Below are 72,089 nucleotides of genomic sequence, written 5' to 3' on the forward strand. Positions count from 1 at the left end.
TGTACCGCATACAGTATATATCCCTGTCTGTTTTTTTAACTCTCTTGATATATCTTTTATTCATGAACTAATTAAAGTGTTAATTCCAGCCAAGGCTAGATCATTTGCATTGTGGAAGAGCATAGCTTGGTTGGCGTGGAGAGGAAAGCATTCATTATCAACTGAAACATAGCAACACGTGTCAGCTAGTCTGACAGACGTGACTTACACTATAGTCATGAGACTCATAAAGTCATAAATTTCACCAGGAAGGTTAAGAAAATCTAGGAAAGCCCCTCTTCAAGTTAGTAGTGTGGCTGGATGCACCACAATGTAGTTGAGCTTTAATTGCCTGACTAAGCGTAATGGGGCTAATTGCAGTGACATAGATGTGAGTTTATGGTAGTGCTAAATTGCAGTTAGCTACAACAAAAGGAAAGTAAGCTTTACACACAACAGTATCTGCCTAAAAAAAGTGTTGGAGTGTGATTGGCTGTAGTGGATAGAAGGTGAGTTTTGAAAAGTGTTCATCTGGTTGCAATAGAAAGGAAGTGGCAAAATCATTTTCTTTTCTTCTTCTTCTACTTCTTCTTCTTCTTTCTCTAAATCTAAATTACATCCAGTTTAAAAAATAGCCACAGTCAATAGTCATAGTCAAATTTGGTTTTTAATACAACAGTCATAGTCAATCTGGTTTTTAATAACTTCTTTAGGGATATCCTCATGCCTGTCAATCACTACATTCTAATTTCAATGGTGTAAAATTGCTTGACAAGAAACCCAAATCTGTGGGCCATGTCTTTATAATGCATCAGACATACAAATCTACACAGGTTTAACTTTTACCACATGTAGGAATCTGCTTCCCCCTACTGTCTGAATTAGTAAATGTCTGTGAATACATTATGTAGGCACTCCCTACCCCTGGTTGTCATCTTTGAAACCCTAAGAGAAGGGCATGGGAAGAGATCGACGGTCTCAGCTACTGGTCCTGGACTAATATAAACTACTAGTGAGGGACTAAAGCACAGAATAGACAGGCTGACTCTGAATTCCATTGCCACACCGCAGTTTCTGCCAATGAGAGATTCAATTCCAATACGGTGGGACAACAGTTGGTGGATATCCCCTATGACCACTGATCTTGTCTTCAGGTCTCCAACACAAAGACAGATACCGCATCATCCTTGGGGGTCCCTGCAACTGGAATTTGCTGTAACATTCATCTGGAAGTATCTCTATTAATGGAGACGTAGGGGATCACAGAAGTGCATTTCATTCTGCACTCCTGTGACCCATATTCAGCTGACAGTGGGCTAAAGTCCACTGTCGAATGACATTTCCAAGCTTGTCCAGACTCTGTAGAGATCCCAACTTTAATGTCAGGATCCACTTAAATTCCTGGACCGGCAGTAGGCTCAGCCTCTCAGCGCACCGCTGAGAGCATGGATCAACTGCTCCCACCTCCTCTACATCCCAGTGCTCTAGTGATGGAGGGGCAAAACAAAGAGTCACTGGCTCTCTGCTGAAGTGAAGATCAAGAACTCAGCAATCAGTTGTCTTTGATCACACCGTTATTGTTCATAGAGGTGGCAGAGGACAGATGCAGTATCAGACAGATGATGCAACCACCTAGGTGAGTATGATTATTTATTATTATTTATTCCTGCACTTCTCTTTCAACACTGTATATATAAGCATACGATGGCCACTTCTGGAAGTTAGAGGTCTGGCTGCATGTCAGATTAGAAATTATTAAGCATGGACTAAAGTGCAGGGTAGATAGGCTGACTCGGAGTTCCAGTGCCACATCACAGTTTGTGTGTGTGAGAACCTGTTTTCCATACTGGTTTGAACAATTGGAAGATCTCCCATCATCACTAATCTTGTCTTCAGGTCTCCAACACAGAGATGGATGCCACATTGTGATAATCTTTAGTGGCCCCTGTAACTGGACTTTGCTGCAACATTCATCTGGAGTTATATCTTTTAATAACTATACAGTATATGACTAAGTATATGTGCACAATTCCACTAGGACTCCCATCAGGCTTTTTGCTGATAATACCTGTTTGTATATTGGATGTAATTACTGTTATTAATCTGTTCATATCTAAAAACGTGTATTATTTCTATACTGGTATGCATCTATGTGATTATGGTTAATGTTATTTGTTGGTTGTAGTAGAAGTTCTGCTTCCAATGACTTTAAATGACTGATTCATTTCCTAGGAAGAGAATTCCCATATTTAGGGTGGAGGTACTGCTAGTTTTATTATCAAACCCACTCAGCAAAGATTTGGGTTCCCTTATTTACCTACAGGTTTAGCGCACTATCCTGTTGGGGAGGGTCATTTCTCATAGCCACCCTAAAAAAGGGCAACACACTAGCCATATCACTGTTATATTACAGTGCTCACTGGTTGGATGTCTCTGGGCTATTTCCCCCGACAACAGCTTTTATCAAATAGTGTTTATGCATATTTTGTATTTACCCTTTTCAACCAGAAGGTGAAACTCTAGATTTTAATTTTTCAATTTTGTATGACTAACTTTACCCACTTTGCTGAAAAGCTAGTTGTTAACAGAGCTGAACATCTCTAGCTAAAACTTAAAAAAAAAAAATATTTGGTTAGAATTACCCTTTAATCAATTTTACAGCACATGCACAGTTCCAGGTCAAACTTGATTTAAAGCCAGATCTACTGGTTGCACCATTATCTCAGCCATAGTCAGGTGCACTCATCAGATGGCTACATAAAACATTTTTTCAGTCCAATGTCCATCTATGGACCTCAAAAGTATCCTGCTCTTTCTACACAGCAAATTATCAAAACATTAAAACTACCTCATCTGTCCTTACACTCAGCATCATATAAGCATCTGTAGCCCCTCTGAGACTCCTTTGAAGTGTTGCCCATACTGCAAAATGTACTGGTGCAATATAGTAATACATAATAAATAATCCTATTTAATTTCAAAGGAGATGTGCAGTACATATCTTACTGATGTTAGAGAGCTTTCATTTTGCCTTAGCTACAATATATACAGTACACTGCTTTTTTAGTACCATTCCCCATACTCTCTTTGATTAAAACATAATTAATTTCGTAATACATTTTTGCTTCCATCTGGTGTAAAACTTTATCAGAACTTAAAAGTTATGTTCATATCCCACGAGTGGTAAAAACTCTCTCATTTGTGGTATCTTACTAAAGTTTTTATGCTGACCTTTTCCTTATTTTACCATAAAGCTGCATGAAGTATTACAGCAATCAAGCCTTCAAATTTCAATTAATATGCAGTCAGTGAAAAGAAATAATGACATATAACATAGAGAATAATCAAGCTGTCAAACTCCAAATTAGCCCCAGACATAAATACTAGTCTGCCGAAGAATAATTGAATATAAAAACAATCAGAGAAGGGACATTGTGATTGGAAGTATCTAAATAGTGAAAGGCCATCTGCAAGCAGACAATTTAAAGGATTTATGAATATTACCAGTATTTCTTTTCCTTTAGACAAAACTTTTTTTCTGTTTTAAGTTTTACATAGAGTGGAAAGTAATACATAGAGTGGAAAGTAATTATGTAAGGAACACTAGAAATGTAATTCTTAATTTCTAATCTTGTGACATCTAGACAATAAATTAGAGGAACAAGGAAACATCTTTGTTTGAATTTGTTTTCCATTCTTTTTGCTATTCAAATTGTGTGCAGGTCAAAGAGCTACAGGTAAAACGTCTAAGGCCTCATTCACAAGACTTTTTTGGTTTATGCAGGATCTTTGTTGGCAGCAAGATCTTGCATAAAAAGTTGCCCATATGCTGTATACATGTAGCGTCTGTTCTTATGCTTACATGCAAACGCCACACAACGTAAATGGACCCTATTGGCTTTTTTTACACCGCTGATCACCGTGCCAGATTCAGCTATGTGACTGAAGTGATAGACATCTATATTGTTGCATACAGATGCATATAAAACGATACACTGTACACATGCAGTATGTATGCAGTGTTTTTGAGTCGTAGTACAAATACACTGTAAAAACATTGTTACAATGCATTTATTAATAATACCTGTAAATACTGTTTGCAGTCTTAATTTATACAGAAGCAGCTATCTGTGCTCCTGAGACACAGGCATTTTGACCGAGATGCAGAAAGGAGAAAAAATAGGTGACTAAGGGGCAACCAAGTTATATAAAATATTGATTTTGGGTATAGCTTGTAGACCCAAGTTCTTTAAGTGGTGAAAGCAAAGCCACGCTGAGAGGAGCTTGCAGACTGCTAATGCTGACCTCTTGTTCTGAATATGTCCTGCCTGCTGGTAGTTAGGTCAAATTTATATGTCAATACATTCCAATCACTATAAGGCCTCATTCACATAGCTGTAAAAATGCATTTACAATTTCTTTATTTATTTATGGATCTGCATACAGCTACAATGTTTTCAATAAAGACATTCACAAGGATGCATAAACATTCACAAGGATGCACTGCAACCAGATCCATAGCACACAATCCAAATATCTGCATCTGGGAACATGTGTATACATGTACAGTACATTTAAATGCAATTAAAAGGATCTAAAAGCAAGTGTCATCATACACAGGAACCCAACCATCAGTACATTTTTTACCACTGTCTGAATATAGTCTAAAAAAATTGATATAAACGCACCTAGATCTGAGGATTCTTGGACAAAAGAAGTAGTTTTTTTTTTTTTTTTTGTCAAATTAGTTTATTGGGTTTAAAATAAAGAGAAAACAGTAGATACAATTGACAATAAAAGATTACAGAAAAATAAAAATGGTATCATGTAATAAGAGAGTATTTGAAACATAGACAAATCCAATAAATATTTGTAGATCCTATGAGGAATATTAAAGGAATCATTAAAGCAGGTTATAGTCAAACCAATCATGTTAGTCTATTGCATTTGAACTCATATAAAATATTATAGAATATTGTGATAAAAATGGAACCGGATATAATTATGATATGAACTATAGCTATGGAGCAATTGTAATTTTAGCAATGAATCGGTTCAAAAACTGACCGAAATAGGGGGGAGAAGGATCTTATTCATGTTAACCACTAGCCGACCAGCCACCGTCATTATACGGCGGCAGGTCGGCTCTCCTGGGCGAGAGCCCGTAGCTATACGTCCTATCGTATAGCCGCCACTAGGGGGCGCGTGCGCGCCGCCGGAGGCGCGCGCGCCCCCCGCTCGCCCCCGACTCCCGTGCGTGTGCCCGGCGGGCGCGATCGCCGCTGGGCACACGCGATCGCTCGTTACAGAGCGGGGACCGGGAGCTGTGTGTGTAAACACACAGCTCTCGGTCCTGTCAGCGGGGAAAATGCTGATTTTCTGTTCATACAATGTATGAACAGAAGATCAGTGTTTCCCCTAGTGAGGCCACCCCCCCCCCCACAGTAAGAACACACAAGGGACATACTTAACCCCTTCCCCGCCCCCTAGTGTTAACCCCTTCACTGCCAGTGGCATTTTTATAGTAATCTAATGCATTTTTATAGCACCGATCGCTATAAAAATGCCAATGGTCCCAAAAATTTGTCAAAAGTGTCCGAAGTGTCCGCCATAATGTCGCAGTAACGAAAAAAAAATCGCTGATCACCGCCATTACTAGTAAAAAAAAATATTAATAAAAATGCCATAAAAATACCCCCTATTTTGTAAACGCTATAACTTTTGCGCAAACCAATCAATAAACGCTTTTTGCGATTTTTTTACGAAAAATATGTAGAAGAATACGTATCGGCCTAAACTAAGGAAAACATTTTTTTTTTATATATTTTTGGGGGATATTTATTACAGCAAAATGTAAAAAATATTATTTTTTTTCAAAATTGTCACTCTATTTTTGTTTATGGCGCAAAAAATAAAAACCGCAGAGGTGATCAAATACCACCAAAAGAAAGCTCTATTTGTGGGAAAAAAAGGACGCCAATTTTGTTTGGGAGCCACGTCGCACGACCGCGCAATTGTCAGTTAAAGCGTCGCAGTCCCGAATCGCAAAAAGTGCTCTGGTCTTTGACCAGCAATATGGTCCGGGGGTTAAGTAGTTAAGTATTAAAACAATAGGAGCAAAATTAGATATCGTATTTACATATTCACATTTACCATTTTATATAATGAGATAGCTTGAGCTATATATTTGAAGAAGTGAGAGATAGAAGAAAGAAAAAGGACAGAATGTGGAGTATAAAAAGTGGAAAGTGATGAAAACAATAGGATAGGAAAGGGAGTACAGGATAGAGGAAAGGCTCCGGGATCGTTACATAATAGAGATAGTAATAATATAGAGTGACTGTATCCAGAATGTTACTGGCTTACAATATCCTACCAAGGTCTCAATAGAGAATCATCTGGGTTAGATGAGATAGTAAAGGTCACCCATGGGTTCCATATTGTTTCATATATGTCTATGGAATCATTGGTTATGGCTTCTGATTTTGAGTGGAGCATGGCTTGATGTACTCTATTTCTGGTTTCAGAAACTAGAAGCGTAGCTGTTTTCCAAGCTTTGGAGATGGTTTGCTTTGCGGCTGTGGTGATTTGTAGGAACAGTTTAAATTGAGCATAGGAAATACAATCCGGTTTTAAATTTAGGAGTGCGGTAGATCAGGAGTAATGGATTTCTTGAAAACTGCTGAAATCATGAGGAATATTTCTTTCCAGTAATTTTTTGTAACAGGGCACTCCCAGAAAATATTTAAATGTGTTCCCGGATCACCACAGCCGCGAAAACAAAGCGGGGAATAATGGGGAGCAAATTTTGCTATTCTAACAGGAACCAAATACCAGTACATGAGAACTTTATAATTTGTTTCCATAGCAAGTATATTTTGGGAGGACGTTTTATTATTTGACCATACTTTATTCCAGGTAGATATATCTATATTGAAACCAAGGTCGTTCATCCATTTTTCAGCATATGAAGGTAATTTTGCGGTAAGCTTAGTACTTAGTTGGCTATATAGTATTGAAATGAGTCCTCTTGAATGAGGATCTCGTTTACATATTCGTTCAAACTGCGTCATGTCACTCAATTTATTTATACCTTGTAAATATGGTGCAAAGAAATTTTTAATTTGTAGATTTGAAAAATTTCTGATGCCGGAAGTTTATGACTTTCACGTATTTCTGGAAATGTTTTAAATGAGGCAGGTTTTAAAAAGTCACAACATTGTGTTAGACCCGCTGAAATCCATCTTGTGAAGGTTCTAGGAAATGTGAGGGCTGGGTAAAACTTTGAGTTTCTCATAAAAGATATGAGGGGTACATGTGGGGATTGTAAACCCTGGGTCATTTTAAATCTTTCCCAAATAGTGATTGTATGTTTTGTAATCTTATTGTCGATTATTTTGTGGTTAGAGGAGGTGGACCATATGAGATTTGGTATAGAGATTGGGTCGCTATCAATGGTTTCAATTACTACCCATAGTGGAATTTCGTGGCTTACATGGTATTTGGGAATGTTTGCTATTTGCGCAGCATGAAAATAAGTGGCAAAGTTTGGGAAACCTAAACCTCCTTTAAGTTTAGGGAGGTATAGGGTGTGTGGAGAGATTCGAGATTTTAAAGTGCTCCATATAAATGATTGTGTTTTTCGTTGTAGGTTTCTGAGGAAGTAGGCTGGAATAGGAATGGGTAAAACTCTAAAGAGATATAACATTTTGGGTAATATAGTCATTTTTATAACATTTATTTTACCTAACCAAGATAAGGGGAGAGTGGACCATTGCTTTAAATAATTTGAAATTTTCCATAACAGTGGGGGGTAGTTGGCGGAGAAAATATCTTTTAGATCAGGGGTAAGTACAATACCTAGATATGAGAGATGTGTCGCGGACCATGTAAAAGGGAGGGATATCTTCGCTTGTTGAAGTATATCTGGGGGCAAAGAAACGTTTAAAGCTATAGATTTTTGCATGTTTATTTTTAATCCAGATATATGGGCAAAATGGTCAAGTTTGTTTATAACGTTGGGAGCTGTAATATGGGGGGAGGACATGAAAATTAAAATATCATCAGCAAATAAGCAGAGTTTATGATGGTGGCCAGCCAGTTCTATACCTTTAATTGATGGATTTTTTCGAATAGCTTGAGATAGGGGTTCGATGAGTAAGGAAAAAACAGGGGGGAGAGGGGGCACCCCTGGCGAGTGCCTCTGTTAATATTGAACATAGCTGATTTATACGCTGCATACTTGATGTATGCCTTTGGGTTATTATATAAAGATGTGACCCAACTAAGGAAATGTGGGCCAAAGCCCCATCTTTGTAAAGTGAAATTTAGGTAGGGCCACGTTACCGTGTCAAAGGCTTTTTTGATGTCTAGTGACAGTAGACACATAGGGATTCTTCTTTTTTTTGGCTGCTTGGATCAGCAACAAGGCCCTACGAACATTATCAGTTGCTTGGCGCATTGGGATAAAACCAACCTGGTCGTTACTTATTAAGGTACCTATTATGCTATTCAATCGGGTTGCAATCACTTTTGCTAATAATTTTATATCTAGATTTAAGAGCGATATAGGTCTAAAATTAGCACAGGAAGAGTCATCAGATTGTGGCTTAGGAATCATAGATATAATTGCGGTTAGAGTTTCAGATCTGAATGATTGGTTATTAATGATGGAGTTGAATGCTTCTAACATCATGGGAGTTAATATATGTGAGAATTTTTTATAGTAAAGGGCTGAAAACCCATCTGGTCCCGGACGCTTATTAGGTTTGAGGCATTTGATTGCTTGTTCAATTTCAATGGGAGTGATGGGGCTTTCAAGGCTTTCATAATGACTTTGGGATAGAGTAGGGAGTTTTATTTGAGAAAAAAAAGTTTCTGCTGAGGATTGGTCGAAAGAGCCTTCTTTTTTATACAAGGAGGTGAGATGTTTGTGGAAGGTATGAAGGATATTGACTGGATTACTTGTATATTTATCATGGGAGATTTTCAGTCGGATTGGTTTGGATGGGTTGTTTAGTTTTTTAAGTGCACGTGCAAGGAGAGTGCCAGGTTTATTGGCTTGGAAGTAGTATTTTTGTTTGGATTTACGAAGAGTTTTATCTACAGATTCGGATAAAAATAGGTCTAGATTTAAGCTAGCTTTCTCGAGTTGTGTTTTATTCTGCGGTATAGGGCTAGATTGGAATTTATTATGACAATTGTTAAATTCAGTTTCAAGTTTTTGTTGCAGTTTTTTCTTTTCTTTCTTTTGATGTGATGCTTGACGTAAGCAATACCCTCTAAGGACAGGCTTATGCGCTTCCCATAGTGTTAGTGGGGATATATCTGAGGATTTATTATTTTTTAAGTATTCTTTTAGGGCATTTTCTAGGTCTTGAGAGAGTGAAGGGTGTGATAAGAGAGAGTTGTTTATTTGCCACGTTGAGTCTTGTGCTTTTGGAAGTAATGAGTTAAAGGTGGAAATTATAGCGCAATGATCGGTCCATGTATAGGGTTTGATATATGAGGTGAGCAATTCAGGGGACATACAAATAGAAATTAAAATGTGATCAATACGGGAAAAGGATTTGTGAGGGTGAGAATAGAAGGAGTATTGACGTTTGGATGGGTTAATTTCACGCCAAGAATCTATTAATGAATGTTGTTGAAGGAGTCTCTGAAACGATCTAGATTGAGAATTAGATGTAGGGGGTAATGGTGATTTATCTAAATAGGGATAAATTGTTTGATTGGAATCTCCACAAATCAGGAGTGTGCCTACTTTATGTGTATCAATAACTTGAAGAAGGTGGGATAAAAATGATGTTGGTCTTTTGTTGGGTGCGTAATATGAGACTACTGTTATTGGGATATCGCATAGGTTGCCTATAAGTATGAGGTAGCGACCTTCTGGATCCTTGATTTCGGATTCTAGGGAAAAGGGTGTAGTTCGGTGAAATGCTATTAACACTCCTCTGTGTTTGGACTTGGCTGAGGCTGTATAAACCTGGGGGTAGCTTGCACCAAAATATTTAGGGGTGGAAGATTCAGTGAAATGAGTCTCCTGGAGGCAGACTATGTGTGCTTTTGATGCTGAAAGTGACCTGAAAACTTTAGTACGTTTATGAGGTATGTTTAGACCTTGTGTATTTAGGGTAAGTACATTCAATGGAGCCATATAAGAGTTTTTAGAAAAATATAACAGTACATATCAAATGTAAATTGTGGTATTAGACAAAACCCGGAGTAAGGGAGGAAAATGGAGAAAGAATAAGAAAAATAGGATAGAAGAAAAAAAAAGGAGATGATAGACAGTAATCTAATTAGATTGAGATGGTTGAAATCCATAGCAAGAAATAAAAAGTAGGCTTTCTGAGCTCAAAAATGACAGGAACTCAGAGGCACAAAGTCTGTCTGAGGAGGCCCCCTACACTGTAACTACAGTGAGGGAGAGTCCTAGGACAGAAAAATGAGAGGAGCAGTGACCTCTTCTCGGCTTCTCAACGGTTAAAATGTATTCAAGAATAAGGAAAAAAAAAACATATTAAACTAAGACAACCAAACGTGGCAAGGTAACCAGCTACAAACATGTATTTAACTAGTGACTAGTTATTCCACAATTAAGAACATAAGATAAACAATTAACCTTATAATTTTTAAAACTAGAAATGGCATATTTCAATTCTATTATGATCATAGGATTGATACACCTCAGGGCTGCTGTAAGTGTGGAAAATAATTAAGTATTCACTCTGTGGGAAAGAAATAGGGTTAATAACAAGAATATTAGTATAAATACACAAAGCCTTGGAGATACAACTTCTGTCTCTGCATAGTGTATGAAGGGGAGGAAAGGAAAGGGGGAAGGAAGGGGGTGGGGGAGGGGGTAGAGGTAGTTATAGGAGAAGGGGGAGAGACAGGATGTTACAATGAAGAGAGACTTATGAGGGTATAACAAGGCGATTTGGCAGAATGATTTTAAGTGTACTGATACTTATCTTCTTATGGGTAGGAAAAATGTGAATGAATTAAGGCATGGCTAAATTAACCATGGAGTTTGGAGGAGACACAAAGTGAGTTACTCAGTCAAGTCAGTCCATTGTGTCCTGCTGGTCAGAAACTGGAGGATTGAAATGGCCTCTCTTTGGGGTAGCCTGTCTGTTTCCATCAGGTTCAGGGATTGATGAATGTGGAGGAGAATCAGAAAGGGCACGGCGTCGCGTATTTGCAGATGACTTATTATAAAGCTGAAGTTTTTGCAGCGTGTTCTTTAGTTCTGTAGTGGTTTTGCTGGAGTATTTGGCTCCTTGATAAGTGAACCTAATTGAAAATGGAAACCCCCATTGATATGGGATGTGGTGGAGTTGGAGATTTAGGAGCAAAGGTTTCATCTCACGACATTTAGCTACTGTTATGGGAGATAAATCAGCAAACATTTGGTAAGTATGTCCTTGGAAAGTAAGAGATTCTTTCAGTCTAGCTGCAGCCATAATTTGATCTTTGGTGCGGAAAAAGTGGAACTTAGCAATTATATCGCGAGGGGGGCCATCAGCTTTGCGTGGCCCTAAAGCTCTGTGGATTCTATCCATTTCCAATCTTTCTATAGGAATTGATGGTGTTAGTTCTTGAAAGAGGGCTGTCATAGATGATTGGAGGTCAATGATTGACTCCGGTATAGCTCTTATACGAAGATTTGAGCGGCGAGCTTGGTTCTCAAAATCCTCCAAACGGGCTTGCATTGCTGCATTTTCTTCTTTTAGCATTTCAAATTCATTGTCATGGGTTGCTATGCTTGTTTCAATATCATTCATCCTGTATTCAAGGTCAGCAGTGCGCTGACCTATGTCTCTGATTTCCTTAGTCAGATAAAAAAAAAAGGACACTTTCAAAGCTTTTTGAAACATTTTCTCTATTTGTTTCAATATTTTGGGTTGTAATGTATCAGTTTGTTTTGACTGGCTTATGGCACTGTGTTCATCATCAGTATCAAAGGAATCCTGTGATCCCTGGGCTCTAGGGAGTGATATGGTGTATATTATTTTGTAGTTACCCTGCCATTCGAGCGTCTGTGAGAGCCGTTAAGAGCCGAGAAGGACAGAGCTTCAGCAGGACACATCCATCACTGGCCACTCCCCTCAGCTGACTGAAAAGAAGTAGTTTAATCTGCTGTAGGAATCTGCTCCCCTCTACTATTTGCTGCTAATATCACAATGTTATATACAATTAGCACTTATTATCTTTGAGAAGCTGGATTTAAAAATCCCAGAAGGAGAAAGAGGAGAGATAGAGAAAGACTCAGCCACATGTCCTGTCCATGCTGCTAAATTCAGAAAAGAAAGAAAGAACTAATATGCAAGTATTCCTGTGTTCCAATACCTGCATATGCCCAAAGCTTCTTGAGTGTGTTTTTGGAATCCTTGTGAAAGACAGAGTACCTCTGTCCTATTGTTATTATCTTAAGCCAGGTACGCACATTTGCTTTTTTGTTTGTTTGTTATTTTAACCCAGTGGGCTGACTGAAAGAAAACTGAGAGATTGCTGTACTAGCTAAGCAATGGTAATTCAGAGATATCTTCCACTGTGCCTTTGTGCTCTGACAGGGGAACTCTCCACCCGTCAGAATCCATTAATCAGCCATAGGCTGCAGGTGCTGATCCAATGCTGGTTTCCAGCATGTCCCTTCAACAAAATCTGGTCCCTAGACTGGCTTCTGTTGGCAGGCAAGTTGTACATATGGTCTGAATGTTGGCTGGTTCCTGCTGAACCGGCCAATATTTGAACCATGTGTACCCAGCTTTATATGCACAGTGCCATATAGCTATGTCTGTGCTACTGTATGTGTGTTGTGGTCACCTTGCAGTATATTAGTGGGTAAACCTGTTTATTGCAATACAGTTTATATGCAGCTCCTGTTATTTTAGTTGACCATGTCTCTTCTGGTCTGAGCTTCTATAGCTAGTTTTAGCTTAGGGCTCAATAACTAGCATAGGCTAGAGCCAGGTTAAGCATCTGATGGCCACGCCTGGTAGTTAGAGGTCTGGCTGCATGCCAGATTAGAAACTATTAGGCAGGGACTAAAGTGCAGGGTAAATATGCTGCCGCTTAGCTCCAGTGCCATACAAATGTTTCCGTGTGTGAGAAGCTGTGTTCCAGACTGGTTGGTCTAGAATAATCGGAAGACCTCCCATTATCATTGATCTTGTCTTCAGGTCTCCAACACAAAGACAGATGCCACATTGTGATCATCCTCAAGGGCCCCTGCAACTGGATGTCTTTTATTAACTCTATGTACCTGGGTATATGTGCACAATTATATCAGGACTCTTGTTGGGCTCTTTGCTCATAATACCTTTTTCTATATTGGATGCATTATTCTTTTATAGAGATTGTATTTTTTCAATACTGATGTGCATTTATATATGTATGATTAATATTATATGAGAATTGCAATAGTTTCTCTATGGGAGATTTAGTAAAGCTTTTGCACATAGAATATGGTGCAGCTGTACATCATAACTAATCAGCTTCTAACTTCAGCTTGTTTAATTAAAGTTTGCCAATAAAATCTAAAAGTTATAAATTGTAATTTTACTGTGCCAAACATATATAATTTTCCCACTAAAACAAATAGTGAATCAAATATTCCTTCCACAAAAACATGCTGCTGCCCCTTTAAAAACTCTGTAAAATTACATACAATTACTGTAAAAGCCAAATATATAAAAAAAATTAAAGTAAAAAAAGTGACACAATATAAAAAACAGTTCAAAGTAACATAAATAGTCCCCTCTGTTCCTAATTACTTTATTAGGTTTGCTGGTTTATTTTCCAGGAAATAAATCCCCTCTGTTCACAGGTGAAGGCACTGCCAACTTTATTATTAAACTCATTCTACTGTAGCGCCCCTTTACTTTCAGAAAGGACGCTATGTTAAATTTAGTGGGGAATGAGAGAGTTATGTTGCTCTCATTCTTGATTTTGCCAAATTTGTCTGTCGCCAAATCTGGATTGTTCTGTGGGGTAGTCTGTGCTCCGGGGATGCAGTTCCACCTCTGGGTGGCAGGTGGCGCCAGAAGGATCCAGGCGGAGCCGCTTCTTCCCAGCAGCCAATTGGAGGAGTTTTCCCTCGCGGGGCATGCTGAGGAGGAGTATTTCTATGGCGGAGGCTGTTGTTCTGGGTTCTTCGCAGGTTCCTGGGGGCACTTCACCCACTCTGGCTGAAGTGGCGACGTATTGATACAATTATGGAAGGCAGGACTGCTTTTCCTTATCCAGAGCCTGATACTGCAAAGTTGTTCTATTTTCATCAACCTTTCCTGTCTACCTCAAGTTGATGTTGGTCGTGTTGGGCCAGGAAAATTAAGCATTCAAAACCTTCAGCTACAGATTGGACATTCGATTACTGCTCTACTCACTACCTTCACCCCTAGACACTACATAGAGGTAACTTAATACGCTGATTCCAAATCAATCAGCGGCTCCTGAGGGGGTAGCACTACACGTGGGGGCTCGTCCGGGATTCGGCTGTTACCTCTGGCAATGGAAATCGTGAGTAAAGATTTATTAAGAGCAAAGAGTGTCTTACTTTGAACTGTCCAGTACGAGGGAGTTAACCTCAAGCAGCTAAGCTTGGGCGTACGTGCAGCAGAGCACGCGCCTGAAATGTGTCCAGACAAGTTCTTCAGGTGGGAGGAGTCACCCACCTCTGCGTGAGACGTATAACAGAGTCTTCGCGCCAATTCAGCAGATCAACGCCCACCAGCGAGAGAAAGAGAGACCATGCGCGTGATGTCTGGTTCTTTGGGACCGCATGTTCTTTCCGAGCGATTGAGACCCCCCACAACTTCACCGGGAGTCTCCAACATGTTCGCTCCACCTGGAGTGCCCGTGACTGACGCGGGTATCTGAATGTCCACCGAGGGACAGTTTGTACTTCAGTCGAGCGGAGGATCGGAGATGCTGGTCTATACGGGTCCAGCCGTTCGCCCGGTCTCTGAAATGCCGGGCCTACCTATTTGTTGCCAAAACTCCTCGGGAGTATCGGGTAAACTACTTGACCGGAGTCGTCACCGCAGAGGAAGAAGCCATATGGCCACAGCCCTCCCTGTCGATGAAAATCGTGGAACCGGAGGTTCCGGACCCTGAAATAATCTCAGTTTCGTCAACCTTGACTTTACGCTCAGCTGCCTCGCCATCTTGCTCACCGCAGTTAAGCCCTATGGACAAACTGGACCAGGGTGACGACCCGACCAGTGTGACCAACGTGACCAGCACACAGGCCGAAACCACATCGGAGACCACCACTTCCACAGCGGTCTCCGTGTGGCGCGCCCCTTTAGAAAAAGGCCCTGCCCAAACCTCCCGCAGCCGCGGCCGAGGCCTACCTCCCTGCCGCTCCTGGCCGGGTTGGCCAGGAGACTCTACATCCAAGCCCTGCGGTTTCTTGCCAGCGGAAGAACTAAACTCCTCGGACTTTGATTCCCTCTCCGACGATGGTGATCTTCATGATGAGATGTTTGAACCAAGGTTTCCGGAGTCACAGGGGTTCGGAGGATTCCGTGCCCCCTACGCTACTCGGAGGAAGAAACGCTCCAGCCGGAGCACACCTCGTGGGCCAAGAGTTTCGTCTGTGAATGTCCCTCAGCTGACATGGGGAGTCGGTGAGTCTTTTCCTGTTCCTTCTCTCACTGCCCCCATGCCCCTTTCCGTGCCAGTTTTGAAAAGGGCACCAGACGCTGTAGTGCTGCCGGGACGCGGAGACCCACGCACATTGCCTAATTTGGCCAGGCTGCAGCGCCTGGTAATACAGAAAATTGCTTCCAGCCATGGGTATGAGTACCCCCATGTGCCGCCTTCCTTCTTGTACCAAATAGACCAAGAGCGGGAGGCATGGTGCAAGGAAGCCATCTGGACACATTTGAAAGTGCCCCGCATTCTAAAGGGTGTGGACTTGGGCTTGTCCTATTTGAATCCCCGGTTCGAATGCTGTCACCAAGAGTGGAGCTGGGGCCGGCATATATATAGTGACCGGGTTGTACTGAAGTCTCCTGGGAGAGAGGACCAGGTCTTTTCGGTCACCATGACCACTGCAGAAGGTGACATTGTTATTTTGCCTGACCCGCACTTTTATAAATAGGTCATATGCCTGGTTTGCTCAACCTATTTGCTTTCAGGAAGTACTGGACAAGGGTGCTCGACTCAAGTTGTTTTTTCTCCCTTTCCTTTTCCCCCTGGCCTCTCCGGATCCACATTGCGGCCTATGTGAAGAACTTTGGGGGGGGGGGGGTTGGGTTCAGTCAGTTAGAGTGGGACCTTGCCAACTTCTCAACAGCATTGGAAGAAGATTCAGCGAAATAAATGTTTCATTTTTTTTACTTCACTTTTGCTGCTATTTCTTTCTACTGAACTTGGACTGCCATAGTACCAGCACACTGACCGCTAGGGGCAGTGTTATGCAACCTTTTATTGCAGAACTGAAATGTATATATGTTTTTTTTTTATTTCTTGCAACAGGATAAAAGTAATGCTCAGCACTTAGATTAGTCTCTTTGGGAGGAACGGAGATTTCACACTCGGGCTCGAGGATGCAGTTTCACTTTCGACTTTGGAGAGTTGTACATAGAAAAGTTATTAATATATCAGGATGTATATTTTTGTGTATGTTCTCTTTTATATTTCCTATGCAGGTTATTGGACCCACCTACTATCAACACTGCGGAGAATGGGCAGCATAGATAGATAGGGCTGTGTATGCTATTGTAATGTCATGTCATATTTAAAGGTACTAAGATTTGTAATCCAATGTTTAGAATTATGTTTCTCTCTTTTTTCCTACTTTTCTTTACTGTTAGCAGATATCAGGCTGGCATTCAGGCTTGAATGCCTTAGGACACTGGGGACAGTGTCATTTCAGGTGGGGGGAGTGTTTACTTTCAGAAAGGACGCTATGTTAAATTTAGTGGGGAATGAGAGTGTTATGTTGCTCTCATTCTTGATTTTGCCAAATTTTGCTGTCGCCAAATCTGGATTGTTCTGTGGGTCAGTCTGCACTCCGGGGATGCAGTTCCATCTCTGGGCGGCAGGTGGCGCCAGAGGGATCCAGGCGGAGCCGCTTCTTCCCAGCAGCCAATTTGAGGAGTTTTCCCTCGCGGGGCATGCTGGGGAGGGGTATTTCTGCGGCGGAGGCCGTTGTTCTGGGTTTTTCGTGGGTTCCTGGTTCCGGGTGGGGCACCCACCTTTAGGGTGTACGCACATCACGGGCCCCACCACTATCGCGTGCTACGCGGAGTTCCTGACTCTGGGCCTTCCTGGCCTGGAGCAACTGATGCTACCAAGGGGCCGCAGTGACTTACTGGGTCCCCACTTCTTTAGAGAAGATCCCAGGCTGTATGCTGTTCGGTGGGGGATCGGCTTGAGGAGAACCCGGAGGCAGGTTATCCAAAAGGGCTTGAGCGAACCATCAGGGATCTGGTGACCGGACATTGACAGTTACTTTCACACTGTCAACCGGTGACCCTAACATGATTTACTGGGAGGATTCGCTCTACTATTCAACTTAACCTTGCACTAGGCCTGTGGCAGAGGCCTCAACATTTAATCAGAGCCAAGTCTGTGGCAGAGACTTGTTCCTCCCAGCAACCTTAAGTGGCGCTCTGGCTGCCAGGCCTGTGGCAGAGGTCTGTCCGGGGGCACTTCACCCACTCTGGCTGGAGTGGCGACGTATTGATACAATTACGGAAGACAGGACTGCTTTTCCTTATCCAGAGCCTGATGCTGCAAAGTTGTTCTATTTTCATAAACCTTTCCTGTCTACCTCAAGTTGATGTTGGTCGTGTTGGGCCAGGAAAATAAAGCATTCAAAACCTTCAGCTACAGATTGGACATTCGATTACTGCTCTACTCACTACCTTCACCGCTAGACACTACATAGAGGTAACTTAAAACGCTGATCCAAAATCAATCAGTGGCTCCTGAGGGGGTAGCGCTACACTACCATTGAGTCCTAAAACTTTTGGAGGTCTTCATGGGCAATGCCTTAGAATAAAAAGGAGAACAATTTATTCCCTTAGAAATGTATGTAGAACTGAGGAATTGCAAGAATTTTAGATCCATTCTAGATATAAGAACCTTAATGTATAATTGTCTGGCTGATGTTATTTTGGATAGTAGGTTCTGTTACCATCATAATTATTTATTGAATATTTTTCGGACATACAATTGGACAGCCAAAGCAACAAAATGTATGTAATTAGCTGCTTACGTGTTTTCTTTCTATCCTTTTTCATTTTTTTTTAAAGTAGGTTATTGAAAGATCAGCGCTGGTACTGTGACCTGTTCATTGTTTCCTCTATGTGCAGTGTTAGATTCTCCTCGTAAAAAATAGATGAAGCAATTCTCAGCAAGTTACCAAGCAAACTGTACTCCATTGTGGTTTAAAAGCCCTGCATTCTTAGAACCTTTGCCCTTCTACACATGAAAATATATATATATAATGTGCTCAGAGCAAAAAATAATTGAATGACTTCACATTGGTTCTTCTCAGTTCACACCAACAAAAGGGCCAGTCAATACAATGTGAAATTATTAAAATGATAAAAATCCATACAAGCGCATTGCAGTACAGAAGAAGCTTATTACAGGATGCGAAGGTACAGGAAAACACAATAAGCAATCACTGTATGTTGAATTAGCCAGGCTTAAAATACAGTGTTTAAGCAATAGAGTGTTTGTGTTTATCGATTATTGCACAATTGATGGTTAGAAAATAATTCAAACTCAACTTGTCCAAAACTGAACTCATAATATTTCCTCCCCCACATGCCTCCTCCCTGACTTCTCTGTCTAGAGAAATGGCACAACCATCCACTCATCCCCACATGCCAGGGTTCTAGGTGTTATCCTGGACTTTAACCCCTTCCATACAGGGCATTTTCACCCCCTTCCTGCCCAGACCAATTTTTAGTTTTCAGTGCTGTTGCACTTTGAATGACTATCGCGTGGTCATGCAACACTTTACACAAACTAAATCTTTATGTCCCCCCCCCCCCCCACAAATAGAGCTTTCGTTTGGTGGTATTTGATCATCTCTGCGGTTTTTATTTTTTGCGCTATAAACAAAAGAAGAGCGACAATTTAAAAAAAAAAACACAATATTTTTTACTTTTTTATTTAATACATATCACAATTTTTTTTAAAAAAAAATTTTGCCTCAGTTTAGGCCGATACGTATTCTTCTACATATTTTTGTAAAAAAAAAATGCAATAATCGTATATTGATTGGTTTGCGCAAAAGTTATAGCGTCTACAAAATAGGTGATAGATTTATGGCATTTTTATTTTATTAATTGTTTTACTAGTATTGGCGGCGATTTGCAATTTTTTACTGTGACCGTGACATTGCGGCGAACATTCACATTTATACAGGATTAATGCTATAAATATGCATTGATTACTGTGTAAATGTGAGTGGCAGGGAAGGGGTTAACCACTAGGGGGAGTTGAAGGGGTTAATATGTTCCCTAAGGTGTGTTCTAACTCTGGGGGGAGGGGACTCTCAAGGGGAGGAAACCGATGTGTGTTCCTCTGTACTGGGAACACACATTGGTCTCCTCACCGCTGACAGAAGGTGGATCTGTGTGTTTACACACACAGATCTACACTCCTGCCGTAATTACCGGCAATCGCGGGCACCCGGCGGCAATCGCGGCCGCCAGGCACCCGCGCCGGGTCACGAGCGCTGCCGAGCGCGCGCCCTAGATCGCCAGGAACACAGGACGTCATATGACGTCCACCCGGATCGACGAGGGGTTCCTGCCGCTGTCATTTCCCTATGGCGCAGTATGGAAGCGGTTAAACGGGCCCCACATCCAATCTCTTTCCAAAGCTTGCCGCCTCAACCTCAGCAACATCTCCAAACTACGTCCCTTCCTAACCAATGAAACCTGATTCACTCCCTGGTTATCTCTCGACTTGACCACTGCAAATCCCTCCTCACTGGCTTACCTTTAAATAGACTATCCCTCCCTTCAGTCCATCATGAATGCTGCTGCCAGACTCTTCCACCTTACAAACCGATCAGCATCTGCTACCCCTCTCTGGTCATCATCCCCTAGACAAAATGAAAAGTTAGCTTTTGCAGTGGGAAGGACCTGCTGCGAGGGTAAATCTGAGACAGTATATATATATATATATATATATATATATATATATATATATATATATATACAATATATATACAGTAGTTACATAGTTACATAGTCAGTAAGGTTGAATAAAGACTCCAGTCTATCCAGTTCAACCTGTGATGTGGGCATGTGTTTATGCTAATAGTAAAGGTTCACACTGGTGGGAATTGGATGCAGTTTTCCTCGCATCCAATTCGCATGTCAGGAGACTGTGTTCAGCTCTCAATGGAGCGGCTTGCTGAAGAGTCCTGAGCGTCTTCTGGTCCATTTCAGGTTCGAATTCAGCCAAAAATTTGGGCCTGATTCATCCCTTAAATGGAGAACATATATATATACAGTATATATTACTGTAGTACTATGCCAAAGTTATAGTCACTATCAAAAACGCTTTAAGGTGAGGATGCTTTTACAAATAATAAAAATAATAATATTAGAATATCTAATAGGCCCACTTTGACTGGCACATAGACATTGGCCAATGGTTTGCACTAGTTGTCAATGCTCTCATTGATGCAAAACTGTCTTGTCACTGTCATATTTCCAGATAGAGTGTGCAGTTGATACAACAATGTAAAATTTCACATATGAGGGAGATGTGGTAGGTGTTTTACCGCAAGAACTAAGAGACCGCAGATGACACAACAGTGTAAAACTGGACAGCAGCATGACTGTTTTAATTAGACTTAATAAGCCTAAAGCCCTGTACACATGATCAGGTATCTGATCCGATGGATTTTTTCGCCGGATATCCGATGAAGCTGACTTTCATCAGTCTTGCCTACACACCATGAGTTAAAAATCCGATCGTGTCCAACGCGGTGACCTAAAACACTATGACGTGCTGAGAAAAATTAAGTTCAATGCTTCCGAGCATGCGTCGACTTGATTCTGAGCATGCATGGATTTTTGACTGATGGATTTCCCCACAGACAATCGTTTTTTTCTATCGGTTTTTTAACCATAAGAACAATTTAAAACAGGTTCTATTTTTTTTCACCAGGGGATAAAAAAACGATGGGGCCCACACACAGGGATGGACTGACCATTGGGACCACAGGAAGTTTCCTGGTGGGCCGATGGCTCAGTGGGCTGGCTTCAGTGACAGCGGATTGCTTCCCCCCTCCGCTCCTCTGTCTCTCCCTCCCCGCAGCGCTCACCTGGGGGTAACAACGAAGCAGGGGGAGGACCAGAGGAGCAGGGGGGACAACAGAGGAGCATAGGGGGAGGGGAAAGACAGCTGACTCAACAGCTATGGCCTCGGAGTTTCTCACTTCTGCCTAATCTTGTACCATAAGGGGGGCACCGAACTGATTCGGGTGAAATAATGTCTAGCTTCCCCTCTGGTACTGCCTATAAGAGTACCAGTACCAGCCGTTCTACTCTAATAAAGTAGAACGGCTAGTGGCTAGTAAAGGGGGAGAGGGGGCTTGGGTGGCCGGGGGGGGGGGGGGTGCGGGAGTTGTCTGGCTGCCATGGGAGAGACCTGTCAAAGTGGGCCAGTCTGGATGAAGTCCAGGGCCAAATTTCTGTCCCAGTCCTTCCCTGCCCCCACACGATCGGTTTGTCTGATGAAAACGGTCCATCGGTCCGTTTTCATTAGATGAACCGATCGCGTGTACAGGGCATTACTGGTGTAAGTATGCTATTTATATATATATATATATATATATATATATATATATATATATATACACACATTTACATATATGGTTTGTAAGCAGGCCCTTGCCATCTTCATAGTTAAATGCAGGACAATTGTACCTAGCCACCACTGGCTCAGGGGTTCAGTCTCAAAGCGTGAAGGAAGCTTGCCAGAGCAAGAATAGGGCAAGTGTTGCATCTTATTCCTCTACCCTTAGACCTAATGAGCTTTTAACCCTTACAGCCAGAAATGCTAGGGGGTGTTTTTCAAAGTGGTTTCTCAGAAAAATAAAGCATGGAGACATTAATCGATGGGTGAGTTTGCTTTGATTATTAAAAATGAATGAAATAGCAATTTTGGTTTGTGGTGCTCAGATGCAGCGCAGTGCCACTTTCAAATGTGTTTTATCCTATGTCATGTAGGCATTAAATATTCCTTTTTATTGAAAAGTATAGGAGAATATGGTACAGAAAAAAGAAAACTGTCACTTCTATGACATAATTACAACAGGTTGCATATTGCACAGACATATTGTAAAAAAAGATAAACTGGATACAACTTAATATTGTGCCGAATGTATTTACTGCTCTGAAGGACAGATCATAAAGCAAGAATTTATGTCAGCTATAAGTCTCACTGGAGCAATACAGTATCTTCAAAATAAAGGGTCAATAAAGGCAAACCATAGATAAAGAACAAACAAAAGGAAGGTAAACGTGGTTCAGTTTTTAGGCAGTATGATATGGCTCAAAGCCATTAATAGACACACCTGGGGCAAATATCTGAAAAAAATGGCCCCCTTTCAGGTGCAGTCATGTATAGTTTAATGATCATAATAACAACAATGTATGAAGAGCTTCAGGTATCCCTATAAAATGCACATAAATAAAAAAAAAAATCAGTAAGTCAACAAAAATGGCCATTACAGGTAACATGAAGAGGAGAAGTTGACTGAACCGGAAAAGGTGTTTTCACAGTTGTAACACTCCACAAGGGTAGTAATTGCATTTCCTTCTCAATTACATCGTCAACAACATTTTTTCAAAAGTTTTGCTTCCTAAAAAAGTTTGGTGGTTATAATAGACCCATTTCAAACTGAACCAATTATAATTTAAGAATGACTATTATGAGGGAATCTTCAAAAATATTAAATGAACTTTTAATGACCCTAATGTATTTAATTGCATAAAGTTTCTGACATGTTGCATGAGTTCAGCAGGGCAAAAACTATTTTTCTCCTGACTTTCATTTGCACTCATGGTCTGGTAAATTTTGCAGGTGTCTAACAATAATCAGCCAGCATTTATGGATTCCAGTTGCCAGACACTGTTTTTATATTGTAGCAATGTCCTGGTGAAACCTTTCACTGACTGCACCAAGATTTTCTAGAAAAAAATCCTAGTGTCAATGCAAAATATTAATATTTAGACACATGCACGTCATGGTCTTGTATGCTGTAATGCCCCATACACACGATCAGTTTTCAGCATTGGAAAAAGTCAGATGAAAGCTTTTGGTCGGGAATCCCGACCGTGTGTATGCTCCATTAGACTTTTTCCAACAGAAAAACTGCTGGAAAAAGATAGAGAGTAGGTTCTCTATTTCCCCGTCAGGAAAAAATCTGATCGGAATTTCCTATCATGTGTACAAATTCTGATGCGCAAAATCCTGCCGTATGCTCGGAAACAAATCAACGCATGCTCAGAAGCATAGAACTTAATTTTCTCGGCTTGTTGTAGTCTTTCACATCACCGCTTTCTTGGCAGTCAAAAGTTCACTGAACATTTGCGTGACCGTGTGTATGCAAGGCAGGCTTGAGCGGAACTCCATCGGAAAAAAACATCCAACTTTTTTCCGACGGGAAAACCGATCGTGTGTACGGGGCATAAGAAATTCTAGCTGAAGAAAATTATCAACAGCATCCTTGAATGCTTTCCAGCCAATTCTCTCTGACCCCATTAACAGATCTTCAACCTACTTGTCAGTGAAGACATATCTGATCTATGGACCAAGAAAAATGTTTTCTTTAATCTTGGCATCAGTTTTTCTTGGAAACATCTGTCTCAAGTAATGAAAAACTTCACCTTCCTTGTTCATTGCTTTTTTTTTTTATCAGTCTGATGTGACATGGGGACCAAAGTCTCTTTGTTGGATTAAAAAAGTAGTTTGTATGCCATGTGTTTCCTTCCTGAAATCAAATTCTTTCAGAATGGCCATTTCTTTTTTAATATAATGTGATTTTCTTGAAAGACTGTCCAATTTGTGTATAATTTATACAGTAGCAACAGTACTTGGTATATCCCAGCTGCATTTCAAGTAGCAGAGCCACTACTTTTAGATCTCTACAGATAGTCTAGCTTTGCTTAGTGTGCTAAGGCAGAAATGGTATGAGAAAAATGCTAAGTCTGAAACGCTGAGTCAGAAATGCAATGACAGAAACGCTATGACAGAAATCGTGTGGGCCGAAACGCTATGACAGAAAACCTGGGGCAGAAATGCTGAGACTGAACGCTATGGCCAAATGCAATGACAGAAAACCTGGGGCAGAATTATAAGAGAAAAAACGCAGAGCCTGACACGCTGAGGCAGAAAAACTACAGAAAATGTGGGGGCAGAAACGCTATGACAGAAAACCTGGGGGCAGAAATGCTATGACAGAAAACCTGGGGGCAGAAACGCTATGACAGAAAACCTGGGGCAGAAATGGTATAAGAAAAATGCTAAGCCTGAAACACTGAAGCAGAAATGTCATGACAGAACCCTGGGGCAGCAATGGCAGTAGAGAAACACTGAGGCAGGAATACAAAGACAGTAATCCTGGGGCAGAAACGCTATGAGAGAAACGGTATGCCAGAATGCTGAGACTAAACAAGCAATGACAGAAACCTGGCGCAGAACGCTATAAGATAAACGCTGCGCCAGAAACGCAGAGGCAGAAAACTGAGACTAAACAAGCAAAGACAGGATTCCAGGCAGACACAACGCCATGACAAACGCTGAGACTGAACCGCTGCGGCAGACTGCAAATGCAAAGACAGAAACCTGGGGCAGAAATGCCATGACAGCATGCTCAGACTGAAAATACAATGACCGAAACCTGGGGCAGAAACGCTGTGACAAAATGCAGAGACTAAAAATGCAATGACAGAAAACCTGGGGCAGAAACATATGACAGAAACGCCGGCAGGAGCCTGGAGGAGATGGGTGGGTTGGCTCCCCCATGGTGCTCGGCGGAAGAAAAGGGGGGTGAGCACAGGAGACAACCTGTGGATGGCAGGCGGCCCCCCCTCTCGGATACCTGCAAGGGCCAGGAGGAGGAAAGGAGGCGTGCGGGAGTCCCCCACGATGCCCAACGTGAGTGCCGGGAGGCGGGATGCGAACCCCCCCATGGAGCTGGTGTGCGAATCAGGCGGGCGGCCCCCCTCCCCTCCATAATGCCCGGCGTGAGCATCGGAAGGGGAACCGCCACAAGACTCCAGCAGCCGACCTGCCGCTCCTCCACGAAACCGGAAGTGACGTGGCCCCCTGTCAACCCTGAAACATACGCCGGCCCAGCCAGGGAGGGAGTCCTAAGTACTCTCCGACTCCTCCCACAAACTCAGGCTGGCCTGCGGTCAGCCTTCTAACAAGTTATTTCCATGATTAGCCACCAACAATCTGTAGGAAAAACTCTACAGTATTCAGGAAAAAAACTTTTTGTTAATCAGTGTTACTGTATAAAGTAAGCTGTTGTCTGTAGCAAACAATTCCATGTAGAATCCCCATCGGTTAGGGACACAATACTCTCTAAGGATTTTTGTCACAGCTGTATATTTTTTCCTCAGCTCTGTGGTTGCTGCTAATATAGCTGAAAACGAGGTCACAGAACTGTAAGGTTCTGGAAGTGAGCTCCCCTTTATAGCTGCTGCCTTAAGCCACTCTTTAATGCGGTAGAAGTGAAGAAGTACTAGAATTGAACTCTCACCAAGATATCCCTGGGCACATTATCCAGAAAATGTTTAGGTTTTGGAGTCCTGTGTGCTCTGTCTATAATAAAACTCTGTGTAGACTGTAGGGGCAACAGGGATTTAAAGGGGTTGTAAAGGTAAAAAAAAAATCCCTAAACAGCTTCCTTTACCTTAGTGCAGGAGTGTCAGGACGCTCTCTACTTTGCAGATAGAGAAAGGAGCTGTGTGTTAGTGGGCGTCCTGACACTCCTGCTCACCCCCTCCCTCCTCAAGAGGCTTTCTCCACACCAGGGAGAAAGCCTTGCATTACTGTGTGTAGTTACAGACAGAAGAACAGGAAGTGAGGATTTCTCAGAAGAAATAAGGACATTTAAAGACAAAATCGAAGGATGAGGAAAGTGAAGGAGGACTGCACTAAGGTAAAGGAAGCGTGTGGGAGCTGCGGTGGCTCAACGCGATTGGCACTGCGCTGACAAGCCATTCACCTCTGCAGCTAGGGGTTCGGATCCCGGTCTCGGCTACATGTGAATTGAGTTTGGTGGTCTCAGCCCGGCTCCCGGTGGGTGTGCTATGCGAGGTAAGCCTGCGCTTAGTACGCCCACCCCCCTCCCACAAAAACCACCACACTTACACGCACTCGAAATTGGGTTAACATGCACGCACTTTGACCACGCGGTCTCTAAAAAAGAGAGGCGAAGGACTAACGGGGCTGGTTGAGCGGGCTAGATCCTTATAGGGAGTCCCTCTGCCCCGTTGGGCTTCAAAGCGGAGCAGGTAGGGCGGGCTGTGTGGGAGGACCCCCTCACACACCCACCATTGCCACCCGGGGCATGGAGAAAGGTGGCAGATTACACGCACAAAATACACTTTAGAAAAAAAAAAAAAGGTAAAGGAGGAATTTAGGGGAATTTTTTTTTACCTTTACAACCCCTTTAAACACAATGTGTACAATGAGTGATGCAGTGTTTGTAAGTGTGTGGGCACTGTGTGCAAAGGAAAAGGGGGTAGTGTGTACAGTCGGTAAATTTCCCAGCTTCCTAAAGTATTTCTTATTATCAAGTTCTGAAGTCGAGAGGTATGCTAAATTTTTGTGATAAACTAGACACGAATCAAATGGCAGTCCTCTTATCTACTAGACATGTGCTATTCTTTTTGGATATATCTTCAAATGAAATGGTAACAAATTTAGTTGAAATTCATTTAATTTCATATATTCGTTTGCATGTGGCCTGATATAGTTCAGGAGGGGCGGGGGCACTCGCTTGATCCCAATTTCTCCTGACCTGCTGGACTGTATGCTCAGTTAAGGGTCTGGAATGGATTTGGGGGGGGGGGTTAATTAATGCAGTTTTTTTACTTAATTTTGGCATGGGGTTCCCCTAAAAATCCATACCATACCCGAATGCAATTTTTTTTCAGAATTTTCTATTGCTGCCACTCTTTTGATGACATTTCATCTCTCAGCGGGGAAGCTGATGAGTCATCAGTTGTTAAGGATGCAGCGGCCGGCTTCCCGGCCTGCTCCCTAACAACCAGATACTCTTAACACAGCATTTGAATTAGTTGTTCCCTTTTCTACCAATTCAAATTCAAATCGTTCCAAAAATTTGGAATTTGTTCGAAAATCTATAAATTTAATTACATTTAACGAAAATAAATGAAACTACAGTAATTCCAAAATAAAAACAGCAAAACTAAATTAGTAACATAACAAATTTGTCCAAAACAAAACGGAAATGTTTTTTTCTTTTTTGCACATGTCTGCTATCTACTGGCTAGATTATGAGAATACAATTGTTTGCACATCAAAGCAGGCCACACATGGTTTGAATCTCAGGGACTGGCCAAGATTTGAATCGATTGCACAGAGCATCCCAGATTCTACACTTCTCAGGTCCCCCGCCAGCGCTCCCAGCCCCTCCCTCCTGCCCCCACAGCAAGAACCGATCTGCTGCTCTGCGTGCCCCCTCTCTTTTCTCATTGGCTCACTGACTTTGATCTACAGCAGCGAGAGCCAATTGTGCCAGCTGCTGTTTCTCAGCCTATCAGGAGAGAGAGTCCCAGACAGCCGAGGCTTGTGGTTCAACATCACTGGATCGAGATGGCGCTCTGGTAGAATGCATAAGATAAAAATAAACCTCTGCCTTTAGAACTACTTTAATGATAGGCTCTTGCTGTAAAAAAAAGAGAACATTTGAGGTCCAGAGAGTACAGGCATACTCCGCTTTTAAGTACACAATGGGGTTTATTTACTAACGCTAGAAATTGCAATATCAGGCTCACTTCTGCATAGAAACAAATAGGCTTCTAACCCCAGCGTGTTCAATTAAGCCTGGTAATAAAACCTGGAAGCTCATTTGTTTCTGTGCAGAAGTGAGCCTGATTTTGCGCTTCCCAGCTTTAGTAAATAAACCCCATTGTGTACTAAAAGTGGGGTATTCCTGTAGTAATTAATATTACTTTTTTTGTTCTGTCACGCCCTACTACAACATAATAACACTTTTTATTAAATAGTTGGATACATGGTTAGATAACTTTATGTATATGAAGATTTTTAACCAGTTATGAATACTAGTGCACATTATTCAATATACCAGTATAAAAGGCTGCATATATGAAATGTAATTACTCTACTGACTTGATGATGTGTGACGACAATGCACCATGCTTTACTAGCATTGATATTCCTAAATTTATCATGTGGTTATTTAATTGCTACAATCATCTTGCTCAAAATGACAATCACTCAGCATTTGTAAAACTGCCAGAAACATATTTTAAAGACTTGGCATTCCTGTATGCATAGATTACCAGGGACTACAAATGTAAAGTATTTTGCATCCTGACAAGGAAGTGTGGTATTTTCATTCCCTTATTTCACAGATTATGAACTAATGTGACTCATGTGTACCGTGTATCTTCCAGAGAAAATTGATTTGTTAGCAAAATATTAGCAGCTGTACAAGCAGCTGTAGACCCCCAGTGGTTGCAATCCCAAAGTGACAGCGATTTGGGTAGGGGGGAGCCAGAACATTTCAGGATGACTTAATTCCATTCGCTTTAAAATGAGTGCATCTAATTTTGTTCCAAGAATGAGCTAACTCACCATCTGATCAAATCATTTCCCCAGACTGTAATAAAACAAAAGTGAGAGGCCTTAGTAAATAAAAAGATTTTTAATTAATGTGTATTGAGTAAACTGCATTTTGTACTTGACATATGGCCCTGTACATGCATTTTAATTAAGAACTGAATAAAGCTTGCTGAATAATCATGCAGTTGTTCTGTTAGTTGCTATGTAACATCAATACGTGTTTTGTTTATTTGAAAGACCGTTGAGATATAATTCAGTTAGAATTGTTTAGTATATTCAAGGTTGCTCTGTCTTTTACTTCTTCATAAGAATTCTATACAGCAGTTTTCTAGCAATTATATTTCATATATAGTTTGAATGTTTGCAACTATTCAAGAGACCAAAGGCACCCTCACCCCATATAAGAAGACATTTATAGAAGAATGGAATTTTTATGGTGCCAAATGAAAAACAACAATATTTATATAAAATAGTATTTTATTGCATTGTAGAAAAATGTATTAAAATGTTTGTTTCTTTGAACAAACAGTGATCTAAATACAAAGGTTACAACATGATAAGCAACAATAATGCATACAATACATAGAGCTATATACTGTAAATGCCTGTAAGCTCAACATGTTTTACAAAATGCTTCTTCAGGAGTGATGAGGCGCTATAAGAAAATACAAAAAACTAAAATAAGAACAATACAAAAACATATATTATTATAAAGAGACACACATATCAAATATTAGACAGTAACAATATTAATCAACCATTATCTTGTAGCCCTACACGTTCCAGACTGAAGATACATATAGCATCCAAATATAGTACACTAAAGACATTGCTAAGATTTTTATCAAATTATGTGCAATGATCGTGATACTCGCCTATCATACATGTAACCATTACAGTACACTAATCAGAGTCCTGTCTGTACAGGAAGAAGGGGAACAGCAGGGTAAGAATCCAGTCCACGGCAATAGGGATCGCTGGGTGGGCACCAGAAAAAAGATTTAGATGCTCCTATATTCGGAATAAAAAGACAGCAATGAGTACTGTAGTCCTCCCCAAAACTTGCTGACATAACTTTAAATCACATATATATATATATATATATATATATTTATTTAATAGAGGGAGCAAAGGGGAGCCCTAAAGATAGAGAGTTTCTAACAACCAACTGACTAAAACATTAAAAATAGCCCAGGACAGAGATTAATTACCTGGAACAGAAAATCCCAGTAATGCTCGAAGGATAGAGACGTGTATAGAGATCTTACATCTGGGACTTCCAAATAGTAAAAAAAATCCAATTACCCAGGGTTGTAGCCTCAGACAGTTCAGGCTAGCAAAATACAAAATATTTTTTGGGTTCAGTTTAGCAAAAATTAAAACATCAGTTTTTAGCAAATGGCTGTTGACTAAGGCCTCTTTCACACTTATACGACTTGTCATCTCCAATGACAACCATTCATATTAGTACGACTTCAATTTGTTCTGACTTCAAAGTAGTCCCTGCACTACTTTGGTCCAATTTTGATTCCACTTACACAGGCATTCCCTGAAATCGCAGCCACGAATCGCGGCAAAATCACAACCGCATAATTGTGGTAAAATTGTGCGACTTTGAAGTCGCAATAGTGTAAAAGGGGCCTTAATGATCCAATTTTTTCCCAGACTCTGGTGATGATATCTTTGCTTCTGCTTCATACCCATGTGCAAAGGGCCGTCTTTATCCATGTGACATGCACAGGTGTTTCTGTCTGTGTTGTGTTCTATGCCAGTGTTTCTCAACTCCGGTCTTCAAGGTGCCCCAAAAGGGCATGTTTTCAGGCTCTCAATTTTTTTTTGCACAGGGGATTTGATCAGTTTCACTGCCTTAGTAATTACTAGTGTAGCGCTGACATTCTTGTATATTGATGTGTGTTTGCATACTTTAATACAACGTCTATGGACATTGCTATGTTTAAGTATTTGGAGCCATCTAGTGACCAAATACTGGTAATGCAGAGAGATGTTTTGTTTAGTATTTTGGTTGCCTTGGAGACGAGGAGAGACCCAAATACTGGTAATGCAGAGAGGTGTTTGGTTGAGGGGTTTGGTTGCCTTGGAGACGAGGGGAGACAGGAGGAAAACAAAAAGTTTCTGGATGCTGATGCCGAGCTGCTGGGGAGCAAAGTCTGAGCTCGGAGAGCTAGAGGACAGTGGCCGGATTGCAGAGACCGAGAGACACTCACCCGAGCATCAGAGAACCGTATCCATCCAGCGGAGCTGAACAGAGCTGACGGAGAAGCAAGTTGCAGTCACAGGACCCTGAACAAAAGTTACTACCCGGAGCTCCGATCCAGTGGGTGAGCGGGTCACGACCCACAGTTTGCTAAGTTTACACGCAGTTAGACTCATATACAGGCCTCACTGGGATTTATAGTTCCACAGAGGAACTGAAACTGAGAAGGCTTGAGGCCTATCTAATTTGACGTTTCAAGCGATTTTAAAATAGTTGTTGCAGTTACACCAGGAGCATTTTCACTTCAATTTGACTCATCAAAACTGTGGATTACAAATCACTTTAGCTAGCGAAGAAAAGAAGATCCAAGACCAAGTACTTTAAGTGAGATCTCACGCATAGCTAATAAAGTAGGGGGAGCTCCCAGGTATAAAATGTTTATGTATACTGTTTTCAAATAGCTTATGTTTAAATCAATTGTGCTGTCGTCTTACGTTGGGATGACAGCACAATTACTGTAATCACTTCTTTGCATATTTCACAGTAAAATATATCTCTGGTTAAGTATCCAGTTGTTGTGGCGTACTGTTTTTTCACTCCAAGTGCAGTCAGTGGATCCTGGGGTTATAATACAGGTATTTTGTATTGTCTTACATTGTATTGCATTGCATCACAGCTGTGCCAAGGGGATTGAGCCAAGTTAGTGGGGTTTATTGGTAGAGTGCAGGCCCAAATTAAACTAGCAGCTCCTTCGGGGGTCATTGCTACACGTGGGGGCTCGTCCGGGATTCCTGTCACTCTACAAGCAAGCCCGCCCCTTCACACTATCATGGACCCCATCAAAGTAGTCCAATGGTGCGAAGCAGAAGGGACATGCTCAGAAGCGAGCGTGGTCATTGAACTTCCAGGGAGCAACTGGGGAAAGAAACAAATTAAAGAGGTGGTACAAGCATTGTCCCCGGACAGAAAGGCTTACGTGGTCGCAGTGAAACCCGATCCTGGGACCGACTGCACCTATGCACTGATAGAGTGGGAACGGGATGTCTCTGAAAACTTCCACGGTGCCAGTATAAAATTGTCCGAAAAGACAGAGTTCCACCTGACACACCCCAGCAAACATGAAAGGCGCTCTCCCAGTCAAAAGCAGTTAGAACCTTTAGACAGGAAAGCAGAGGCTGCTGTTAAATCACTGGCAGAACGACAGCTGGCTGATCTGAAGCGACAGTACTGTAACATACAGGAGAGGTTTCAGGAGACCTCCAGTATGATAGCTGAATGCATTAATGGGTTACGTGTCGTTTTGGAGGACCAGAAAGATGGCCAGATAACGCCCAACACTGGGAAGGGACTGAAGAAACGCACCCAGGGCCGCTTGCAGGAAGTAACCATCCGGAAGGATTTCCACATTGACGGCCAGATAGGAGAAAGAGGGCAGAAGGACAAACTGTCCTACACCAGCCTCCTACACCAAATAGAGTTGGAGCTACAGAAAGGATATCTGGAATCGGAAATTAGAGAGGCTGTAATCAATGCCATCAGCCCAGGTTCAAGTGTTAGGGGCATGTTGGAGAGGAAGAGTGGATTGACCTTGAACCAGCTAAAGAGGATACTGAAAAGCTAATATGAGGAGGAAGATGCCACTGAGCTGTTTCATCGACTGATAAATATGACACAGGATAGTAGAGAGACTCCTCAGAACTTCCTATTTCGGGCCATTGAGCTCAAGGACCGCCTGCTGTTCACATCAAAGGAAGAAGGAAATGGAGAGCATTTTGGAGCCGAGCTAGTTAAGAGGAAATTTAGGAGATCTGTGACTACGGGATTGAGGAGTGACTATATCAAGCTACAACTGAAGCAGTATTTGGAAGATCCCTCAACTCCGGATGAGGTCCTCATTGAGAAAGTGAATGAAGCGGATAAAATGGAGATTGAGAGGGACCAAAAACAGGGGAAACTTCAACCTCCTAGCACCACAAGTGCTAAAATACAGCAGATAGGTGTCCCCTCAGACACTCAGGAACTTAATGTATTGGCAACAAGCGTTGAACAGGGATCATGGCTTTCACCTATTCACCACCTACCCGTAGGTCAGACTGAACTGGAGAAGCTGTTCCAAACCCAGAAAGAAATACTGGAGATGATGACCATGTTGATGATTCGTCTGGTGAAACCCCAGACAGAAGAAGTCCTGCCACTCAAGGCTCCAGAGACTCCTACCATTAACCATCCTATGAAACAAACACAGAGAGTCTGCTTCAAATGTGGAGGAGTAGGACATCTCAGGCGAGTGTGCCCAAGCCCAGTAACTGAAACAAAATCCAAACAACTGGGGGAAAAACTTCAGAGGGCCCCAGTGAAGGAGTCAACTGGGCGCCCGGTTGCAATAGCGAACTCCACACCGACTCATATACCCCTGACCACTGAGGTCAGCAACAAGCCAGGATGGAAAAGAGAGAGACCTCTAAAACCAAAGGCGAAGGTACAAGCCACCAGGCAGGTCAAAGGAACTGCAATCAGTGGATTTCCCCCCAAGCTAGTGGGACCCTCCCCAATTGTTCCCATCCAAGTAGAGGAGATTTATACGAAAGCCCTGCTGGACACTGGAGCCCAAGTAACCTTACTCTACAGGGATTTCTATGACAGACATCTCAAGCACCTGCCGTTACAGAAATTGGAGGAACTAGAGATATGGGGATTAGGCACCCAGAACTTCCCATATGATGGTTACCTGCCGGTCAGACTCACCTTCGACCCAAGTACAGCAGGAGAGGCTGAGACTTTCGACACCTTGGCCATAGTGTGCCCTCGTCCCCCAGGGGCTGACAAAAATTCCCTCATCATTGGGATGAACACTGACTTGGTGAGGAGGCTACTTGCACCGCTTGTGCTGCAGAAGGGGACCCTCCCCACTAAAATACATCCAATGTTGGCCCAGACATACCGAGACCTTAGACAGGAGGAAGAGGCTCCTGAAGAGGGAATGGGAAAAATCTGGCTCCTGGATAGGGAAAAGAGGTTAGTCCAGCCAGGTGAAGTAGTCTGCCTGAGAGCCTCCATCAAGTTAAGCTGGAAAAAAACAGGTCCTTTCATTGTCCTTGAAAATACAAGCCAGGAAGAAAAAAAGGGGTTAGAACTTATCCCTGAAGTATTGCCCACCAGGGCATTAAAGAGGACTCACGGCAAAGTTCCAGTCAGTGTCCGCAACACAGCAGCTGTGCCAGTGAGGGTGCCAGCCAGACTACAGTTAGGACAGGTCAGCCCAGCAACTCCAGTCGCAGCATGTGGTTCGACGGAAGGACCAGCAGAAGAAATCCCTGTAGAAGAATTCTGCCCAAAGAATACGCCTCTTACTCCTGCATGGAGAGAAAGAGCTAAAGCCCAACTTCTGAGATGGAGGGCAGCTTTCTCAAAAAGTGAATTTGATGTGGGTTTGGCAAAGAGTGCCACCCACCGAATTCGACTGGAGGAAGACAAGCCGTTTCGTGGAAGGGTTAGGCGAATCCCATTGGGAGATCTGGAAGATTTGAGGGAACAACTGGCTGAACTCAAGAGGACTGGCATTATCCGGGAGTCCAGGAGTCCTTATGCCTCCCCAATAGTGGTGGTCAGGAAGAAGAACGGGTCCCTACGCCTATGTATCGATTACAGGACCCTGAACCGGAGGACCATTCCTGACCAGTACACCACACCTCGGATAGAGGATGCTCTGCAGAGCCTGTCGGGAGCGAAGTGGTTCAGTGTGCTGGACTTAAAGAGTGGGTATTATCAGATCCCCATGTGCCCTGAAGACAAAGAGAAGACCGCTTTTATCACCCCAGTCGGATTCTTTGAGTTCAACCGGATGCCGCAAGGCCTGTCTGGGGCCCCAGCAACGTTCCAGAGGTTGATGGAAAAAACAGTGGGTGACATGAACCTACTTGAAGTACTAGTTTACCTGGATGATGTCATCGTATTTGGAAGAACGTTGGAAGAGCACGAAGAACGCCTGGAGAAGGTCCTGAAGAGACTTCATGATGAAGGTCTGAAGCTCTCTATGGAAAAATGCCAGTTCTACCAGCCCTCAGTGAATTACCTGGGACACATTGTGTCTGAAGAGGGAGTGGCAACCGATCCCAAGAAGTTAGAAGCTGTCACTTCTTGGCCAAGGCCCACCAACGTGACTGAACTCAGGTCATTCTTAGGTTTCTGTTCGTACTACAGAAGGTTCGTGGAGGGGTTCGCTAAAATAGCCCACCCACTCACTGAGCTTCTGAAGAAACAGGAAGAAGTTAGTGTAAGCCCAGATCAGTCAAGGAAGCCAAAAGAAGGGCCCAGAAGGAAGAAAGAGTCCATCCAGGACCAGTGGACTCCAGGATGTGAGGAAGCCTTCAGACAATTGAAGTGGAGCCTTACCACTGCTCCGGTTTTGGCCTATGCAGACCCTGCCAAACCATACGAGTTGCATGTGGATGCCAGCCGTGACGGACTGGGAGGAGTGCTCTATCAAGAGCATGAAGGGCATCTGCAGCCGATCGCCTATGTGAGCAGAAGTTTGATTCCTGCCGAAAGAAACTATCCGATTCACAAGCTTGAATTTCTGGCTCTGAAGTGGGCAGTGGTAGACAAGTTGAAGGATTACCTTTACGGGGCTGAATTCGTGGTAAAGACGGACAACAACCCCCTCACATACCTGCTCACCACTGCAAAGCTGGACGCCACCGGTCACAGGTGGCTAGCTGCTCTCTCGGCATTTACCTTCAGCCTGAAGTACAGACCAGGGGTTGGTAATCGAGATGCGGATGCTCTATCAAGAAGGCCTCATGACCCCCGAAATCCATCAGAAGACTGGACTCAACTTACTCCAGAGAGGGTAAGAGCCCTTTGTGAAGGGACAAGTCTACACGGGAGAGGTGGGGCCAGAGCTGAAGAAGTGGGAGTATCCTCAGCGGGAGTACCCAGGTGCTATTGCAACGTCTCCCAGGTTGTACAAGAGGGTCTCCCCAAGCTATCCAGAAAGGATCTCAGGAGAGATCAGGAGGAAGATCCACTGTGTGGGCTGGTGCTGAAGGCATTGGAACATCAACAGTCTGATGTGCTGCAGAAGAGCCCCAAGAAGGAAGCCCAGCTGATACTGAAAGAATGGGATCGGTTGCAGTTGCAACAAGGGGTGGTCTACCGAAGGGGCCCCTCTGATGATCCAGAAGCAAAGTGGCAGCTGCTCCTGCCGGAAAAGCACAGAGAGAGGGTACTGATTGCTTTACACGATCATCATGGTCATTTGGGAGCCGAGAGGACTTTCCAACTAGTAAGGGACAGGTTCTACTGGCCTCACATGAGGAAAGAAGTGGAGAGTTACTGTCATTCCTGCCTCAGGTGTATACAACGAAAGACATTGCCCCAGAGGGCTGCCCCAATGGGCCATTTGGAGAGCCAGGGACCAATGGACCTGGTCTGCATAGATTTTCTTTGTTTGGAATCCGATCTGAGTGGGCAGGGGGACATCTTGGTGGTAACAGATCACTTTACCCGTTATGCCCAAGCATTTCCTACTAGAGACCAGCAAGCAACCACAGTAGCAAAGACTCTCGTGGAAAAGTTCTTCGTCCATTATGGCTTACCTCAACGGATACATTCGGACCAAGGAAGGGACTTTGAGAGCAAATTAATAAAAAGACTGTTGGATCTACTAGGCATACAAAAGTCCAGGACTACTCCTTATCACCCACAAGGGGACCCTCAACCGGAAAGGTTCAACAGGACTCTCCTGAATATGTTGGGGACGTTGACTGCAGAACAGAAACCCCATTGGAGTAAACACATTACTGCACTGGTTCATGCCTACAACAGTACCAAAAGTGACGCCACTGGGTATTCACCTTACAGATTGATGTTCGGCCGTGAAGCCCGATTACCAGTGGACCTGGCTTTTGGTTCCTCCTTGGATCACACATCAGAGACCTCCCATAGAGGGTATGTGGACAGGCTGCGGAGGAGCCTGAAGATAGCTTACGAGCAGGCTCAAGCCACCTCGAACTCCAGAGTCAACAGGAACAAGAGAAACTTTGACCTGAAAGTAAGAGTTCAGGATCTTCAACCAGGTGACCGGGTTTTGCTGAGGAATCTAGGCATCCCAGGCAAGCATAAGTTGGCTGATCGTTGGAGATCACATCCTTATGTTGTGTGTAGGAAGCTTCCAGGGCTCCCAGTGTATGAAATCAAGCCAGAAGGAAACACTGGGCCAATAAAAACCTGGCATCGGAATCACCTTTTACCTCTCACTGAGGCAGTCAGGATAAGCACAGAGGAGGAATTCCCATCCACATCCACCGATGTGTGTAGGCCAATAACCAGATCTCAGCTTGCACCCTCTACAGATGAAGATGAGGAAGTGGAGATGAGTTGGCTGTGGCCTCCGGAAACTTCAGAAACAGATGCTGATATCTCTTCAGAAGTAGAGGAGGATAATAACGGAACTCTCAGGGCAGAGGCCCCAGAATTTGTGCCGGCAACTCATCTTGCAGAAGAGCCCAGTACTCTTATTTACTCTCCATTTTTAGTCACTGAGAGGAGGGATGACGACATTTGTCAAAAAGGAATGGATACCCCGAAAGTGCAAAGAGCAAAGAGAGACATTCGCCCACCACGCAGACTGACTTATGATACATTGGGCGAATGCTCTGAAGCATCTCAGTTTGTCAGCAAAAGAAACCTTGAACTGTCTGGTCCCTCTACTTTTGATTCAGTAAGGGACAACCCCACCTCACCCCTTGGCACATCTGTACCAGACACAGTAGTATCAGCTGTGAGTGCACAGGATAGCTCCCCATCATATGACAATTGGTGGGAAGCTCCTCTGTCTGTATTGTATAACCGTATAGAGGCTAAAATGCAGAATAGAGTTAGCAATTTGAACCTCTTTGAAGGACCAAAGAGATAAAGTAGGGGGAGTGTGTAGCGCTGACATTCTTGTATATTGATGTGTGTTTGCATACTTTAATACAACGTCTATGGACATTGCTATGTTTAAGTATTTGGAGCCATCTAGTGACCAAATACTGGTAATGCAGAGAGATGTTTTGTTTAGTATTTTGGTTGCCTTGGAGACGAGGAGAGACCCAAATACTGGTAATGCAGAGAGATGTTTGGTTGAGGGGTTTGGTTGCCTTGGAGACGAGGGGAGACAGGAGGAAAACAAAAAGTTTCTGGATGCTGATGCCGAGCTGCTGGGGAGCAAAGGCTGAGCTCGGAGAGCTAGAGGACAGTGGCCGGATTGCAGAGACCGAGAGACACTCATCCGAGCATCAGAGAACCGTATCCATCCAGCGGAGCTGAACAGAGCTGACGGAGAAGCAAGTTGCAGTCACAGGACCCTAAACAAAAGTTACTACCCGGAGCTCCGATCCAGTGGGTGAGCGGGTCACGACCCACAGTTTGCTAAGTTTACACGCAGTTAGACTCATATACAGGCCTCACTGGGATTTATAGTTCCACAGAGGAACTGAAACTGAGAAGGCTTGAGGCCTATCTAATTTGACGTTTCAAGCGATTTTAAAATAGTTGTTGCAGTTACACCAGGAGCATTTTCACTTCAATTTGACTCATCAAAACTGTGGATTACAAATCACTTTAGCTAGCGAAGAAAAGAAGATCCAAGACCAAGTACTTTAAGTGAGATCTCTCGCATAGCTAATAAAGTAGGGGGAGCTCCCAGGTATAAAATGTTTATGTATACTGTTTTCAAATAGCTTATGTTTAAATCAATTGTGCTGTCGTCTTATGTTGGGATGACAGCACAATTACTGTAATCACTTCTTTGCATATTTCACAGTAAAATATATCTCTGGTTAAGTATCCAGTTGTTGTGGCGTACTGTTTTTTCACTCCAAGTGCAGTCAGTGGATCCTGGGGTTATAATACAGGTATTTTGTATTGTCTTACATTGTATTGTATTGCATTGCATCACAGCTGTGCCAAGGGGATTGAGCCAAGTTAGTGGGGTTTATTGGTAGAGTGCAGGCCCAAATTAAACCAGCAGCTCCTTCGGGGGTCATTGCTACACTAGAGCCGTTTAATCTGAGGGAAATGCTGAAAACATGACCTGTTGGGGCGCCTTGAGGACTAGAGTTGAGAAACGCTGATTTATGCATCAAACCCACATGAGTATGCACTGTGGGATGCTCTTGTAGATCTATGCAAGTCCATGCAGGCAGCTGTTTGTCATTGATTTGAAAGGGGGGGTCTGCACAAAGCTGAATGGAACACCTGTGCATCCTGCACAATAGATTATGAACTGAGAGATTGGGAGGCAAACTGGCAAAACCTACGTAAATGTACTATATCTCTCACTATCAAGGAGACGGCAGTTAAGCTGTTCTCTCGCTGGTACTATACGCCCCAGCGTTTGCATCAGATTTTTCCACAAGCCTCTTCACTGCACTGTTTCCATTGTTGTGCCAGCTCTGGCTCTTTCCTACATATATTTTGGGATTGTGAGAAAATCTTTCCCACCTAGAGGGAGGCTCTTGACCTTATAGACAAACTAGCTGAGAGACACATGGCTCTAACACATAGACACTGCCTACTTTTTTGGAAATTGCCAACAGTCCCATTTTCTCAGATCTTTACTAGGATGGATCAAATAATGCTGTCTGAACACATTTTTCGCAGGCTTCACGACAGCATCCCCATCTATGATGCTAAGTGGAACCCATGGTGGCTGTTGCGTTTTCAAGAATGACCTGAGATTGTTTATTTGGTATTTTCTCCCTTTCTTTTTTTCTTTGTTTTTTTCTCTTGTCTCTGTTTGGGTTGCAGATAAAGAATGGTTAGCACATGTGTATTTATTGTCTATGACTGGTAATCTGTTGACATTTATTGGTTAAGTATATATTATAGACTATAAGAGCCTGTTATCAGATTATTGAATGTAACCTTCTTTTGGATTATCCATATATCGCACTGTAAGTGTTATGATATGCACTGCTATATTGTACTGCAAACCTCTGTTTTTGCTTCAATAAAAATATTTTCAGTACAAAAAAAGAAGAAAACAGTAAAGTTAGCCCAATTTTTTCTAGATTGTGAAATATAATGTTACGCTGATGAAAATTGATACCCAACATGTCATGATTCAAAACATGATTCCTGCTCGTGGAATGGCGACAAACTTTGGCACTTAAAAATCTCCTTAAGTGACGTTTAAAAATTTCTACAGGTTAACAGTTTTGAGTTACAGAGGAGATATTGGGCTATAATTATTGCTCAGTGATACTTTACATCTGTGGTTTGAACACTGTTAACATATGTGGGCATGACAGGTCCGGATCCTCACCACTTCCTATGGCTCCAGTAAGCGGCGGAGAGCATTATAATGCAGCTACCCATAAAAGTGATTTTGCTGTGAATCCGCCACTGAGACCACTTTTATGTGAAATCGGACCATCCGCTGTTTAAAAAGATATCAAGGTTATGGCAGCTATCTGATGCCCTAACCCTGGTATTTAATGTCAACGTATCAACATTTATATACAGTGGGCATATCAGTAATGACCTTGTTGCTTTTCCTGACTATGTTGTGAGAGTCTCTCGCAAAAATACATATTTTTCCTAGGCTAATTCATAGATTACTTTGGACTCCAGGAAGAAATAAATAGCAATTTTGTTAGCTTCACAATTTTTAATTAATATATGCCGATTGATGGGAGATCTTGTGATTGACTACGCAGTCTCCCAATCTGTACTATTTCTGGGTGACTAATGAGTTCAAATGTGAATAGAAAACCTTCATATACACTATCCAATACTCACAGTTGATCCAGAGGAAGACAGAAAAGAAAGCCCCATTTCATTTAGGTAAAGTGCTGCTACAGCACTAAAATCTGAAAATTGGCCTGGGCATAAAGGGGTGAAAGTGTCTGGTATTGAAGTGGTTAAACTGAATCTCTGAATGCTCTAACAAAAATATAGGTACCTCTGCATCTTTGAAGAGGCTACTACAGTGTAAAATGTGTTACACTCCTGTATCGGCATGGCAGTAAGTGTTACAGATATTTTAAAAGATGAGAATGGCAACAGTGGGGGATGTGAAAGGTGAGTGCTTCTGATAAAACATGTGGTGATGGCTATTATGTGTGTGTATAAAGGGTTGATTGCTCAGTTTACCCCTCTCAGTGGTGGCTAACCTTAGTATGCTGGTGCTTAGATTGCTGTCCAGTAGGGACAGTAGGGATGAGCTCCGGTGTGTTTGCACACTCCTAGTGCAGACCCCGTCAGGAAGTCGGCACAGCTCTGCGCTAATCACAGGCAGTGAGACATTTCCCGATCTCTGCAGCCAAGCATCGGGACAATGTCTCCCTGCCTGTGATCAGTGCCGTGCCGACTTCCTGGTGGGCTCTGCACGTGGAGTGTGTGAACACACCAAAGCTCATCCCTACTGTCCAGGGAGATGGAAAATATCTCTGCAAGTTAAAGGGTTTATAAAGCTTTGATTTTTATTTTCTAAATAGGTTCTTTTAACCTCCCTGGCGGTATGATTCTTTCAGAAAAAAACATGCTGAAAGCGGTACCATTATTTGCAAGGAAATTTGGCGTTTTATACTGTAGGCCTGTAATTTTTAGGAATAACTCACTTAAATCTGACCAAACCAGAGTCTAATGCCGCGTACACACCATCACTTTATGTGATGAAAAAAAATGACGTTTTTAAAAACGTCACTTTAATTGACCGTGTGTGGGGGGAAAACGTCGTTTTATGTCTTGTAAAAAACGACAGAAAAAAATTGAAGCATGCTTCAATTTTATGTGTCGTTTTTCAAAAGTGCACTTTTTACTTCACAGAAATTGACCGTGTGTAGCAAAAAACGTCGTTTTCTAAGACGTTTTTTCATCCACGCATGCCCAGAAGCAAGCTTCAATGGTAAAACGTGGTGGAACGTAACCTCACTTTGCAAGATCATTGTGAGAAAACGATGGTGTGTAGGCAACTTCGTCTTAGAAAATTGAAGTTTCAAAAACGTCATTTTTTACTTCACAGAAAGTGTCGTTTTTTTTCATCACATAAAGTGATGGTGTGTACGGGGCATAATAGGCATCCAGGGTATGACATTTTTTTAAAAACAAAATTATAAATTATAATATAATAAATAATTATAAATAATTATAACAAATAATAATATAATTCTAATACAAATTATTCAATAATGTAATCAACTCAAATTCAGTGAAATTTGCTCAGTTGCAGAATTGTCGCTGTCATTATTTTTTTTTTTATGACGAATTTCCCCACAAATCGCTATCGCACAATTCTGCAAGTGATTATAATTTATTATCCCTGTTTTCTAGCTGCTCTAAAACCATTTTTGACATAAAGGGACACTTTTGGTTGCTATGGACAATCTACAGATTGAACATGCAGGGCACTGGGCAGACCACTAGGGACAAGGGGGTGTGTTTTTTTTACATACAGTACAGTAATCTATAAGATTACAGTATACTGTATGTATAGTGTTTGTTTACCTTTTTGAATCTTACGCCGTTCTCCGCCCCCGTGCGTCGTAACGTCGCAGGGAATGGAGATCGGCGGCACAGGAGGACACTGTGTGAGTCGAGCAAAGTCCCGCTCGCTCACACAGCGCGGTGGCATCGCTGGATCCAGGAACAAGGTAAGCCAGCGCGCGCTGCAGGCTCTGCAGGCTCTGCATAGCTACCCCGAGCGTGACTCGGGGTTACCGATTTCAGCCTAAAAAATCCACCCCGAGTCAAGCTCGGGGATACCGCCAGGAGGGTTAAGCTAGGGCATGGTTGGTTCACTTACCTTTTCCTTCGATTTCCCTTCTAAATGTTTTTTTTCTTTGTCTGAATTTCTCATTTCCGGTTACTCCTGAGTAAGCTGTTCTGGCTGACTAACCCCCAGCCAGAACGGCTTGGATGATGGGGGCAAGCTTACTGAGGAGAAACAGGAAGTGAGAAATTCAGACAAAGAAAAAAACATTTAGAAGGAAAATCGAAGGAAAAGGTAAGTGAACCAACAATGCACTAGCTTAAAGGAACCTAGTTAGAAAATAAAAAAACAAACCTTTACAACCCCTTTAAGGCTTAGGCCCCGTACACATGATAGAATCCATCCGCTGAAAAATCCCAGCAACTGGGTTTCAGCGGATAGATCCTATGGTGTGTACACTCCAGCGGATCTGTTTCCGCGGATATTTCTCCCCTGGAATGGATTCCAGCAGATCGAATATTTGCTGACATGCCAAACAAATCCATCTGCTGGAATCCATCCCAACGGATGGATCCGCTGGTCTGTATAGACTCACCGGATCCATCCGTCCGAAGGGATCCCCCGCATGCGTCGTAATGATTCGACGCATGCGTGGAATTCCTTATATGACAGCGTCGCGCATGTCGCCGCGTCATAATCGCGGCGATGGCGCGACACGTCATCGCCAGAGGATTTCGGCGCGGATTTCAATGCGATGGTGAGTACACTCCATCGCATTAAAATCTGCTTAAATCCTCGAGAGGATTTATCCGCGGAAACGGTCCGCTGGAACCGTATCCGCGGATAAATCCTCCCGTGTGTATGGGGCCTTAGAGTGTGTACATCACTTGAGGTATGCACTAAAATGCATTGCCATAGGAACAGTTTGCTGACGTGAAATAGGAAGGTGATTTTTAGCTCCCTTTCAGCAGTAGTGATGTTGAGCATGTACAGATTCTCAGCGAGACCTTGCTCCTCCCAGCTCTTCTAAACTTTCCAACTGTGAGACCAACTGTGGGCCAAAGCTTTTAACATGCAAAAGGCTTTGTCTGGGCCACCAACATGTGCTGCAACCCCCTACAGTTGTGAGCACATTTAAATTAATTTTGTTTAATAAAACACCAGGTCAATGAGCACTTCTCTTCCTTTTACAATTTACTTTCGTCACAGACAACACACACACACAATGGTGAAAGTATTAGCAGTATTCATTAAAATCCATTGATGTACTTCATGATGGAGTGTCTCTTTGATTTATACTGGGGCTCATACCGAGGAGAGATCCTGTGAGGCCACCTGCACCCGTGGAGACGGACAACAGCTGGGAACTAATGCAGAGAAACCATCCCTGGACCTACCCATACAAGTCTTCATATACCTGCCTTAAGGTAAGCGCTCTGTGAGCACAGCACCTAGAAGAATTACGCAAGAAGACTGTGAAGTTTTTTAACACTTGGATTACACAAGGACACTCATCACTTATTTTGTCATTTCTGCTTTACTTGTGTTTGCACCTTGGGATCAATAGAATAATAGCATTTATTTCATTACATTGTCACTCATCACTCACCTTGTTCTACACCATTAGTTTTATATACTATTTTCATCATTATATATTTGAATATATGCGCTGATCACTTCCTCAACATATTAGCAGTATGCTTTGGTAGAGTGAGAGGGAGACAGAATCAAAATTCATACACTTTTTTTAGAAAGTTTTCCTTACTTCAATCAACCATTCATCTACTAGCAAAAATACATATTTTAAAAAAAATTCCCTTGCATGTGATTGGGCATTCAAACTGAATATTGGTTCATCTTATTTACTAACATTTACTTTAACAGTAAACATCCTTTCAACTACAGTAAGTGAATAGTCCCTACTCCTTTAATAAATCAATTTAATTGTGTTAGCGAACCAAGCAGAAGTCTTCCTCGAATATCAAATGATCAGGTAGATTGTTGTCTGAGAGCATCAACACCAATGTTCTTGCAAGTTCCAAGCATAGACTCAAAAGACAAGATACACCGGACAGACAAGTAACTAACAACGTATATTTGAAGATGACAGCTATCGACATGACTGATGAATATGACATAAGCGTTCACTGAGGTCTGACTGTTAGATTGTATTTTTTATTTATATACACAAATTAGTGTTGAGTGTCTTTTGTCTGCCACTTTCCTCATGAATATTTATTAAGGCCATTACTGTCAGAAACATGTTTGACATATGTACATTATAAAATTAAACAATCAGCAAAGTCACCTAGATGTTATTCTCCAGTGACCTGAGATTTAAAAATGAGTTGAACTCTTTGATACTGACACATTGTTAGTGTTAGCCGGTTTACCAGATAATTGTATTTTGGTTAAATTTAAATATTGAGGGGTTTATTAAATTGACAGTGTCCGACTAACTATCGCCTGTTTAAATTGAAAGGTTTAATTAGAGCATTGTGTCTTGTAAGCCTTATTTCTGTAAAGTTCTTGAATATTTAAAAATGAAAAGTAAAAAAAAATTGACAGTGTCCATTCAATGTCCTAAAATGTCCTAACAGGGATCCTTTTTTCTGTTTTATTGCTTTTGCCACTTTTCTCTTGAAAAAACGTAACCACTTGCTTACTGGGCACATATATTTTTCACGCAAATAGAGCTTTCTTTTGGTGGTATTTATTCACCACCGCTTTTTTTTTATTTTTATTATTTGCTAAACAAACAAAAAAAGACAGAAAATTCTGAAAAAAAAAAAAAAAGTTTTTATAGTTTGTTAAATTTTGCAAACTGATGGGCACTGATAGGCTTCACTGATAGGCACTGAAAGGTGGCACTGATAGGCACTGAAAGGTGGCAATGATACTCAGCACTGATAGATGGCACTGATGACGAGGCACTGATTGGCAGCACTGATGGGCACTGATAGGTGGCACTGGTGGACACTGGTTAGTAGATCTGATGGGCACTGGTTAGCAGCATGCTAGTGACTATGTGGGACCGATGTTCCTTTTGCAGAAGCTGGCAATCGTTTTTTTTTTCCTCACACTGTCAGCGTGAGGAGAAAAATAAAGCTGATTACCCGCTTCTGTTTACATCATGTGATCAGCTGTCATTGGCTGACAGCTGATCACATAGTAAAGGGCCATAATCAGGCCAGTCCCACAGACTCAATGATCACAGAGTGCACAACTCGCATGCTGCAGGGGGCTCGCAGGCAGCGCCAAAATGTAAGGACATCCATGTATGCCTTCCCGGCAATGTAAGCCCATGCTTTTGCCATCTTTTAGCCATCAAGTGATTAAAGACTATATAAACCCAACATTTTACATTATTGATATGTGCCTGCTGTACCATGTACTTGTATGAAAAAGTATCTTGTTCTCTTTGTATTGCATCCTTTGTGTGAAATCCCTGGTGGCCATGCCAGTCCCTCTACTTTCCTATCAACAACTGACCACACTAGCCATGAGTGCACAACCTGCTCCATTGTCTAGCTGTGCCTTCTCTCCTCCAATGACCAGACGTGCCCTGACATGTCCCGCCCCTACATAGCCATTCACTGGATAAATCCGCGTGCTGCTGTTTCTCCTCCCATCACTGAACTTCTTATGCAGCTGAGAACAGATGGTATGTGATCACCTTGAGGCTGGGATCACACTGATGTGAATTGGATGCGATTTTCACTGCATCCAATTTGCATGACAGGAGAGTGTGACCGGCCCTCATTGGAGCCAGTTCATGCATCTCTAGGGTGGCTGCAGAACATATTTCACAAGGGTCCTGTGCATCTTTGGCTCTGTTTCAAGTCTGAATTCAGGCAAAAAATGTGGCCCTGATTCATCCCAAAAACAGAGAAATGGGATACACCGGACCCCTGTTGTGAGCCGCATCCACACACAGTGTGCACTCAGCCTGAAAAAATAATGTAATGGACTGTGGGGGATGCCGTTTTTTTCAATGAATTTTATCTGTAATGCAGGACCCGACAATTCATTATAGCCACAAGCAGTTTAAAGTTACTTTTGCATTGATACATGTCCCCTGGGGCAGATCCCGGGTCCCTAACCACTTTTTTTGACAATATCATGCATATAAGCCTTTAAAATTAGCTCTTTTGATTTTTCATGTTCGTGTCCCATGGACTTTAACGGTGTTCGTGTGTATGAACAAATGTTTTGGCCTTTTCGCAAGTTCTGGTGTGAACCAAACCGAGGGGTGTTTGGCTTATCATTACTAGTAAACCCTGGAGATAGAAAAGTAGTGAGGTACCCCACATTAGCTAATGTACTTGGACTGCTAATATTAGCTTATTGAAAAGTTTCTTAATATAATTCTTTGTATATCCATTGGTTTGTTTGTTTACTGTATAATAAACAAGACCTATTTAGACAATTTTATGTTACATTAGACAGTCCTGTCATTCTTTCAGTATGGCCTGTTGGGAAATCCCTCCTGGTGACTGGCCACTACAAACAGCAGGACATTGTTAACTGGAGCAGATGGAATGCCAGGGATGATGGGAATTCTGAACAAGGCATTCATGGCAGAAAAGTGGTATAAAAGCATTGTGGATTGCTAATACTCCATGGGCATCCACCTCAGTCATCCACAAATGCTGACTTGTATAGAAAGAATATATCATCCCCACAGGGTAAGCAAAAGAATGGTGATGATATGAACAGTGCAGTAATCTATAGCAATTTATTTTCAGTTGAATTTACTTACTAAATTTTAACTAACTGAAAGAAAAACTCTGTCTTTTTCCTACAAAATATATTATCCCTGAAGCAAAATGCAACCTCACACTGCTTAGTAATGTAGCACCCTTCTAGAATAGGTTGCTAGGTAGAGGTTCGGGCAAATTTAGCTTTTAGCTCCAGTAGATTCCAGTATATAAGGGGCTAAAAGAGGCTGACCCTGGGTTTAAATAGTTATGAACTTTTGTCCCAAAGGGGGAGATCCCAGCCTGGAGGGCTTCTGCCCTTCTGGGCAGGTTAGCTGAAGTCTAAAGAGAGTTCATTGAGGCCCCAGCTCAGGGGGGAAGGATCTTTAAGTCAAGAAAAGGGAATGCACTGAGGATCTGGCCTGGAGATTCACAGTACAGTGTCTATCCAATAGAAGGGATCCAAGTACCTGGAGACACAGTGAGTAGAGTACTGAAAGTGGGGTTCTAGCGACTTTCTTCTGTTTAACCCTTTGAGTGACTGTGTCAGTGCTGCTAAAGTGGGATTTGCCCTGCTGGGAAATCGCAGGAGTGCTTGTGCCTTTAATCTTTCCCTCCTTGAAGAGTATAGACAGAATAGAAAGACTCTAAAAGTGCACTAAATCTAAATTTGGAAAGTATCCAATATTCTAGGGTTTCTCTACACTCCATCCTAGTTTAAACAGCAATAAAACCAAGAAAATATATCCACTGCCTGGTTATTATGAGAGAGTGTGCAAGTGTGACATGCCTGGCTGTCGGGGACCCAGAACATAATAGAACCTGGAAGAAAACAGCTGTATTTTTTTCAAAATAACTTTAACATTCTACGTGTTGCTGTTTACCTTCTTAACCAATTACTATTATCATTGCTCACCAATCAAGTATCATAATTTAATTTACATTTTTATGAAGACAAAGTTTGCAAGTTGAATGTTTCAAATGAATCTTTTCTGAATTCAGTGTTGCATTTTCCACTCCAAAGCTGAAAAGTCATTTAATAATTTTAATGGCGTTTGCAATTTTAATCTCAGTGGGCTTTCACTGCAGTTGTAGTAAAGACATTATGCACTCTTATTGAAACCTGCATTAAAATAATGGAGAGCTTTCTTTTTGTACTGTGAAGGCATTTTTATAAAAGGATAGCTCTGAGAACATTCTATCACAAAGAAACATTTACTTAAAGAAAAAGCACTTTTTTTTATATTTGTTGTATCAAAACCTACACATTATTACGTTGTAACACTAGAAATAACATTCTGTCTCTATAATAAGCAACATAATTATTAAGATAGCGTCAAACACTATATAAGTACACATAGGAATGCAGAGCTCAAGTACACATGGGTGTATGTACAGTATATATATATATATATATATATATATATATATATTACAGTGAACAGTGACAGTAGAACAGTAGATGGTGTCAGGAGAGCAGTGGAGGTAGCAGTCGGGCAGAAGTTGTTGTCAGTAGAGCAGTGGATGGTGTCAGTCAGTAGCACAGTGGACGGTGTCAGCAGGGCAGTGGACAGGGTCAGTAGTCTTATTTATTTTTTATAATTTAGTACCGTTTTAAAAAAAAAATCCAATATCACTTGTCATTATTTTTAGAATATTATTATAATTTTTTATGAGCCCTATTGAGGGGCTTTGGTGAGATATCAGGGATCTACACAGACCCCTGGTGTCTCACTTTTGAGACAGAGAAAGGAATTGGGGACAGAGATTCCCCAGTTCCCTTTTTCTGCAGCCTCAGCTGCAATGGACAGTGAATGAATGGGAAGTGTTCTGTGCTGTGCGGCTTCCTGAAGCACAGTTTACTGCCATATTTACTGGCCCCTTCCCCCGCTCTCCATCCTCAAACATTCCCCCCATCAGCCATGGACATGGGGACAGGCTGCAGAGGGAATCTGTACTGTATGGGGTGATTAGGGTGTGCCCAGGCACACCCCTTGCGCACGAGAACAAGACCTAAAGAACCTTCCATCAGAAATGGATACTGCCACCAATACTTAACTTCAGACCCTTAGTGCCCAGCCTGGGGCCCAGGGCCACATGCAGAACCTCAGCACTTATTGGGGCCTTTAAAGCCCTCGTAGTCTACATTTTAAATATTTTGTTTAAGCTGGCTTCTAGTAGGTAAATGGTTTGGTTTATTTCTTTCACAATATCTTAATTTTTTTTCTGTGACATCTATCAATTTTCTCTTTTTATGTTTTTTTTCCTCTAATCTTTTACAATATAAAAATAATTTACCAAACAAAGCTAGTGCATGCACTTACAGGTTTAAAATGGATGTCACCTGTATTTTATTACGTTTCCACAAAGGACTAGAGATACGCCGAACACCCCCCCTGTTCGGTTCGCACCAGAACCTTCAAACAGACCGAACGTTCGCGCGAACATTTAGAACCCCATTGACGTCAATGGGACTTGAACGTTCAAATTCAAAAGTGCTAATTTTAAAGCCTAATATGCAAGTTATTGTCGGAAAACGGGTTTGGGGACCCGGGTCTTGCCCCAGGGAACATGTATCAATGAAAAAAAGTTTTAAAAACGGTTGTTTTTTTCTGGAGCAGCGATTTTAAATGATGCTTAAAGTGAAAAAAAAATCCTTGCCGAATCGCAAAAACTGGCTGGGTCCTTTAGCTGCCTAAAGGTCCGGTCTTAAGTGGTTAACCAAAAATATAGCGACAATTTTGAACAAAAAGGCAATATTTTTTACTTTTTGCTATAATGATCATCCCCCAAAAATATATATATATATAAAAAAAAAAAAAAAAATCCTCAGTTTAGGCCGATACATATTCTACCTATTTTTGGTAAAAAAAAAAAAAAATCGCAATAAGCGTTTATCGATTGGTTTGCGCAAAATTTATAGCGTTTACAAAAAAGGGGATAGTTTTGTTGCATTTTTTTTTTTTTTTTTTTTTTTTACTACTAATGGCGGCGATCAGCGATTTTTTTTCGTCACTGCGACATTATGGCGGTCACTTCGGACACATTTTTGGGACCATTGTCATTTTCACAGCAAGAAATGCATTAAAAATGCATTGTTTACTGTGAAAATGACAATTGCAGTTTGGGAGATAACCACAAGGGGTCGCTGAAGGGGTTATGTGTGACCTCATTTGTGTTTCTAACTGTAGGGGGGTGTGGCTGTAGGTGTGACGTCATCGATTGTGTTTCCCTATAAAAGGGAACACACGATCGATGACAGCGCCACAGTGAAGAACGGGGAAGCTGTGTTTACACACAGCTCTCCCCGTTCTTCAGCTCTGGGGACCGATCGCGGGACTCCAGCGGCAATCGGGTCCGCGAGTCCCGCGGTCACGGAGCTTCAGCACGCGACCCCACGGCTGGGCTTAAAGAGCCACGTACATGTACTTGGATGTGCCCAGCCGTGCCATTCTGCCGACGTATATCGGCGTGAAGGGGTCCTTAAGTGGTTAAAGTGTAGCTTCAACCATAAAATCTTTTTTTAAGCTTTTCTGAAAACATAGAGAAGGGTTATCACCCCTGTAACATTTGTTTTGCAGTCTGTGTGCATCGGTTCAGAAGATTCACCTCACTTTCTGTCCCAATGACAAATGTTTTTTTGAAAAAAAACATTTTTTGGTGAAACAAGGATTGTGATAAAGCATCAGTGGACAGGAGACACCTCTTACAGAAGAGAATTTACCTTCCTAGGGGTAGATTTCCTCTCACTTCCTGTTGTCTCCTTCCGTTTGCAAGTAGGAGTCGTTTGTAATTTGGATGTTTGAAAGTAGGGGCCTGCCGTATATACTCTGCAGAAATTTGGGACCTAGGTGTTGGTGTTTGCACAACACTGTAAGCCTTCACAGTTAGTCTTGGTGGGCGCTGGAACGCCCTGCTGTGAAATATTAGATCAAGAATTGTAATTATATGCCCCTGTTGAACAGGGGCAGAAAAATTGGGCCTTAGGCACTGGTGCTGGTGCCACAACACTGCAATCCCTCACAGATACTCTAGTTGGAGCGCAGCAAAGAGCCTGCTGCAAAGTATTGCATCAAAAATTGTAATTACACGCCCCTGTTAAACAGGGGCAGAAAAATTGGGCCTTAGCCACTGGTGACGGTGCCCAGAACCAACAATGTTCTTACAAGCTATCAGCAAGATCATTGAGGAGGAAAAGGATAATCAGTCAGCATACTAGGATAGTCACTCAGCATCAGCATACGCAGTCTCCAAGGGATCTGACATTTCAAAAAAAGTATTCAGTTACATCAGCATCAGGTGCTTGGTAGCTGGTGGGGATCCAAGCCTGATTAATTTTTATGAAGGTCAGTCGATCGACAGAGTCGGTGAAGAGGCGCACCCTGTGATCGGTCACAAAGCCTCCAGCAGCACTGAATGTGCATTCTGAAAGAACGCTGGACGCAGGACAAGCCAGTAGCTTAATTGCGTACTGTGCAAGCTCTGGCCAGTGATCCATCCTCAAGACCCAGTTAGCCAGAATTTAGGGTGGGAAAGGTGTCTGATCTTGCCCCTAAGTATTCCCGCACCATGTAAAACAGACGCTGGCGATGGTTGCTGGAACCGGTCATACCTTGGGGCTGCGGACTAAAACATTTGTCTGAACGCATCGGTCAGACGGCCACCTTCTCCACTGCTCCTTCTGTGACATACAGTATGGTGCACGCGATATTGTGTCAATCTCGCTCCCTTTCTCGGCGAGATTGACCACCTACGAGCCCCATCGCGGGAGCCAGCGCCGAGCTGGCTTGCCGCGATAAAGACAAAGCCATCATAGAAGCGACGGGAGATCCGACTTGGATTTCCGCCAATTCTACACGTGTGCGGCGTTTGTTATGAATCCTGAGGGGGGGAAGTCCCCAGAGCACCCTGTCCCCATGTTGATGAGGACAGGGCCCCTTCCCGACAACCCTGGCCGTTGGTTGTCAGGGTATGCGGGCGGGAGGCTTATTGGAATCTGGGAGCCCCCTTTAATAAGGGGGCCCCCAGATACCGCCCCCCCCACCCTAAGTGAATGGATATGGGGTACATCGTACCCCTACCCATTCACCTGGAGGAAAAATGTTAAAGTCAATAAACACAACACAAGAGTTTTTAAAATAATTTATTAGTCGGCTAATAAGTGCGCCCCCCTGCCCCAGAGCACCCAACCCCCCCATGTTGAGGGCATGCAGCCTGGTACGGCTCAGGAGGGGGGGGGGGCGCTCGCTCGTCCCCACTCCTTTCCTGGCCGGCCGGGTAGCGTGCTTTGGATACGGGTCTGGTATGGATTGTAGGGGGACCCCCTACGCCGTTTTTTCGGCGTAGGGGGGCTCTCCTTACAACCCATAACAGACCTAAGGGCCCGGTATGCTCCTGAGGGGGGAACCCATGCCGGATTTTTATTTAAAATCCGGCGGGGACTTCCCCCTCAGGATTCATAACAAACGCCGCACACATGTAGAATTGGCGGGAATCCAAGTCGGATCTCCCATCGCTTCTATGACGCGCTTGCTGGAATGTGCTGTCACCATTCAAGCGAGTGCGAGATGTCGGCACCCTGTCGCCGAGAATCAGCGCAATGCTGTCGTGCTAAAAACACATTCTCGGCGGCAGGTACTGTACCAAAGCCTCAGCAACACGTTGTCCAGGACCAGGATTTGGTAACCCCCCAGTCTCTGGGAACGTGTTGCACAGACCTTTCTGCAAGGCCTCCCGAAGATGTTTCATCTTCTGCTCCCTCTGCGCCATCAAGATAAGGTCTGCAACCTTATTCTTGTAACGTGGATCAAGGAGAGTTGCCAGCCAGTAATAATCCCTCTTCTTGATATCACGAATACGAGGATCCTTACACAGGCTTTGCAGGATCAGGGAGGCCATGCAGCGTAGGTTTGCTGAGGCATTCGGGGCACAGTCCTCTGGGTCACTGAGGACGACAGGATCCGCAGCCACCTCATCCCAGCCACCTACCAGTCCATGGGTTCCTTGAGACTGTAATTGATCCCTTGAAGACTGCTGCTGATGCTGAGTGCTAGGCTCCACCTCCATGCTGACACAATCCTCCTCATCCTTCTCTTCCTCTGTGTTAGGCAGGCTAGCAGGACCACTGTCTGGATAAAGGGGGCCATGAGAGGTAAGGAAGTCCTCCTCTTCCTCCCTCTGTTCTGCCTCAAGGGCCCTGTCCATTATTCCATGCAGCGTGTGCTCCAACATGTGAATAAGAGGGACAGTCTCACTGATGCATGCACTGTCACTGCTCACCATCCTCGTGGATTTCCTCAAATGGTGACAGGACAGTACATGCATCCCTGATCAAGGCCCACTGGCGTGGGAAAAAAACAAGCTCCCCTGACCCAGTTCTGCTGCCATATTGGCACAGATACTCATTGATGGCCCTCTGCTGCGTGTGCAGCCGCTGCAGCATGGCCAATGTAGAGTTCATCCTGGTGGGCATGTCACAGATTAGGCGGTTCTTGGGCAGGTTGTATTCCCTTTGGAGGTCTGCCAGCCGAGCACTGGCATTATATGACCTTCGGAAATGCACACAGACTTTCCTGGCCTGCTTCAGGACATCCTGTAAGGGTACGTGCCCAATAGGGATGAGCTGAACACCCCCCTGTTCGGTTCGCACCAGAACTTGCGAACACACCAAATGTTCGTGTGACATTTAGAACCCTGTTAAAGTCTATGGGACTCGAACATTTAAAATCTAAAGTGTTGTGGGGATGAGGCCCTTGTCCCCATAAACATGGGGACATCCTCCCCATGTTGAGGGCATGTGGCCTGGTACGGTTCAGGAGAGGGGGGGCCGCACTCTGTCCCCCCTCTTTTCTGCGGCCGGCCAGGTTAACGTGCTCGGATAAGGGGTCTGGTGTGAATTTTTGGGGGAACTCCACGCCATTTTTTTTATTTGGGGTGGAGTTCCCCTTAAAATCCACACCAGACCTGAAGGGTCTGAAATTAATATTTGGGGGGAACCCCACGTCATTTTTTTTTTAAATTGACAGCAGGGTTCCCCTTAATATCCATTTCAGATCTGAAGGGTCTGGTAATGGAATTTGGGGGGACCCCCACGCTATTTTTTTTTTTTATGAATGAATTCACTCTGAATTGCCAGAGCCGACAATTCATTATAGCCGCAAGTCCGGTTTTAAAAGACTTTTTTTCCCTTTCAGAAATGACACTTAGTGCAGGGACAGTTCTATGTATGGGAAACATGCGCTATTTCACATGCTAACTTTACACCCCCCCCTAGGTACGAAATTTAAAGTAATATTTCACTTTTATTGTTTCACTTTTAGCATTATTAAATTCACTGCTCCCGAAAAAACGGCCATTTTTAAAACTTTTTTTTTGCATTGATACATGTCCCCTGGGACAGGACCCAGGGGCCCAAACACTTTTTAGGACAATAAATTGCATATTAGCCTTTAAAATTAGCACTTTAGATTTCTCCCATAGACTTTAACAGGGTGTTCCACGGCTTTTCGAATTTCCCGCGAACACCCCTAATTGTTCGTTGTTCGCCGAACAGGCGAATAGGCAATGTTCGAGTCGAACATGAGTTCGACTCGAACTCGAAGCTCATCCCTAGTGCCCAAGAACCGCTGCACCACCAAATTAAGGACATGAGAAAAACAGGGCACATGGGTCAGTTGTCCCTGTCCCAGGGCGGAGAGGAAGTTGGTGCCATTGTCACAAACCACCATTCCTGGCTTATGCTGGCATGGCGTCAACCACCTCTGAGCCTGCCCCTGCAGAGCTGACAGAAACTCTGCCCCAGTGTGGCTCCTGTCTCCCAAGCACACCAGCTCAAGCACCACATGGCATCTATTTGCCTGCGTACCTGCATAGCCCCTTGAACTCCTACGGAGCACCGCTGGTTCAGAGGACACATCAGCACAGGAAGAGGCCACAGAGGAAGAAGAAGAGGAGGGGTGGAGGAGAGAGGTGTGTCACAACCAGTAGTAGCATTTTGGATGCGTGGTGGCAGAACAACCTCCAACACTACTGTACCTTGTCCTGCGTCCTTCCCAGCTGCCAGCAGCGTCACCCAATGCGCCATGAAAGATAGGCAACGTCCCTGTCCATGCCCGCTGGACCATGAGTCAGCGGTAATATGCACCTTACCACTGACCGCCCTGTCCAGCGAGGCATGGACATTGACTTCCACATGGCGGTAGAGAGCCGGAATCGCCTTCTGTGAGAAAAAGTGGCGTTTGGGAACTTGCCACTGAGGTACCGCACATTCCACAAACTCACTGAAGGGGGCAGAATCTAGCAACTGAAAAGGCAGCAGTTGAAGTGCTAGCAATTTAGCCAAGCTAGCATTCAACTGCTGGGCATGTGGATGGCTGGGAGAGTACTTCTTTCGGCGCTGCAGCAGCTGGGGCAGGGAAGTGTACCGATAGTAGATTGCCCGCAAGTACTTGGCTGTGACACACCTAATTCTACACCTTCAGTCCTATCAGTTCAGGCTTCAGAGAGGACTGAGGTTGGAGATCCCAGCTGATGAGGAGCAAGGAGAGGTCTGCTTTGTTCTTTGGTGTGGGTCTTTGAGGTACGCTTGCCAACGAACTGCATGGCAGGTTGACATATGTCTGGTCAAGCATGTGGTGCCCAAGCGGGTGATGTTTTGGCCACGCAAGATACGCTTGAGACATATGTTTCAAATAGCAGCGGTGCGATCTGATGCACTAGTTTAAAAAAAGGCCCACACCAAAGAACTTTTGAAATAACGCCGAGAGACAGCAGCGCCCTGCACATGCGGAGCTCTGCATTATGATACAATCGGTGTGCTGCCCTTAAGCTGACCCCTGGAGGGCATCCTGCCTTGTTGGAGATGTGCCTCCTCCTCCTCTCTCCTATCAGGCACCCATGTAGTGTCAGTGACCTCATCATCCCCTCCCTCCTCATCACTGTAGAAAACCTGGCAGTATGCTGCAGCTGGGGGAAAATGACTGCCAGATTGCTGTCCTTCTTGGGCACCCCCTCTCTCTGGGCTCATGTTACTGCCTTCCTCTAGCTGTGCACCATCATCAGAGCCTTCAAAACGCTGTGCATCCTCCTGCAGCATGTACCCAACACTGTGGTCAAACAGTTCGGGGGACTCCTCAGGAGGACATGGTGGGGCTAGGGAAGGAGTGACTGATGCCATCGACTTGAGTAAAGGGAAGTGGCCGCATTGGCAGCTGCTTTGCCAAAGTACCCTGAGCCTGGGTGATAGAGGATAAGGAGGACGAGGATGGCTTGGTCATCCACTCTACCAAGTCTTCGGCATGTTGCGTCTCAACGCGGCAAGCTGCCGAAAAAAAAAGGACGAGCGTGTCCCACGGCCACGTGCTGATGAGGATGCACCGTGTCCACGACCAGCACTGTTGCCTCTAAACGTAGAGCCTGCTTGCCCTCTTTTATCGGCTCGTGACTCTCTGTCTCTCCTTGTTGTCCTTCCAGACATACTAATGGCCTGCAGAGGACACAGACAGTACACCATGTGAAAGTACTTGCAGAAATATCCCCTGCCTGTAGTATTAATATGAGCAGATCCCTGCCTCTAGGATTAAATATGAGAAACACCAGCTTTACATAGCTTTAGGTGCACAATGTGCAGAGGACACAGACAGTACACACACCACATAGCTTTAGGTGCACACTGCAGAGGACACAGACAGTACACCACGTGAGAATACTACAGCTAGCACAATCACCTGCCTGCCTGTCAGTATATTAGGAAGAGCGGATCTAGCTAAAATCAACACAGTGTATAAATATATATATACACACACACAACATCTGGGATGCATATATATCCTATTTACACTGTAACTCTAACTGACTAGTGTGCCTGCCTGCTCTATCTACCTGCAAAAAAATGACACTCTCTCTCTGTCTCTCTCTGTCTTCTCTTAACCACTGCAACACACGCCCCTGAGCCATAATTGGCCAAAGCCACCCTGGCTTTGGCCAATTATGGCTCTCTGTTTTTTGCAAGCTGTGATTGGCCAAGCATGCGGGTCATAGTGCATGCTTGGCCAATCATCAGCCAGCAATGCACTGCGGTGAATTATGGGCCGTGACACGCCACTCGAATTTGGCGCTAAAGGCCCGTATTGTTCGTATTTCGACGAACTGTCGAACATACGATGTTCAATTTGAACGTGAGTTCGACTCGAACACGAAGCTCATCCCTACTCAGGAGTCATACATACGCACATAATTTGTTGAAAGGTATGTACAAGGAATATGTCACGAAACTAAAAATAAACAAATAAACATTAATATCTTTATATATTCACATCGTAGAAAATATATTGTGACAGTTCTATAGAAAAAAGTGCAAGTGCAAGAATATCTCACCGTGGATGCTGTGTCAGGTAAGTGGACAAGAGCCCGAACCATAAATGGCAACCCACCCCGGAGGACACAGAAAGTCACATAATGGCCCAAAACATAGGTATAACCTAGATCAAATATTTGAATAAGGCCCCATACACACGATAGAATCTATCCGCAGATAAATCCCATCGAATGGGTTTCAGCGGATAGATTCTATGGTGTGTACACTCCGGCGGATATTTATCCGCGGATATTTCCGAATTACAGCAGATAAATATTTGTCGACATGCACAGAATATCTATCTGCTGGAATCGGATCCCACGGATGGATCCGCTCGTCTGTACAGACTCACCGGATCCATCCGTCCAAAGGGATTCCCCGCACGCGTCGTAATGATTTGACGCATGCGTGGAATTCCTTATATGACAGCGTCGCGCCCGTCGCCGCGTCATAATCGCGGCGACGGCGCGACACGTCATCGCCAGAGGATTTCGGCGCGGATTTCAATGCGATGGTGTGTACACGCCATCGCATAGAAATCTGCTGAAATCCTCGAGAGGATTTATCCGCGGATACGGTCCGCTGGACCGTATCCGCGGATAAATCCTCTCGTGTGTATGGGGCCTTAGACATATATGTCAGTATATTCACAATCTCCTCAGGCCCATAAATGTGGCCAGGTGGCAAATTATAAGCACTATCCACATATATATATACAGTATATATATATATATATATATATATAACATATACCTTCTATAAAGAGACGTCAGTTCCATCCCAGTCAATGTCACTTGGTATAATATATATATATATATACACCCTCTGGGTACAGGGAGGTCTGAAAATAACAATTAGTGGTAATTATAGCTATTTATATTAGTTATTTATTTATTTTTCATCAACTGAATCAGAGGTGTTATTATATTATTATAGTTTTTGTTTTTTCCTGAGTTCTTTATATATATTGTGACCAGAGGTGGATCTGATATATTCCTTTGGAAAATATTAGTGAACTGTGTGGGTGTGCACCTGTGTGTATTAAAAGAAAAAAATATATCTTATATAACAAAAGACTAGATACAAGTGTATGGTATGAAATAAAGTAGGATATCCTATCATATTTAGGTGAAGTGAACTAAGGTGAAACTTTACCTTTATACAGATTAAATTGGTGTGAAAAATGGGGTTCTATGTCCCCCAGTCAGATTTTCGCTTCAATCAGGTAGCTGCCTTATGTGGAGTGAAGAGTCCTCGATTCAGTCAGATGGCTGCCTCATATGAAGTGAGGAGTCTGTAGATAATCACCATGATATGAATTAGCTGTGGTAAAACAGCCTCATCAATTCAACAGTCCAGGTGAGATAGATCTGAACTTACCACTAGTGACAGACAGGGATACACAGGCATCTCTTCATTGCAGCACACAGCTGATGTGTGTACTTCGGTGTGTGTTTTTATATTGTGTCTCCTGGAATTTCCATCTGGAAACGCCCATGATGCGGAGCGTCTGACGTTGCCGGACCTGTCTCGGTGGTGCACCTGTGCGTATATGCGTGGAATTGCTCCACCATAAGGACCATAGTTGCCACTAACAATACAATATCGTCAGTGCAAACCCCCACCAGAAACATGCATCCACCGGGTGAGTTACAATTGGCCCAGATAAACAGCCCATGACACAGATCCGCGCCGATGTTGGGGGCGCCATTTTGGAAAGGGGAAACATGCCCCTTTCTAGTGTAGGATGTCTATTGTGGTGATGGATCCCCCAGTGGTGAGACGGCCACATTGCATTTCCACCGTGCTAGTTACCATGTCATCCCGGGAGAAAAAAATCAGCAGATGGTAGCACTCTGTAAAAAACATATAACAATTTTACACATTTTTTTTATATAAAGTTACATACACAATCATTGTTTCAACACAATAATCGACAGAAAAAAATATCATTATTATATATATATAATTCTGCTCATATTGCCATATAAAACACCATATATATTCAACATATTCACAGAAGAGAGTGGGGGGGGAAAAGAAGGTATGCACAGACATATATGTGCAGGTACTATATTCCAGAACATGACTGTAATGGAATGACCCGTGACACCCAAAGACTTTGTGAGGATGGAGGATACTCCTGTGTCAGCGTCACTGATAACTCTTGGGTCTGAGTCCACTCTGTGCCCTTTGGGCATGGAGTGGCAAGTGAATCATAATTCATGTATTACATGAGATTTGACATCACTGATAGTTCGTATTGCAGGATTTTGAGACACTGCAAGATGTTGGTTAATTGTGACCCCAACCAGTCAATAGTGACTCATCTCTCTCTGAAGACTGTTAATATGTTAAATAAGGCTGGCTTTTGAAAGGCCTTTAATTGTGTGATAACACTGTCTAAAACCTATTGATGCTCAGAGGTGTGAATAGGTGTCAAGCTGCATGCGGAGACGAAACGTCTGCCTAGGAAACTCAGTGTGTGATGGGTTTGTTTGTTATGCTGTTTAAGGAATGTGCAGTGATTAGACATGATCATTATAGGCCGGTGCCGACCTGTCTAGAATGTTTAAGTAATTAGCCTTAGTGTGTGATTAGGGGGGTGGAGATCTCATTGTTGCTTTAATGCTTTGTACTGTATAAAAAGCTGAGAAGAAACCATTAAAGTATCATTACATTTAGAACAAGCATAGAGCTGTGTCTCGTCTTGATTCTGGGCAAATGAAATGGGATCGGGTCCTGTCGGTTGGAGTGTCGATAAGCTGTCGTGACTGGGATGGAAGGTCGTAAACGGTGGTGACCGTTACAATGACCAAACTGGATATTGAGATTATCAATCTCAAGATTGAGTGCTTCCATATCTAGTGTATATTGATTGACCAGCTGGGTCATCAAATCTTTACTGCATTTTGTGAGAGTGTCCTCCCATATTTTCTTAAACACCTCTGTTGGAGTCTTTATAGTAGAAAAAGTCTGGATACGTAAGCCAATCGGGTTCACGTCCTCTGTAATATACCGTGAAAATAAGTCTATATGCCAATAGAGGTGCGATTTTCATTTTAACAGTATTTTAATTTTATTTGGATACACGGCTGGGTCGTTGTCACCCTGTTTATTTTGGTACATCCGGTTTCTATCTGGGTCATAAACTCCATCCATGCTGGACCATGAAGATCCATGTCTTCTGTAATGATGGTTTAGAGGAAAACAATTAAATGGGGCGTTTAGGGCAGCAAAGCAGAATATTTATTTAAAAGGGTTTTATAAGTCCTTATAAAGTAAGGAATAAATTATATAGAATTTTTTAGAAAGCACTTGATGAGGATACGCCTCTGGGTGTGTTATCCACCCTAAATTAAATATAGTAAAGTGCTGAGGTATATCAATATTATAAAGTGATGCCTTTGTCCCATTAAATTATTGTATTGAAAAGGGAGGCTTGTGGTGGACTATAATGGCATCATATGTGCAACTGATAAACAGTTGATATTATAATTAAAAGGTTTTTATTACAAAAATAGAAACATTTCATAACATTTACAATAAAATATCAGTTGTGACAACCATGAATCAACTTATCGTTGGCACATATTACCAACAATATATACAAAGTACCAATAATTGCGCAGTGTATGTAAACTCTACATGTCTCATGTTTTGTGGTTACTTGATGTCCGCTTCCTCAGGAGTCATACATAGGCGCATAATTTGTTGAAAGGTATGTACAAGGAATATGTCACAAAACTAAAAATAAACAAATAAACATTAATATCTTTATATATACATTGTAGAAAATATAGTGTTACAGTTCTATAGAAAAAAGTGCAACCATCTGCAGGTATATAACCATCATTAAAAGAACATCTCACCGCGGATGCTGTGTCAGGTAAGTGGCCAAGAGCCCGAACCATAAATGGCAACCCACCCCGGAGGACAAAGAAAGTCAAATGATGGCCCAAAACATAGGTATAACCTAGATATTTGAATTAGACATATGTCAGTATATTCACATTCTCATCAGGCCCATACATTATAATCATTATCCACATATATATATATATATATATATATATATATATATATATATATATATATATATATATATATATATATATATGTGGATATATATATATATATAGCCCCTCTGGGTACAGGGAGGCCTGAAAATAACAAGTGGTAATTATAGTTATTTATATTAGTTATTTATTTTTTTGTCATTAAGACTTTTTGAGAATTTGTTTCCATTCTTACAACTTTTTTGTGGCACTCCAAATCCCAAGAATATTTGTAGCCACTTTACAATTACCTACCAATAGGAGGGCCTAGCGCTTTAAAATGTACTTCTTTATTAGAATTGTTGTTCCCATAACTAAATAACAAGGCAACTGCCATGCGTCTGCAATTGTCCCTTTCTATGAGACTCTATCGAACTTGTTATATAGACAACCCTTGAACATTTCCACAGGCACCTCCATTCTCCGCATGTCTCTTCGTATTTACAAGCAGTGCTCCACTTCACTAGTTGAACAGGATCACCACTGTTCCCCTAATCAGCCACTATGGCACAATCCCCTGTTGCCTCATGTTACCTAATTTTTCTGTGGCCAACTATGGCCATTCACAGGCTAACCTACTTACATAAATTGTACAAGGAGGTCACATTCGAATCTTTTGTGCAACTATGCTATGAGTTGCATTTTCCACTGCAGTGGTCATTCCACTATGCACAACTTAGACACGCTGTGGAAGCACATTTGGTCTCTGTGATGTCCATCTCAGTAACTCAAAACTTGAGCAAGCCCTCCTTGATCCAGATCACACAGGGTTAATCTCTACTTATTAAACTACACTACATTTATTGGCAACACTTTTGGCCTTTCCAATGTCTGCTGCCCTAAGTGGTGTCTAAACTGTGCATCAGATATCTGTAGCTATGCCATTAAGTACAACACCAATCTATTTTATTATCTCAAGACCAAAAGAAGGAAAGTACTGTAACTCAAATAATGTTTTCTAAAATTGCCTTACATAATTGCCTTACATATGTAGCAGACCAGGAGGAGATATTTTTTATTCATTTTTTTTTCAAAAGGAACATTTTCCTACAGATGAAGACTGATGTGAAAGCCTTATAATGTCAGTATGCTTGTATAAAATGTAAACCAGGAATTGTTGATGTTTAATCAGGCTCAGACTGGTTTCTAATTAACTTAAAATATTTAATGGTTAACATCACTTGTATTTTTCACACTTTGGCTGAGTATGCATACATGCTGGACACATATTTCATCCAGTATTTGTGTTCTAAATTATTTATTCCTGCTGAGCTGTCAACAGGTCCCCTAGCAGAGGAGCCAGTGAGAAGAATTGGAGCCACAGAATCAATGTCTGCTAGACACCACAGATGCCATTTTTCTAAGTACAGGATGAAGATAAAAGTTTTACTAATCAGTTGAATGCATTGTATCATTTATTACCTCATATCACCTCCTATTGATGTCCATATACTGTACTCCAGACCTGAATGTGATGATGGTATGAATTAACTGACATAGTACACATCTGTGAAGGTTCTTATACATCCAGGTCATGCTATAGCTAGTGGTACCTATAATTGGACTTGTTCTCAGATGTTGAAAACCTTTTGAACCTTATACAAGGTACTTCTTCAGTTTTAGTGATTGCCAGAAACCTAGCCCAGCATTTTTTTCCACACGTTATACAGACCCCTAAACCAATTACCATTAAATGTTTCACGAATGGTTGGTTTGGCTCCCCAGTCCCCAATGTACAGATCCTCACTACACTGCATTGCATATACTAAGTTTCTTTGGTTGTGTTTGGGTGTTTAGCAGGGTCGGACTGACCATTCGGGCACTCGGGCTTTGCCCGAGGGCCCCATGCCATTAGGGGGCCCCATCAGGGTTGCCAGCCTTAGTAAAAACAGGGACTGTATGTAAAAATTTGTGTTTTAAAAAAAAATTCCAAGATTATAGCTGCCCCACCTCTCCAGTACACGTGTATGTGTATTCTGTGTGTATGTATACTGTGTGTGTATATTGTGTGTCTGTGTGTGTATACTGTGTATGTATACTGTATGTGTGTGTGCGTATACCGTGTGGCCCCATAATCTATTACATGGGGGCCCCATAATCTCCTATTGCCCGGGGGCCCCATAATCTCCTATTGCCCGGGGGCCCCATGAGTTGTCAGTCCGCCCCCTGGTGTTTAGTCTTTTGGATGTTCAGACTTTTGTTTCAGTGTATTTCTGAACTTGAAAACACAAGGATGTAATGTTTGCTAAAGATCATTATGAGTTTTTCTGACACTCCAGCTACATACTCGATAACTATATTACCCCATGTGTTATTTAAAGAAGAAACTTCTGGAATAACTGGCATAAGAGCACTTAATCTGTTAAGGATATGTGTACCATAAATATTGTTTTAAAATAATTTTGCCTTTATTCATCTCCTGCTCCTTCTCAATAAAACTGACCTGCAGCATCTTTACATCCACTTCCTGTCTACATGCACACCAACAACAGCTGCATCACATTTGTCAGTATGGGTTTCCTGATGGTGACAACAACAGCGGGCCATGTTTGTATAATGTGTATTGAAACAGCCATCAGCCTCCATCAGAAGCCTGTGTGCCAGGTTGATGACATCAGAACACAATTGGGGTTACAGTGACACAGCATTGTCACCTTACTAGCAGGATTACCAGGTATAATTTTAAAGAATCATGCAGATTTAAAAATATTGTTTTTTTTAGTAAATTACATTAGTGTGTGTGTGTGTATTGTGGTGTTTGATGCCATTGAAAAAACAATGCTTTGTGTTTAAATTAAAACTAATTAATGAGAAAGGGGGGATTATTCAGTCATAGGGCTAATTGGCCTATCATTCTGCCAAGTACATAAAATGAGTAGCGGGGATTAAAGAATGTTATCATGTGTAGAAAGCTGAACTCCACAAGTTATATTGTTTCTATACTTACTTTGAGGCATCTTGGCCTGATGTAAGTATTTGGGGCCAGATCCTCAGCCAGCGGTGCAAATTTAGTTTGTCCTAACTTATGTCATTTAAGTTACGTTGCCCTAAGTTGGTGTCGTAAGTGCCGTATCCACAGCGCATTTGCGTCTAAATTTGCGCCAGCGTAACTTAAATTCAGAGGCGTAAGGCGGGGTTTTTGCAAGTGGGAAGGAAGTGGGCGTGCTTCATTGTAATGAGCCGTGACCCCATGCAAATGAGGCGCCGGCCGTACTGCGCATGCTCGCACGAATCGGGACCTCACTGGGCATGTGCAGAACTGGTCTCGGCGCAATCAGTGAGATAGGTAAAAGGCCAAGTGTACTTAGTTTGAGGATCACCCTGTGTGTAAAAAGCACCACACACACACACTTCCCTTGCAAAAGTATATCCCATTGTTCCCCTTCCATGAGCAATTTGCTTCTGCTCTGTTTGTTTGTGTGTTGGTAAGTTGTGTTTGTGAGAAAAGTGTTTGAGGAGTTGGAGAGTCTAGTTGTTGTTTGTTTTTGAGAAGTGTCTTTATTTAATTTGTTTGTTATTGTTTTTGCTGATTGTTTTTTGGTGTTTGTTTTTTGGTGTTTGTTTTTTGTTTGTTTGTTGGTGCGTGTTTGTTTTTGAATTACTATTAGCTGTGTCCTTGTGTGTTTTGATTTTGGTTAGTTTTTTGTGGTATATATTTTTGTCAGGTTTTTGGGTGTGTATTGTAGATTGTTTGTCGGGTGTGTTTGTTGTTGCTGGGTGGTGTATGTGATGCCCCCCAAACGCAGGAAGCTTAATTTCACCCTGGGAGAGAAGCAAATTCTTGCTCGGGGCATTGTGAAATATGGGCGATTTCTGCATGGCCCTGAGAGCCAGAACACCACCCCGGCCAGGAGGAGGCAGCTTATAAAAAAAATCACCGACCAGATCAATGCGGCGGGGGGGGGAGACTAGGACCCCCGCTGGCATACAGAAAAAAATAAATGATCTGAGAAGCGTCGTCCGGAATAAGATGGCAAGGATCGACGCCCATACCAGGGGCACTGGAGGAGGGGGACCCTGCCCAGTCAGACTGACGGAGGAGGAATGGGCAGTGGCCCAGTGTTTCCACCCACAGCAGGTGGTGGGCCTGCCTGGCTATACGTCAGATGTTCCTAGGAGGACAGGTAGGTTTTTTTGTTTATTCTCTGTTGATTAGCATGTGTGGGTGGGGGAAGGGAAGATGTGTCAAGTGTGTGGTTCCTCAAACATGTGATTGTTTTGTGTCCTCCACAGATGGCCAGGAGGTTGCAGGACAGGAGGTTACACGCCAGGAGGTTACACGCCAGGAGGTTACACGCCAGGAGGTTGCAGGCCCATCGGGCCAGGCTGCAGCACCACCCCCAAGACAGGCTGATGATGAGTCCCAAGAAGGGCAGGATTCCCCAGGGGAGGGGATTGGCCAAACCTCCACTCATGAGGAGGTTGAGGGGGAGGAGATTGAGGGGGAGGAGGATGAGTGGGAGGAGGATGATGAGGGGGAGGAGGAGGAAAATATGCAGATTGGCCGGGATGTCCTCCTGGCCACTGATATGATGACCTTTGAGTCTTCCCCTGAGGCTACCCCTGAGGCTGGCACCAGTCAGGCCACCATCAGGGGTAGCCCCTCCCACTTCTCCCCCAACAGGCCTCCAGTCACCAGGGTCACTCTCTCCCCTCCTCCAGGCCCGCAAGACTCAGCGGCAGCCAGGGGGCCAACCCAGGAGACCGTGGCTGTGGGCGAGCGTCTGTCGGCCAGTGTGGTGAAGGACAATGCCCGGCAGACCCGCACTCTTGGAAAAATACTGGAAAAACTTACGCAGATGGAGCACAGCCAGGGTGAAATGATGGAGGCACTCGGTGATGTGGCCACCAACTCAACGGCGGTCATTACATGTTTGAACGACATACAGACCGCCACAACGCGCGTGGCCTATGAGCTGAGTGCCCTGACCCAGGCTGTGCAGGACAATACAAGGTCTGGCCAGGCCAATGCTGCTGCCCTCACTGCCTGTCTCACTCGCATTGCAGGGGCCATGGAGGGCAGGCCAGCAGGGGCGGCTCCTCCTTCCCCAGCTCACCCCCCCCAGGAGGCTCCTCCTTCCCCAGCTCAACCCCCCCAGGAGGCTCCTCCTTCCCCAGCTCACCCCCCCCCCAATGGACATCCTCCGCGACGGCGTGGCCGTGGCCGTGCCCGTGGCCGTGGCCGTGCCCCTGCCCGTGCCCCTGCCCAGCCAAGGCGTAGCAATCGCCGCCGCTAATTAATTTGCTGGGATACTTTTGTTTTTTTGGTTATGCATTTTTTTTTTTTATTATTTAATTTGGTCTTCTGTACTTATGATTTGATTTATGTGTGTGAATGATGTGTGAATGTGGGGGGGTGGCATTCCTGAGAAATTAAGGGTGTCACCCTCAGTTTTGGTGGAGAAGGGATCCCCAGGACCAGGGAGAAGTGCAATCCCAGGTTCCTGAATGGTGTATGAATGCACAGTGACATAATTGGAGCTGTGGCGTGGCGTTACTGCTCCCAAGTCCCAAAGGGGGGGGGACTTGGATCTAATCCAATTCGATGTGCATGTGATGTGTCTGTGCTAGGAACCACAGTGGTGTGCATTCATGCATTATCATTGTGACTTTATTGATGTGCATTTACAGGGAAAAGATACATTCTTATTGTGACATTAATCATGTACGTTTACTGGGAAAAAATACCTTCTGCAAGGCGTCTCCTGGCTGCTGTGCCCTCAGCAGACCGGGTAGAGTTGGTTGGGGGGGTATTGCCTGGGTCAGGGGTCAGGTCATCACATAAGTCAATATGCAGTCCCCTTCTGAGGGCAAAGTTGTGGAGTATACAACATGCCCCAATTATTTGGCACACAAAGTCAGGGGAATACAGCAGTGTACCCCCAGACTTATCCAGGCATCTGAAGCGGGACTTCATAAGCCCAAAGGTCCGTTCAACCACTCCCCGGGTTCGTATGTGCGCCTGGTTGTAGCGTTGCTCTCCTGGGGTTTGGGGGTTCCTGAATGGGGTCATTAGATGAGGTCCCAAGGCATATCCTGAGTCACCTGTAAGGGAAAAGACAGGAGGATATTAGTCATGCATGTGCCCCTTGTGATGTGAGCATCATGGGGGGGACATACCTGACACACATGTCACTCACCAATCAGCCAGCTGTCTCCATACATGTTCTGGTCCAAATCTCTTGAGATCTGGGTCTGCCGGTAAATATAACTATCATGGCAGGATCCCGGAAATTTAGCACAGACGTGCTAGATGAGGCCATGGGCATCTACGATGACTTGCACATTGATGGAATGCCAGCCTTTACGATTCCGGAACATGTATCATGGGGTGGTTGTAGTGCCACATGGGTACAATCAATGGCCCCGATGGTGCGTGGAAATCTGGCAATGTGATAAAAGTCTGTCATGGTCTTTAAACGCTGATCCTCCTGGGTGGGTTTTTGAAACTGATTTCCCATGCGCCGCAGGATTGCAGGGACCACTTGGTGCACACACCTGCTGATGGAGGATTGTGCCATCCCAGCCACGCCTCCACTTGTGTGTTGGAATGAGCCAGTGGCAAGAAAATGCAAAGTTGCCAGTACTTTGGTGAGTGGCTGCAGTGCATGGGAGCATTGGGTTGGGCTGGTAAGATCATCCTGAAGTATTGTTGTTAATTCCAGGATGGCCTCACGGGTAAATCTGTAGTTGCGGAATACTTCAGAAGCAGGCATGCCAAACAAATCTTGGCGTGGGCGGTATACCCTCTCCTGTGCCCTCCTCCTCCTCCTCTGTGCCCTCCTCCTTCTTTGTGCCTCTATAGACACTAATGCAGCTAGTATCATTGATGGTCCTGGCATTTTGGCAGAGAGATTTTAGTCCTGAACGTGTGTGTGCTGAGCTCTTCCTGAATGGTGTTGCTTCAGCAGACATTCAGACGGCATGTGTAAAATTAGGGCTGCTTTTATAAAGTGTAAATTCCCACCAGGAAACTAACAGGTGCGCACAGGGCGTAATCTACGGCGCACACACTTAATTCTGTGGATCGCCCTATCTCCCTCATTTGCATCTTTGCCTATCAAATAAAGCGGCGTGCCTAGCGTAATTTGCGCCTGAGAATGCGCCGGTGTAATTTTTTTAGGTAGGACGGAAAAGCCGGAATTTCAGGCGCTTCTCGTTTTGAGGATCGGGCGCAAAGATACACGCCGTGTAAAATTAGAAAAATCGAGTTAAGTCGGCGTATCTCTTTTGTGGATCTGGCCCTTGAATCCTATGTCCAGAGGGCTAATGGGGATGCTGTTAATCACTGTATTGGTCCATGCTACATACAGTAAAAGCAATGATCTTCCAGGTTCTGTCTGAACACTTCTCCTTTAAACAATGGCCACTGGAGATCAATTGCTTGGAACCTCCACCACTCATAGAATGCCTTGTGTTTTTCCAGTGAATACAAGCCATTCTTGGGTTGGAAAGGCTGGGGATTATGATATCACCTCCCCTACTCTCCATCTTGTCTAATTGACGAATGCCTTTTATCCACTGAAAAATATACCAGGTAATATTGTGTTGCTGGCATCATTTCATAAAATAATCTGCCATTATGTTTAGAAACCTGAGTCTGAAGATAGGTTTGAAGCGGACAATTTAATACATCAGACTTTCTTTCCAAAAGATACAGCAAATAGACAACAGTGGGTTTGTCTGAAAATACCTTTACTGTATTGAAAAATGGGGTCGTAGATATCCAGATTACTGATACAAGGGAGTGGAGTGAAGCAGGGGTGGACTGATAACACTCAGAGCCCTTGGACCAAACAAAGCAAGGGCCCTGCCAGGCCCTGCCCATGACTTGACACTGACCCTGCCTATGACCCGCCCTAGCACCACCCATGACCCATCATTAGCCCCACCCATGACCCAACCCTGGCCCTGCCCATGAGCCACCACTGACCCGCCCCTACATTTTGCACAAAAGTACAACTTCTGACTTAAAAGAAAAAAGTTTAATAACAGAATCTTTCAACACAAGGAACACGATTGCAATAAGTTTATATATAAAGTCAAAGTGCAACAAACAATCCTCCCACACTCTCTTCATGTTCAACAATAAAAAATAAAATAAAAACACAGAAAGTGAAGCAGGCAACTCTAATGGGACCTGGAGGAGAGTCTCTATTAGAGAGAGACCCCCCTCCGGGTCCCATTAGACACTACAAAGAAGTATAATGGGACCTGGATGGGGGTCTCTCTTTAACAGAGGCCTCTCTCATTAGAGAGTCTGTTAGAAAGCATCCCCTCCATGCTCCATTAGAGACTACAACAGAGTCTAATGGGACCTGGAGGGGGGGTCTCTCTCTAGCAGTGTCCATGATAGAGTCTCTGTTAGAGAGAGATCCACCTCCAGGACCCATTAGAGACTACAAAGGAGTCTAATGGGACCTGGAGGGGGGTCTCTCTAACATAGGCCCTTGCAGTGTCCATTATAGAGTCTGTTAGAAAGAGTCCCCTCCAGGCCCCATTATAGACTACAAATGGGACCTGAAGGGGGGTTTCTCTCTAACAGAGGTGCCCCTTTTATTGTCCATTAGAGAGTCTCTGTTAGAAAGAAGCCACCTCCAGGCCATGAGAGTCTACAAAGGAGTCGAATAGGACTTGGAAGGGGCCTCTTTCTTACAGTGTACAGTACAGTAAACAGTGCCATGACTCTCACCCCAGCCCCAACCTCTCACAAAGTAGAAATAAAATTGGCACTGTGTAGCGCTCCTTTTACCTTAACTATGGGTACTGTAGCTGTGACTGGCTTCCACATCCTCTATGGCTGGCTCCTGTGGGTGGATGCTGGCTCCTGTGGGTGGGTGGCTGGCTCCTGTGGGTGGGTGGCTGGCTCCTGTGGGTGGGTGGCTGGCTGGCTCCCTGCTATGGGTGGCTGGCACCCTGCTATGGGTTGCTGGCTCCCTGCTGTGGGTGGGTGGCTGGCTGGCACCTTGCTGTGGCTGGCTAGCCCATGCTGTGGGTGGGTTGCTGGCTGGCTCCCACATCCTCCTGTGGGTGGGCGGCTGGCTAGATACCTGCTGTGGTTGGCTGGCTCCCTGCTGTCTGGCTGGCTGGTGGGGGCCAGCACGCACTATAGTCTCATCATAGGAAGATGGGGGCCTGGGTAGAATAAGATAAGACTTACTCACAAGGTTTGCAGGCCCAGAGGCGCGTTGTTCACACATGTGACGTCATTATGTAACGTCCTGGCTTTGGAGTGCAGGGCTGAGGTGGTGCACTGTGTATGGAGTGATGGGTTGAAGGGGTGCACTCTGTAGGGAGTGCAAGGTTGAGGGGGTGCAATGTGACCAGAGTGCAGTGTTAAGGGGTACGTTGTGTACGGAGTGCAGGGTTCAGGAGGTGTGATGTGTACGGAGTTCAGGGTTCAATGGGTGCACCGTGTACAAAGGGCAGGGTTCAGGGGGTGCTCTGTGTATAGAGTGCAGGGTTCAGGGGGTGCGATGTGTATGGAGTGCAGGGTTCAGGGGTGCGCTCTGTATGGAGTGCAGGGGTTACATATGTGTACATCTCAACCCCCCCAAGTCCAAAGCTCTCTTGCCTACCGATTCCAGTTCAGTGCTCAGCCCCCCCACCCCCCCCCCACCACCGCCACCACCACCTTCCAGTACAGAGCTTTCCTCTGTAGAGGAGTACTTACAGTGTCTGTGCAGGCCGCCGGTGAGCAGGGGCTTCTACCTGTGTAGACGCCTCCTCCTCTTTCTCATGCCCTGGGTTTCCTCCAATCCTGGGGCTAGCACAGCAGCACACTGACAGGTAGGTGAAGCGGAGGCGGAAGTCCGATCTGTACCCTAAAAAGACAGCAGGGATCCTGGTCTTGGGAGTATTGGACAGGATGTCTTCTACTTTCCCCCCCTCTTTGCATGCCGCAAGGTCACTGGCCACCCTCTTTCCGATTCCTGGGACCATGGATTGTCTTCACTTCAGTGGTGTTACCAATTCACATGGGGGGGCCGCAATCTGGGAGTCCCCTTTGTTAAAGGGGGTTTCCAGATTTCAAATAAGCCCCCCACCCACAGACCCCCACAACCAGGCAAGGGTTTGGGGATGAGGCCCTTGATCCATCACTCCAGGCACTCTCTCGTCCCCCCTCTTTTCCTGCAGCCTTCCAGGTTTCTTGCTTGGATAAGGGTCTGGTATGGATTTTTAGGGGGACCCCACGCCATTTTTATTTTTGGTGTGGGGTTCCCCTTAAAATGAAGGG

This window comes from Rana temporaria, chromosome 4 (assembly GCF_905171775.1).
Source record: "Rana temporaria chromosome 4, aRanTem1.1, whole genome shotgun sequence".
NCBI lineage: Eukaryota > Metazoa > Chordata > Amphibia > Anura > Ranidae > Rana > Rana temporaria.